Here is a 72,089-nt window from a genome sequence, read left to right on the forward strand (position 1 = left end):
GCCTCTGTTTTGGGTGCATATATATTTAGGATAGTTAGGTCTTCTTGTTGAATTGTACTCTTTACCATTATTGTCATGCCCTCTTTTGTCTTTTTTTATCTTTGTGGTTTAAAATCTGTTTTGTCTGAGATTAGGATTGCAACCCTTGCTTTTATCTGATTTCCATTTGCTTGGTAGATTTTCCTCCATGCCTTTATTCTGAGCCTATGGATGTCATTGCATGTGAGATGTGTTTTGAAAACAGCATCCTGTTGGGTCTTGGTTTTCTATCTGCCTTACCACTCTGTGCTTTTTAAGTTGGGGCATTTAGCCCATTTACATTCAAAGTTAATATGAATATGTGTACATTTGATCCTGCCATTCTGTTGTTAGGTGGTTATTACGCTGACTTGTTTGTGTGGTTGCTTTATAGTGTCACTGCTCTGTTCACTTAAGTGTGTTTTTGTATTGGTTGGTAATGGCCTTTCCTTTCCATATTTAGTGCTCCTTTCAAGATCTCTTGTCAGGCGGGTCTAGTGGTAACAAACTACCTTACCATTTGCTTATAGGGAAAGGATTTTATTTCTTTTTTGGTAAGAAAGCTTAGTTTGGCTGGATATGTAATTCTTAGTTGAATATTTTTTTCTTTAAGAACATTATATAGGCTCTCAATCTCTTCCGGCTTTTAAGGTTTCTGCTGAGCAGCTTGCTGTTAGCCTGATGAGGTTCGCTTTGTAGGTGACTTGCCTTTTCTCTCTAACTGCCTTTAACATTCCTTTCTTTTATTTTGACCTTAGAAAATCTGATGATTGTGTGTCTTGGGGGTGATCTTCTTCTGTAGAATCTTGCAGAGTTATCTGTATTTCCTGAATTTGACTGTTGACTTCTCTAGAGAGGTTGGGGAAGTTTTTATAAATGAAAACGTGGAACAGTTTTCAGGTTGTTTGTGCCCTCCCCATCTCTTTGAGGGATGCCAATGATTAAAAATATGGAACACTCCACACATTTGCATATCATCCTTGTGTAGGAGTCATGCTAATCTTCTCTCTATCATTCCAATTTTAGTACAGGTGCTGTTAAAGTGAACACATAAGCCAAGTTTTCTAATAACAGCAAGGCAGCTGACTGTTCCCCAAGGGCAGCTGGCTCCTAAGAAAGAGGAGTGAACAGCTAACCATTCTCACTGGTCCTCCTAACCTCACTCATCTAATATTTCTGTTTCTGTAGGAAGGAATAAAGGGTGGAGCAATCAGCCAATGTGTTTAGAGAAAATTTCTTGTTATGAAAACAATCCTAAAATTCATATGGAACCAAAAAAGAACCAAAAGGATCTCACATAGCCAAGGCAAGACTAAGCAAAAAGAACAAACCTGGAGGCATCACACTACCAGACTTCAAACTATACTACAAGGCTATAGTTACAAAAGCGGCATGGTACTGGTATAAAAATAGGCATGTAAGGGCCAGGCGCAGTGGCTTATGCCTGTAATCCCAGCACTTTGGGAGGCTGAGGTAGGCAGATTACCTGAGGCTAGGAGTTTGAGACCAGCCTCACCAACATGGAGAAACCCCGTTTCTACTAAAAATATGAAATTAACTGGGTGTGGTGGCACATGCCTGTAATCCCAGTAATCCCAACTACTCGGGAGGCTGAGGCAGAAGAATTGCTTGAACCTGGGAGGTGGAAGTTGTAGTGAGCCGAGATTGTGCCATTGCACTTCAGCCTGGGCAACAAGAGTGAAACTTCATCTCAAAAACAAAACAAAACAAACAAACAAACAAAAACAGAAATAGGCATGTAGACTAATGAAACAGAATACAGAACCTAGAAATAAAGTTAAATATTTACAGTCAACTGATCTTTGACCAAGTAAACAAAAACATAAAGTGGGGAAAGGACACTCTATTCAACCAACAGTGCTAGGATAATTGGCAAGCCACATGTAGAAGAATGAAGCTGGATCTTCATCTCTCACATTACACAAAAATCAACTGAAGATGGATCAAATACTTAAATCTAAGACCTGAAACCATAAAACTTCAAGAAGATAACATTGGAAAAACTCTTCTCAATGTTAGCTTAGGCAAAGAATTCATGACTAAGAACCCAAACAGAAATGCAACAAAAACAAAGATAAATGGATGGGACCTAATTAAACTAAAAATCTTCTGCACAGCAAAAGAAATAATCAGCAAACAGACAACATACAGAATGGGAGAAAATTTTTGTAATCTATGCACCCAACAAAGGACTAATATACAGAATCTACAAGGAGCTCAAAAAATAAAGCAAGAAAAAGAACAAAACGGAGGTCTGTTCCAAGATGGCCGAATAGGAACAGCTCTGGTCTGCAGCTCTCAGCATGATTGATGCAGAAGACAGGTGATTTCCACATTTCCAACTGAGGTACCGGTACCTGGTTCGTCTCATTGGGACTGGTTGTAAAGTGGGTACAGTCCATGAAGGGCGAGTCAAAGCAGGGTGGGGCATCGCCTCTCCCGGGAAGTGTAAGAGGTTGGGGGATTTTCCTTTCCTAGCCAAGGGAAGCCATGACAGACTGTACCAGGAAAACCGGGACATTGCCACCTAAACACTGTGGTTTTCCAATGGTCTTAGCAAACGGCACACCAGGAGATTATATCCCACGCCTGGCTCAGTGGGTCCCATGTCCATGGAGCCTTCACTGCTAGTCCCAGATTGAACTGCGAGATGGCAAGTCTAGCTGGGGGAGGGGTGTCCACCATTGCTGAGGCTTGACTAGGTAAACAAAGCAACCAGGAAGCTCAAACTGGGTGGAGCCCACCACAGCTCAATGAGACCCACCTGCCTCTGTAGACTCCACCTCTGGGGGTAGGGTATAGCTGAACAAAAGGCAGCAGAATCTTCTGCAGAATTAAACGTCGCTATCTGACAGCTCTGAAGAGAGCAGTGGTTCTCCCAGCACAGTGTTTAAGGTCTGAGAACTGACAGACTGCCTCCTCAAGTGGGTCCCTGATCCCTGGGCAGCCTAACAGTAGGGGCCGACTGACACCTGATACAGCCTGGTGCCCCTCTGAGACGAAGCTTCCAAAGGAAGGATCAGGCAGCAATATTTGCTGTTCTGCAATATTTGCTGTTCTGCAGCCTCCGCTGGTGATACCCAGGCAAATAGGGTCTGGAGTGGACCTCCAGCAAACTCCAAAAGACCTGTAGCTAAGGAATCTGACTGTTAGAAGGAAAATTAGCCAACAGAAAGGAATAGCATCAATATCAACAAAAAAGGACACCCACACCAAAACCCCATCTGTAGGTCACCATCATCAAAGACCAAAGTTAGACAAAACCACAAAGATGGGGATAAACCAGAGCAGAAAAGTTGAAAATTCTAAAAACCAGAGCTCCCCTTCTCCTCCAAAGGATCGCAGCTCCTTGCCAGCAACAGAACAAAGCAAGACAGAGAATGACTTTGATGAGTTGACAGAAGTAGGCTTCAGAAAGTCAGTAATAACAATTTCTCCAAGCTAAAGGAGGGTGTTCAAACCCACCACAAGGAAGCTAAAAAACTTGAAAAAAGATTAGACAAATGGTTAACTAGAATAAACAGTGTAGAGAAGACCTTAAATGACCTGATGGAGCTGAAAACCATGGCACGAGAACTATGTGACATATGCACAAGCTTCAGTAACCAATTCAATCAAGTGGAAAAAGGGTATTAGTGACTGAAGATCAAATTAATGAAATAAAGTGAGAAGAGAAGTCGAGAGAAAAAAGAGTAAAAAGAAACAAACAAAGCCTCCAAGAAATATGGGACTATGTGAAAAGACCAAATCTACGTTTGATTGTTGTACCTGAAAGTGATGGGGAGAATGGAACCAAGCTGGAAAACACTCTTCAGGATATTATTCAGGAGAACTTCCCCAACCTAGCAAGGCAGGTCAACATTAAATTGAGGAAATAGAGAGGACACCATAAAGATACTCCTCGAGAAGAGCAACACCAAGACACATAATTGTCAGATTCACCAAGGTTGAAAGAAAGGAAAAAATGCTAAGGGCAGCCATAGAGAAAGGTTGGATGACCCACAAAGGGAAGCCCATCAGACTAACAGCGAATCTCTCAGCAGAAACCGTACAAGCCGGAAGAGAGTTGGGGTCAATATTCAACATTCTTAAAGAAAAGAATTTTCAACCGAGAATTTCATATCCAGCCAAACTAAGCTTCATAAGCGAAGGAGAAATAAAATCCTTTACAGACAAGCAAATGCTGAGAGATTTTGTCACCACCAGGCCTGCCTTACAAGAGCTCCTGGAGGAAGCACTAAACACAGAAAGGAACAACCGGTACCAGCCACTGCAAAAACAGGCCAAATCGTAAAGACAATTGAAGCTAGGAATAAACTGCATCAACTAACGGGCAAAATAACCAACTAACATCATACTGACAGGATCAAATTCACACACAACAACATTAACCTTAAATGTAAATGGGCTAAATACTCCAATTAAAAGACACAGACTGGCAAATTGGATAAAGAGTCCAGACCCATCAGTGTGCTGTATTCAGGAGACCCATTTCATCTGCAGAGACATACGTAGGTTTAAAATAAAGGGATGGAGGAAGATCTACCAAGCATAAGGAAAGCAAAGAAAGGTAGGGGTTTCAATCCTAGTCTCTGATAAAACAGACTTTAAACCAACAAAGATCAAAAGAGACAGAGAAGGCCATTACATAATGGTAAAGGGATCAATTCAACAAGAAGACCTAACAATTCTAAATATACATGCATCCAATACAGGAGCACCCAGTTTCATAAAGCAAGTCCTGAGAGACCTAAAAAGAGACTAACACTCCCACAAAATAATAATGGGAGAATTTAACACCCCACTGTCAATAGTAGACAGATCAATGAGACAGAAGGTTAACAAGGATATCCAGGACCTGAACTCAGCTTTTAACCAAGCAGACCTAATAGACATCTACAGAACTCTCCATCACAAATCAACAGAATATACATTCTTCCCCACACCACATAGCGCTTATTGCAAAATTGACCACATAGTTGGAAGTAAAGCACTTCTCAGCAAATGTAAAAGAACAGAAATCACAACAACCTATTTTTCAGACCACAGTGCAATCAAATTAGAACTCAGGATTAAGAAACTCATTCAAAACTGCACAACTACATGGAAACTGAACAACCTGCTCCTGAATGACTACTGGGTAAATAACGAAATGAAGGCAGAAACAAAGATGTTCTTTGAAACCAATGAGAACAAAGACACAACATACCAGAATCTCTGGGACACATTTAAAGCAGTGTGTAGAGGGAAATTTATAGCACTAAATGCCCACAAGAGAAAGGAGAAAAGATCTAAAATGTACACCCTAACATCACAATTAAAAGAACTAGAGAAGCAAGAAAAAACACATTCAAAAGCAAACAGAAGGCAAGAGAAAACCAAGATCAGAGCAAAACTGAAAGCGTTAGAGACACAAAAAAAATCCTTTAAAAAATCAATGAATCCAGGAGCTGGTTTTTTGAAAAGATCAACAAAATTGATAGACTGCTAGCAAGACTAATAAAGAAGAAAAGAGAGAGGAATCAAATAGACACTGCTGGTGGGACTGTAAACTAGTTCAACCATTGTGGAAGACAGTGTGGTGATTCCTCAATGATCTAGAACTAGAAATACCATTTGACCCAGCCATTCCATTACTGGGTATATACCCAAAGGATTATAAATCATGCTACTATAAAGACACATGCACACGTATGTTTATTGCGGCACTAATCACAATAGCAAAGACTTGGAACCAACCCCAATGTCCATCAATGTTAGACTGGATTAAGAAAATGTGGCACATATACACCATGGAATACTATGCAGCCATAAAAAAGGATGAGTTCATGTCCTTTGTAGTGATATAGATGAAGCTGGAAACCATCATTCTGAGCAAACTATCACAAAGACAGAAAGACAAACACCACCTGTTGTCACTCGTAAGTGGGAATTGAACAATGAGAACACTTGGACACAGGGTGAGGAACATCACACACCAGGCCTGTCGTGGGGTGATGGGATGGGGGAGGGATAACATTTTGAGCAATACCTAATGTAAATGACGAGTTATTCAGTGCAGCAAACCAACACAGCACATGTATACATATGTGACAAACCTGCACGTTTTACACATGTACCCTAGAACTTAAAGTATAATAAATAAATAAATAAAAATAATCCCATCAAAAAGTGGGCTAAGTACATGAATATACAATTCTCAAAAGCAGAAATACAAATGGTCAACAAACTTTTGAAAAAATGTTCAATATCACTAATTATCAGAGAACTGCAAATCAAATTCCACAATGAAATAACACCTTACTCCTGCAAAAATGGTCATAATTTAAAAATCAAAAATGAACACATGTTGTCATGGATGTGGTGAAAAGGGAACACTTTCACCTGGATGGTGGGAATATAAACTAGTACAACCACTATGGAAAACAGTATGGAGATTCCTTTAAGAACTAAGAGTACACCTACCATTTGATCCAGCAATTCCATTACTGGGCATCTTCCTAGTGGAGAAGAATTCATTATATGAAAAAGACACTAGCACACACATGTTTATAGCAGCACAATTTTGAATTGCAAAAATATGGAACCAGCCTTAATGCCCATCGAACAATGAGTGGATAAAGAAAATATGATCTACATCATGGAATACTAACCAGCCCTAAAAAGGAATAAAATAATGACATTTGCTGCAACCTGGATGGACTTGGAGACCATTATTCTAAATGTAATAACTCAGGAATGCAAAACCAAATATTGTATGTTCTCACTTATAAGCAGGAGCTAAGCTATGAGGATGCAAAAGCATAAGAATAATATAATAGAATTTGGGGACTCCAGGGAAGGGTAGGAGGGGGTGAGGGATAAAAAAAAAAACAAAACAAAACACCACACATTGGGTACAGTGTACACTGCTCCAGTGATGGATGCACCAAAGTATCAGAAATCACCACTTTTTCATGCAACCGAACACCACCTGTTTCCCCAAAACTATTGAAATAAAAATTTAAGAAATAAAAAATAAAAATAAAATGAAAAAAAGAAAACCAGTTGTGAAGACATATTCTATCTGCTACTATGCACCGTAGCACTTTATCATGTTCTGCCTTGTGTAATATGCTGCCAGGGTGGCTGGGGGAAGCATTTCTCTAGAGGAAATGTCATTTATTCTGAAACAGGAAATAGGATGGCTTTTGAGGCTGCAATTTCAGTGCTAAAGGGCAGAGTTAGGGGAAGGAGTCGATTCTAGCCTACAGGCCTTGCAGACCTGCCTTGGGGTAAATGGCTGTGGCGTGTGTGTGTGTGTGTGTGTGTGTGTGTGTGCATGGTGGCGTGTGTGTGTGTGTGTGTATGCATGTGTGTCCACACACACTCACATGTACTCATGTGTAAAATAGAGAAGCTATGGACCCAAGCATAAAAAATTATTGAGAACTGGAATTATAGGTGTAGGGAGGGACTATAGCTGAGTATATCCAGGGTGAGGGTATCAGAAGAGAGACATCCTCTTCTCTATATCTGGAGAGCTTCCAGCTGGCATGAACAGGGACCTGACATCACCAGAGCCCTTCTTCAGCAGACAGGGCATTGTACTAGACTCCAGGATGGCCAGGATAGGGGGCAGGGTAGATGACCAAAATGCTAGGCTGCCAATATTTCAGTAACACCATTCTTTTGGCACAGGAGCCAAATGTATCATGAGTATCTCCAACAGAACTGAAAGTAATTTCTCTTTAGCACCAGAGTAATAAAGACCAATTCCTTGAACTAAGGAAGTACAGGTTGAATATCCCTCATCCAAAATGCTTGGGACCAACAGTGTTTTAGATTTCTGACTTTGTTGTTGTTTTTTATTTTGGAATATTTGCATTGCCAAATCCAAAATCCAAAATGCTCCAATGAGCATTTCCTTTGGTGCTCAAAAAGTTTCAGATTTTGGAGTATTTTGGATTTTGAATTTTCAGATTTGAGATGCTCAAACTGTATAGCTGGGATCCCAGAAGCTACCATGGTTGGAAAGAAGTACACACTTCCAGTTAGGATGAGGTCTCCGAGTTATTTCATCAGACTATCAAAAAGATTGGTTTCCTTTTTAATTCCCTAACTCATGTAAATTAAGATGGTTTCTTGCTTACACCTTAGATTTTTGGAGATAGGGTAGCATAATGATTAAGAGTATATATCCTGAAGCTAAACCGCCTGGATTTAAATCCTGGCTCTGCCATTTACAAGCTTTGTGACCTGTGCTCAAGTCTCCTCAAACGTGAAATAGTGATGGTAATAACTAACTTATGGGATGTAGGGAGGATTAAAGAAAGTTAACATGTGTAAGCTCTTGGCACAGTGCCTGGCACATACCAAGTGTTCACTAAATATCAGGTATTGATATTAATATTCTCTTGTTTCTTTTTCCTAGATATCTTGCCTACTCCAATGGAAATGGAATCTCCCAAAAGGCTCCCAGAACAGGTTGAGCATACTCACAATCAGCACTTAATGACAGAGCCTTTTCTTCAAAAGAAAGAGAACTGAAAAGAAACAGAATACCAGAATTCCGAGTTTGACGTGAGGGTTTCCAGCTGAGAGTTATTTTAAGGAACAAGCAGGTAGTGTCATGAAGACTTGGGAGCAGCTCAGTATTCCCACAGAGAGACTCCACTGGCAAGCAAATCATTTAGCAGAGCCCAGGGTGTTCCTAGGAGATTCAGGCAGGGGGCCCAAACACGATTATTTTTGTTTCCATTTCTAAGGAAAAGCTGGAAGGGAGAGGAATTTGGATTGAGAAAGTAAAATAAGGGGATTGGATAAGATGATCTCCAAAGACTGTTCCAGCATTCTGCAAGACACTGAGTCTGTGAGCATGACTAAAAGAATGAAGATTTAAAAATATTCAAGGCAGGAGAATGCAGGCAGATGCTTAGGAAAATATGTCCCAACCAAATTCCTGCTGAACCTCAGAATACCCTGGTAAGAGAAATGATGTGAATTTCATACCCAGAGTTATGGAAAATAAAATGAAACACATAAGGTTGGGGGAAAATTTTACACTGGGAGAGATATAACCTTTTTTATTTAGTCAGTCTTTCCTCATTTCACCATGGCTAGAAGTTATGTTGTGTCAAAGGAAGCTTCAAAAGAGTTTTGATGGACAAATTCAACAGTGGCTACAATCAAATCTTCCCTATTCTCTTTTGAAATCTCCTACTTGAGCAATAGTTATTAGGCCTAGACTTACAAGGGCAAAATAATTCATAAATTGTATTTAAATGTGACTGTCTAAAGATCTCAGGACTAGTATGGTGGTCTCATATATCTCTAATAAGCAGTTCAAATAGTTGTGATGTGAGTAGAGTTTGTGTGTTATAAGGTCATTAAATGAGGCTGTAAAATGCCATTTGATGAATAAGAATATTAAAATGGAATTAAAGTATTGTTGCAAGAGAGGAATTTTTGTGCTTCAAGAGATGAAAGATGGGGGAAGTTTTGGCAAGAACCAGGGATGAGACAAGCAGCTGCTGTGCAAATCTCTTTGCTATTATTCTACCAGCGCATCCCTGAAGTTTCCAGGCCAGGATTTCTCACCCTACACAAACACCAATCATTCTGCCAAGATGTTGGCTAAGCATTCAGTGTAGGAGCTGTGCCACTCTATTCTGTCCGTTAGCAAAGCCACAGACTTACCACGCTCCTTCTTCCTCTGCCATTCAGTCTTTAAAATGGCCGTTGTTACCCTGTTTATCATTCCTTCTTTGGTGGAAAGAAGAGAAACTTTATAAGTCATCATCTGAAATCTGGAACAGCAGTCGTCCTCCGGTGCTACCTTCCTGTTCACCCCAGCCTTCACCATCTTAACAGCATGGCACAATTCAGGAGCATTCTTGTTATGGTTGCAGCTTGGGCAATCTTCTCTCGAGGCACAGAGAACATGCCTATTAGCACTGATTCACTTTATCCTCAGTTGTCAGCTTCTTTGGATAAGTGATTCTCATGAGAATGACCTCCTGCAACACCAAGTATATTGGGCCCTTCCCATTTTGGAAGAAGCATTTGCATCGTGCAGGTTAGCACGCCAGGTAGAGAAAATATACTAAATAATAATGATAATAAAAAGTTGGCCTCATCTCTTGGTCATTCAGTGACTCAGATTTCCTACCTGAAAACTAGGCTCAAGTCAGTATCTCTGTGACTAGCCAAAATGTCTGCATATTTGAAAAATATGTAGATGTCGGATACCAAGTGTACTCACTCAAATGATTAACTCACATTTTGGCAACTGCATAATGCCAAATAGCATTTTGGTAAAAGATTTCATGGAATTAAAAAAAAAATCAACAAAAGGAATTTTGGTGTAAACAAAATAGATCTAATTATTCTAACTTTTTGACCTGCCAGGGCTGGTTAAGCTCTGAGTGCGCCTTAGTTAGCTTGCTCCCAGGCCACCTGCCTCCCTCATTCTCAGCTTTCATTGTAACATATGAGGTAAAAAAAGAAATTAAAGACCTGAGTTCAAATCCCAGCCCACCAGGCGAGTTATTTGGCCATGCTGAGCCTCAGTTGTATCATCTGTAAAGTGGGAAAGGTAATAATATACCATGTGGCAATGTTGTAAAGAGTAAATATAGTATACTTTAAGCCCCCAGCTCACAGCAGACCCTAGAAAAATAAACAGTAGATTAATGGGGGCAAATATGGTGTGAATTAGCAACTCCCTCCTACAGTCTTAGGGTTTCTCGAAGTCTGAGCTCTGACCATCTGCTGCAGAATTCTTCCAGGAAGCTTAGGAGAGACGGAGACTTCTGATCCCTACCCCAGATGTGACAAATCAGAATCTCTGAGACTGACCATTTCTAATACTTCCCCAGTTTCCAGATGACTCTTGAGTATCTAAAAATTTGCGAGCCACTGAATTACAGCATAATTTAAAACTTATTACCCCTTTTAGTCATTGGTTTGTAAAGAAATAGCTCATGTGTTTCAGTGATTTTTAAGCACTCCCTACAATTCCTGTGTCCCAAGATCCACAGGTTCTCTTAACAATTAAATAATACGGTCAGTTTGGGAAAGCTTAAAAAGCTGATCAAAGTAGTTTATAGGGAAGCTGGCTTTGTGTTTTTGTTTTTTTGTCTTTTTTGCTTGACTTGCTGGCCAACTGAGCAACTGAGTGATTTTGTGCTATGATTTAGGCCCAATGGGTGGCACTTATCTAACTCCCTGGGTTAAAGAGTTAATATTAAACAGAATTTTATATCACTTACTAGTTTAGCTTGTTAAAATTTCAATTACCACACAAGGTGACTGGTCTAAAATCCACTGGTTCTTGTACTTGATAGTCCAAAAGAACTCTTAGCCCAGAAGCACTGAAGTCTTGAGCTTTCAGCTGAGCAGAGAAAAATGATTCAGCAGGCATGACAATGTGGATTCCTATTAGCACAGAGTAAGAATCCAAACAGCACATAGTGGCCATTTCTTCGGCAATATAGACCTGGTGTATCTGCTGAAAAGGCAAAAATGGAGCTGGCAGAGCTGGCAGGCTCCTAGAGTGTTCATCCAACAGTGGAACCAGGGTAGCACTATGGAGCTGAAAAGTGAGCCAGTTTCACTAGCAAAGATGAGGAGCTCCCCCTCCACATTTGTGGTGCCTTTATTAAATGGGACCCACAGCTGAGTAGTGATATGGAGAACTTGGAGCAGGGCCACGACAGGCAATCAAGATCAATCAGGCTTCTGGGGCATAAATACTTCAAGGGCTTGGCCTTCTCTAGACCAAAACAATGGAACTGTGGGCTGGCAGAGTGAGTGTGCAAGGGAAATCAACAGTTCATTGAGATGGCTCAGTGATAGTTTAAATATTTCTACTAAGAATATCAAAAGAAAGGGCTTGAGCAGAAATTGGGTTTGAAATTGGAGTCCTGATTGTGAGGGAAAGGGTTATCCTGTTTTAGGCAAAGCTCTAGAGCCCCTTTTCCACTTCAGAGCACCCAGCCCCTCCACCACCCACTCTCCTCACTCACTCCTCACTCTAGTAGCCACCACTTCTTGACGTAGGGTTGACAACCTGCCAAATACTGTGCTCACTGCATTATATTTAATACCTCATTTAATTCTCAGGGTAACCCTGCAAAGCGGGTAGTGGTGTGCTCATTTACAAAAGAGAAACAGGCTCCGTGAGATTAAGCAAGAAGGCCATGTAGCCAGAAAAACGGCACAGTCAAGCTGTCTCATTCCAAATCTCATAAACACTACTTTATCCTGCCCACTTGTGTATAGCTTGGGAGGCCAGTGTGACTGGAAGCAAGAAAGCAAGTGAATGAGTAGGGGGGAGGTTACGAGATGTAGGCAGAAAGTAACGGGGTGCATGGGGGTGAAGTGACCCCCCTATGAAAAGTGCCCTTCAAGGCCACCAAAGGGTGTTGCATTTTCTTCTTAATATGAAGGGAAACCACGGGGGCAGGGGGGCGGGTTTCAACAGAAAAGTTCTACTTTAGATTTTAAACACATCTTTTTGAACATATTTTAGGGGGAAAGGGGTGGAAGCCAGGAAAAAAGTTGTGTAGCTATTTTAAATAGTCCAGGTGGAAGATGATGTTTTGCAGTAGGTAGGAGTGGCAAAGATATGGGGAAGTGGGTACATTCTAGAGACATTTCAAGGGTAAAACAAGCAGCATGTGATGAATTGGTAAGTGATATGCCCACGGTTACATAGGAAGTAAGAGGCTGGACTGCAATTGGAACCAGGCTCTAACTACTTGAAAGCAGACCCTGTGAGCTTTCCACAAACTACAGTGAGCTGTGGTCATCAGTTCTGAGAAAGGGATTTCAGAATTCCTGCACCTGAGGCCAAAACAGGAAAAGCTCCCAGTGAAATGTATGACTGAATTATGTGTTTCCTGTGTGTCCTCTCTCTAAAAAAAAGAGGGGTTGACAGCAGATTATCCAGGACAAATAGAAAACAATGACAAGGCCGAGTGTGGTGGCTCACGCATATAATCCCAACACTTTGGGAGGCCGAGGCAGGTGGATCATCTATGATCCTCAAGACCAGCTGGGCAAACATGGCAAAACCCCATCTCTACTAAAAATAAAATATAAAAATTAGCCAGGTGTGGAGGTGGGTGTCTGTAATTCCAGCTACTTGGGAGGCTGAGGCAGGAGAATAGTTTGAACCCAGGAGGCAGAGGTTGCAGTGAACCGAGACCACGTCATTGCACTCCAGCCCGGGCAACAACAGTGAAACTTTGTCTAAAACAAACAAACAGAAAACTATGACTAGACCCCTATCTGACCATTCTGGCCTACTTTGAAGGCTAATGAAACAAGGTGAGCTGATGGCCTAGATAGCTACTGCGGGCAGAAGAAAAAGAAAACTTTACATTTAACCTATATTAGATAGAAAATGGGAGGAGTCATTCAAGAGAAATGAGAAGACTCTGCAGCCACATTTACTCAGTAAAAGCCAAATGGAAGATTGAGCAATTACCCAGTAACTGCAGGCTGGGGAGTCAGCCAATTTGGGTAACTCAGATAAAAACATGTGTTTGGCTGCTTCTCTTGCCTGAATTACTCGATAATGACCCAACCTGTCTGTTTTGCTTAGTTGAAGAGAACAAGAAACAGGTCCATCTGAGGCAGAGAACTTCCATGGGCCATAGCATAGCCCAGGCTGAGGAGCTGTTGGGGAAAGGCTATCCGCGGGAGCCTGGCATGAAGTAAATTAACCATGGCAAGAGGCTACTCTGTCAATGCCCTGTGCTAGATCCTAGAGACCCTAAGATGAATAGTCTAGGGTCTCTAGTCTAGTCTTGAGACAAAATTGAGGAAGGAAAATTATAATAAAATGTATTCAAGTATAGAGCTATCCTTTGAGGAAATGATGGCAACACAAAGAACTCACTCACATTGGGGTGGGATGTGGGGAACAATCAGGGAAGGCTTCCTGGAGGGGATGATATTTGAGCTCGGTCCTGGATGAGGAGGAGTTGTTACCCAGGAAAAGAGAAATGGAGAAAGGAGAGGGAAAGCTAATGAAAGATGATGGCATTCTTTTTCCTCTGGTGGTAAGAGTTAGTTTACCAAGGAATAAGTATAGATAACTTTCAGGGTTTATTGTGCACCAGATACTTTTCTAAGCACTTTATATGTACTATCTTATCACAGGGTGACAATAACCATTTGGGAAAAGTGCTATTATTCCATTTTACGTATGAGAAAACTCTGGCACAGAGCAGTTTAATAACTTGCCCAGAGTTACCACAGTGGGATGTGGCAAAATGAGGACTCCAGACAGCATAACATCAAAGTTTTTGTGATACTTCTCCATGTTGTCAGTAATGTAGCTTCAGCCCTACTGCCATGCCATTCCTGCAGATGTCCATGACAGAGCAGAATAAACTAATGCTTCACAAAGGCCAGAAGTCTGCTCTCAGATTAGAACACTAGCAGGCAAGTGACACACAGAGGCTGCAACTCTGCCTTTGCCCTGCCTGCTCCTGTGCCAGCTCAGCTCCACTTTGACACCTCATCCCCTGCCCTACGTGATCACCACATGCTCCTCAGAGCCCAAGAATTCGCTACAGACTCTCTCGTCTCCCTCCTTCTATCCTAACAGTGGAGGAAGCCCATTATAGGACTGGATCCAAGTCTTTGTTAGAAGTTTCCTGATCCTTCTCCCGCCTTTGCAAGTGCTAGGCTCTACTGAGGAGCCTGTGAAGCTAGTTTTGTTCACCAGGACTCCTGAGACATGTTTCTACCATAGTCATAAATGCACCAGGCTGTCTTCTGAAAGACAAATGATGAACTAGGAAAATTGCACATGGTCTCGCTTGGAAGAGTTTCAACCAAAGATGAAATTTGTGGTTCAGAACCATGCTGGCAAAATAACAGACTCATTCCAGTACATCTGAAAGAAATGAGCTAATAACTAGTAGTGGTTCTCTAGAGACATCACCCTGGTTCCAGGAAGTAAATATTTTGAAATTGAATTTGTAACAATGATTTCCATTTTCAAATATGGCATCATAATTCCATTGGGTTTAAGAAATTTTTTTTGAAAACATTCAAATCATTTCTGCAAACTAAATTATACAGAGACTCTCTACATCCAAATCACAGAAGGTCACACCTCTACTTGACTGAATAATTCTTTAAGATCAAGAAGGGAGTTAATGTAGACAGCAAATAGATGTTTTCCATCTGTAGGGAGGTTGGAGTAAGAGCACTTTGCTGGAGAATGTGTAACTCATTAACAGCGTAGATGCTCCACCTCTGACTTTATTTAAAGAAATGCATAAATTGCTTTGTTCCTGGGGTTGCCTGGGATAGGGCAGTGCTTGCCAAACTACTGGTGCTCCATCAGCTCCAACTGCCCGGTCTCAGAGTGCCTGATCGGCCACTAACCCTGCCCTTCTAAATGAACGGATCATGTTTTTATCATGTCTTTTTTCCATTCATCTCACTTTTGCTTCATAAAAACTTTCCTTTTACTGTTGACGAAATCAGCATGCAGGGATGCTAAGTGTCCTTGGGATGTAGTTAATTGGTGTCAGAGAAAGTACCAAAATCCAGGTGTCTCACATTCCATGATAAATGGTGTAAAAAGAATATAAATTGCCATGGGTATATAAGATATTTGCTAAACGAAAGGAAGAATATTTTTCTTGAAGATTTGAGAAGATCTGTTTTGGAATTTGAAGTTATTCCAGGACGCTCAAACATAGAGTCTTATTCTGATTGTTTTTCTACCACCCTCATTCAATCCCTGAGTGATTACTTGGTGACAGGAATTGTGGAGTGTAATGGAAAGCAAGACAGATGTTGTTTCTACCTCCTCAGGACTCCTTCTATTTTCTATTTCTTAACACCTTTTTTTCTTCCATTGATACCCCCATGCAAGTGCCCATACACAGTCCATCCCTAAACTCCACTCTCAGTCACCTAGCAAGTTCAGATCTTTGTAGGAAGTACTGTACTTGATGACAATTTAGAAAAGGAGAAGCTGTTCCCTGTAGTGGTTTTCACATCCTCTTAGCCTATGGCAGTCTATTTCTTATGAAATTCAAGGAACTGGGGGAAATTTGTTAATTTATTCTCCTAAGATCTCTATACATTTATAAAAATAATCTGGTGCCCTGGAGAACTCTTGCATATTAAAACCAAAGGCCTAATTATGTTAATTGAAGCCTCCTAAATTTCAATTCCCTCATCTGTTGAATGAGAATATGATGATACACAGAAAAGCATTTAAAAAGTATGCAGGACCATGTAATAAAGTTCACCATAATCAGCAACAAAGAAAATAGAATATGATAGTGTGTCAGATACTAAAGTAAAACATTTGATATCAAGTGAATGAAACCTCAGTTGAAAAAATCCTAATGAAGGCTCACTTTAGTCATATATGCAGAATAACTAAAGGGAAAAAAAAAGTCATAAAAGTAGCAGCTTGTGCTTACATTTAGCCCCTTTATAAGATACTAGTTTTCAGCTGGACATGGTGGCTCATGCCTGTAATCCCAACAGTTTGGGAGGACAGGTGGGAGGATTGCTTGAGCCCAGGAGTTCGAGACCAGCCTGTGCATCATATTATAGCAAGACCTCATCTCTACAGAAAAATGGTGCCACGCATCTGTAGTTCCAGCTACTTGGGAAGATCACTTGAGCCCAGTAGTTGGAACACAGGGAGACTCTGCCTGAAAAAAAAAAAAATACTAGTTCTCTGAAATGCAAACTACAATTTTATATCAAGTAATAAACAAAATATAAAGTTTTTAAAATTTTTTTGAGTATAAGATTAAAAAAATATTTAACATATCAACTCCAATTTAGGCAGGATAGACAAGGGTTCCAAAAACACTTCAAACACTGCTGGTGGAGATGTAATTTTGTGCAACATTTAGGGGGCAATCAATGCATTTCAAGAGCCTTATTTTAAACCTATGCATGCACATCCATTCCACTTCCAAGAATTCGCACTGGTGAAATAAGAATATAAATTAAAAGGTAGCAGATAGTCACAAAGATGCCATCACAGTGTCATTTAAAATGGTAATAGTATAACATAGTGGTTAAGATTATGGCATCTGGAATCACTGAGCTGCTAAATTCAAATACTGGCTTTGTTACTTCCCACTAAGATAGTAGACCTATCAACTTTTTTAATTTCTACGTTTGTAAAATAAGGGTGATAATAGAATCCATTTCGTGAAGTTGCTGTGAATACATTTCAAAATACCCCTGAGGCACTCAAACAGGACATCCTGAAAGTGCTCACAATGTTAGGCTCTATTCATCATAATAAAAAGTTAGATAGAACCTATTTATCTAATAAAATTGTTTCATTCAAGCAATGTAATAATCTATGTTTTAGTCTATTTGGGCTGCTACAACAAAGTGTCAGACTGGGTAATTTATGAACAACAGAAATGTATTGCTCACAGTTCTGGAGGCAGTGAAGTACAAGATCAAGCTACCAGCAGATTCTGTCTGGTGATGACCCATTCCTCATAGATGGCACCTGCTCTGTGTGCTCACATGGCTAAAGGGCAAAGGGGCAAACAAGCCCCTCAGGTGTCCTTTATAAGGGCACTAATCCCATTTTCAAGGGTTCTTCCCTCATGACCTGGTTATCTCTCAGAAGCCCTACCTCTTACTACCACAACAATGGAGACTTTGTTTTAATACATGAAATTTGGGTGGACATAGTACTATATATCAATTAAAATGATATTGTAGATAATATTTGACTTGGAAATATATTTACTAAAGGGAAAAAGTAGGGTACAAAATAGTACTTACTATCTGATTGAATCCAAGTAGATGTTTATTAGATGTTATCCAGTGTACCTGAACTTGTTTTGGACTCAGATCCATTTCTCTCTAAATATTTAGTTGTGTTTCAAAAGAGTAAAAATCATACAGTGCCAATATCAGTTTCTTTACCTCCTCAGGTAGGAGCCATTGAGAATTTTTCCTACACTAATATGCTTTTGGTACTTAGTGTACTGCAACCTAAATGACTTCTGTCCTAAATAATAAAATAGAAACATTACTTTTGCTAACTGGTAAAGTCATCCATGCCATAACCAAAGTCCCAAGATGCCACCTAGTTTAATAATGCTACTAATTATACACATAATGTACCACATCAAGAAATACTACAGCTATCAGCTTTCAGATGACTGTAACGAATTTTAAAAGCTTGAGCTGTGATTCTATCTAACAATGTTTATTATGAGATATTCAAAACAGATGTACTTACAATTTACAATGAGTGATGTGGAATTTTAAGAATGACATTTGTCAAAAGTAAAACTACTACTAAATACTACCTTGTCCAACTAAAAATAATCACTTAAAGAGTATTGACTTAGTGTGACTTCCATTTCAATGTTTGAATAGGATTCTTGATTTGCATTGCAAAAAAAAAAAAAAAGGTATCCTATCCTCTCACAGCTCATGAATGTCTTCACACCTAAGAAATAACTACTTGTTACCCAGGTCTTTGCTACTCCAACAATATAGAGTTTTCTTTCTCTAATCTTCACAAAAGCTGACCATAGTCAATTTCAAGTAAGTATTGTGCTCACATACTTACACCGAATATTACTAGCATGGAAATACTTCAATTCTTCCCTAATTTTAGGTTTTAAAAATAAATCTCTGGCTAGAGATAGCAAAGTCAGATGCTTATATCACATATCATATTTTTAGTACTTTCATATCTATCTCTTCATGATTAACAATTTTATGTGCAGGATATATAAATCTCATCTATTCTGATAGCTTTGTTATTTTATTATTATTTTTTTTTTGAGACGGAGTCTCACGCTGTTGCCCAGGCTGGAGTGCAGTGGCGCGATCTCGGCTCACTGCAAGCTCCGCCTCCCGGGTTCCCGCCATTCTCCTGCCTCAGCCTCCTGAGTAGCTGGGACTACAGGCGCCCGCCACCGCGCCCGGCTAATTTTTTGTATTTTTAGTAGAGACGGGGTTTCACTGTGGTCTCGATCTCCTGACCTTGTGATCCGCCTGCCTCGGCCTCCCAAAGTGCTGGGATTACAGGCTTGAGCCACCGCGCCCGGCTATTCTGATAGCTTTGAACCTCTTTGTTATGAAGTTTTACTTCAACTATGGGCATTCATCTTTGGGACTAAAAAGGGTGGTGATATGTTTTGTAAAAACTCTCTGTACAGAGTCAGAGGATGGTGAGCACAGGAAAAAGACAGCAAATAATACTCACAATCAGCCACCTCCCAAGGTACGGGATGCCAATTATAGTCAGCTGGGAAATGCTGTAAACTGCTAACAGTGCAGAGCTTGGCTATATTACAAAAGCTTTCCTTGACATCTGGTAAAGGTAAAGCTGACCTCACCACTTCATGCCTGGGACAGGCAGACAAAAACCCACAGAGATTAGTATCAATCTCAAGATCAGATGGATTGACTTTTGGCTACAAAGTGATTTAAAATAAAGTAGCCAGTTAAAAAAAAAATCCCTCTCTCCCATAATGAAGCAGGTTTGTTGCTTCTGGTTCCAGATAGATGTTACTTATGTCCACATGATTACTTTCTGGTTGTATTTATGATTACTAGAATAAAATTACAAATACTCTACTATTATTTTCAGTCCTCAGCCTGATGGAAATCTGCTCAGTTAAACAAAGACTTAAATCTAAGTTCTAAAAGTTTTTTCTCATTACCTTTTTTCCCCCCAACTGGCATATAAAAAGACAAAAAGTGAGTACTAAATTCTTTAAATACAAAAATTTGCAAGTCCACTGTCACATAAGATAAAGTCCTGAGTTTTAGATTTCAGCTCTCAGAATCACAGTCCCTAAAGCGTATTCACCAAGAAGAAAATGCAAAGAGTTCTTGCTCTAGAAACTTTTAGTTCTCTTTTTTCACTCCTGAAGAAATATATTATGGCCCATATTTCATTTCTGACTTGTAATACCCTCCGAAGTCCATTCTGAAAAGTGTTCTGCCTTCTCTTTCACATTGATTTTATTAGCTGGCCTAAAAGACAATTTTTGCCAAATTAAATGTTTTAATGTGTTCTTTTTTTGAATAATATGTTTCCTACTCAAATGTATTCGTACAACACAGCTCAAAACACAACACTTTTTAAAATTATTAGTTGTTAGATTTTAAAGAGACTAAAGTCAACTTATTGCTGAAAACACACAAAAAGGACAAATTGGTTGAAATTTTCATGAGAATGGAAAATGTTTAATAAACTCAGACTGGCGGGCTTATTAAACTATAGTGTTATTTACAGCCATAATTCATCAACCACAAACACAATAATGTGTTTGCATGGCATGCTACAACAGAAGCTTTATTCAGTTCATTCAGAAAACATTGGCAAAATAAATTTCAGTTGCGAATTCACAGATACAAGCTTCAAAGTATAAAGTTGTATGTAACAAAAAATACAGGTAATATTTATAACAATAACTTACAGGTACAAACTAATGATAAACTACAATTTCACAAAAGACTGTAAACATTTTGCACACTTGTCAGTCCTTTCTTTTAGGCAAAGTGCTCTTTTGATGACAAATAAATTAACAGATACACACTAGAGTGAACTATTTCCAGACAATACAAAAAATGTTTTGATTTGTTTTCTTCTTGTAAACATAAGTTTTACCAAAATTGAAGAATCAATAAAAGTGTCTTGCAGGCCAACTATAGATACATACCTGGGCAGCAAAGTGATGTTGGAAATGCTTTAGGTGTTAAATAAAAAATTAACAGCAATATCTTTTCAATGGTATTTTATACATAATAAATGATGAATTTATATCCTTAATCAAGTCTATCCCTGAAAAAAGAATTAGGTATGACTTATTGGCAGTTGTGTCATTGAATGGGGTAACAAGGGCTGGAGTCCAAGAGCTGTTGGTGAATGAGCTACAAAATAGAAAGAAATTTGTGGATCAGTTTTGTAGGGTGAATAAAACTGATTTATAAACAAACAAAAACAATCCAAGGCAATGTTTTCATCACTCATTATAGCTGAGGGTGCCAAGCTACACTCATTCCACTGACCTCAGCAGAAGCATTAACTTATTCAGCATAGTGAGAGTCCAGGAACAGTTTTACCCCCAAATCTTTATTTGGGGCCACAAGATTTTGCCACTTTAATGTCCTCCATCCATACCCCATTCACTGCACTTCACCCTGAAGCTAGAAAGACATGGGTTCCTCTTCAGAGATGCTGCTAGCTTTCTCATGAAGGTGTTTGTATAGGATGATCTTCCCCAAGTTTCTTTCATTAATGTTTAATTACCTCCTCCCTAGGCATACATCAAAACACACTGGACTCAGGCAACACTACTGTCTTTCATGTGAACACACACAATTTTAATGCTAGTATAAGTAAATGGCAACAATGTTACAGGCTCTGATTTTTTTATTTAACCAAAACTTAAAATGAAATTTCTGCTTTCAGCAAGGGCTATGTTGCTTCAAACCAAATCTTTCTCTGAGACCAACTAGGAAATCTGGACAAAATTTTAAAAATCTGTTTGAAGGCATCTGAAAGACACTTAAGGAGTGAGGACTTACAAAGTTCCAGAGTGGAGGGAAAGAAAATGAGGATGCTTTTCCTCCCACAAGGATAGTGACAATTTAAAACAAAACAAATGTCTGATAGGCCGAGAAGTTTAGCAGAGCATTCAGAAGTTAGACTTTGGCAGAGTGGTAAAAAACAAAAATTAAAGAGCAGGGCCCACTGAAGAGGAGAAGCCCTAGTTAAAAACAACAACAGAAAACAAAATAAAACAAAACAAAACAGGGATACATTTGTGATTCCAAAGAGCTAACTCCAAGGAGTAGTAAAACAAAAATATACCAGCCCTCCTAAGGATTTGTGCCTGATTGGATTAAATTGATTTCACCCTATCCTGACTACCTTGGGGGTAAAACTAATCTTCTCTAGTGGAAGATATCATCCAAAGCCTCAAATTATCTTTAGTTACTCATACCCAACATCTGAAATGCAATAACAATTAAGAAGACAAATAACTAGACATGACTTGAAAGAAAATAAAGAGGAAAATAAAGAAAACAAAATAGACCCACCAAAGATCCAGATACTGGAGTTATCAGACATGAACTTTAATTTAAATAAGGATAAAGTGACAAAATGGACGACTTCAGCATATAAATGGAAATCTTAAAACTGAAAACCACAATAAATGAAATTAAGAAGTCAGTGGAAGATTTTTTTTAACAGGATATTAGATATAGAGAGTATTAGTGAACTAGAAAAATAGTTCAGAAGAAAACATGAAAATTTTTTCATAGGAACAAAAACAATATTTGAGGAGACAAAAGCTGAGAATTTACCATAATGAAAGACATCAAACTACATATTCAAGAAGCACACCTGGGCACAGTATGATAAAACTTTTTCAAGACAAACACAAAGAAAAAAGTTGAGGAAAAAAGACATTTATTTTCAAAAGGAGCAACAGGGAAAAGAGCTGACTTTACCAATATATGGAGCCAGGTTAATTAGCTATCCATATGCAAAACAAACAATGAAAATCAGAAGACAAGGTAATCATATTTTCAAAGTGCTGAAAGAAAATACCAACCCAGATTTCTACATACAAAGAAAATATCACTTACAACTGAATCAAAAGAAATACTTAGAGATAAACTTAACAGAAGACGTGCAAGATTACTAAACAGAAAACTCTAAATCATAAGAGATTACTTAAAGATGATCTAAATAAATGGAAAGACTTATTAAACTTCATGGTATGGAAGGCAATACTGTTAAGATGGCAGTTCCTAAAACTGATCAATATATTTGCTATAATAGATTGTATCAAAATATTGTTTTCCCTTTTGGGGTAGAAATTGACAAGTAGGTAAATTTTATGAAAATATAAAGGGCCAAGAATGAGCAATACAAACTTGAATAACAATGAAATAGAAAGAAACTTATTATCAGATATTAAGAACTATAGACCCAGTATGATTAGAATGATTAGGTAGCAACAAAAAAATAGACTAACAGAACAGAAAGTACAGAAATTGACACAATATATGGACATTTGATTTATGGCAAATGTGTCTCTACAGAGAAACTGGACATTTTCTATTTTCATCAACATAACAGAAAAGCTTCACTTTCTATCTCACACCACACACAAAATTCAATTCCAAATGAATTTGAATTTACATCAAAGGTAAAACAAAGTTTCTAGATGATATCATAGAAGATATATCTTCCTTATCTTTGAGTATAAACAATTTCTTGCACATGTCACCAAGAAAAGCACGGCTCATGCAGGAAAAATGATGAAATAAACTACATTAAAATTAGGAAGTTGTGCTCAATGAAACATTCCATTAAGAGAGTAGAAAAAGCCAAGCTACTGAGTAGGAGAAAATATTCTAAGCACATACAGTTATCAAAAAGCTTTATATGCAGATTACACCAAGAACTAAAGCAAATCAATTTAAATAAATAATAAAGACAAGCCAGTAGGCCAACAGACAAAAGACTTGTACAGCTCTTCACAAAAGAGAATATACAAATGCCTGATGAAAAAATGCTCAGTCATCAGGTAAAGGCAAATTAAAATAAGATTGCACTACACAATCATCAAATCTGCTAACATCAGGAAGTTACACCATACCAAGTGTTGGTGAGGATGTGAAGCATCTTGAACCTTGCCACTGGTCAAAGTGTAAACTGGTTCAACCACTATGAAAAACTGTTTGTCAGAATGACTGAAGTTGAGCATATGTGTAGCCCATGACCTTATGTCCCACTCCCAGGTACATATCTAGTAGAAATGTGAATTAATGAGCACAAAAAGCATGTACAATAAAGTCCATAGCAGCATATTCACAAAAGCACAAACTGGAAAAAAAAAAAACAAGCAACTATCAACCAGGAAATGGATAAATTGTGGTATATTCCTACAGTGGATTTCTATATAACAATGAAAACAAATAACTGATTCTCACAATAATATAGGTGAATCTCACAATGTAATTGAAAGAAGTGAGACACATAATACATTCTGTATGGTTCAAAAAGAGCAAAACTAAAGGGTGGTTTTAGAAATCAGTGCTATGTTACTTTGGGAGAAAAGGATAATAATTGGACGGAGACATAAGAGAGGCTTTTGAAATGTTAATTATGTCTGCTACTTTGGGCAGTATCTATATGGATACATTCATTTTATTAATTCATCAAGCTGTATAGTTATGTATGCACCCTTCTAAATGTATTATTTGCTTCAATAAAAAACAATTATTTAACAAAACTTATTAAACCCCCATCTAAAGATCTGAGTGTGAACACTTGCTCTGATCACAGGAAATAAAGTATTTAAACATTTACCAGTAAAAACAAACAAAAAATCTCTAAGTAAAGATCAAGCATTGAGTCATTATTAATATTTGCATCTTAGCTGCAAAGTGAGTATTAAACTTCTTTCTTAAAATGTAATCACAGAAATAAAAATGTTTGGATAATTTTGTCTCTACTGCACCCCCCACATTATTTTTAGCTACCACTGAGGTAATATTTCAAAATACAAATTGTATCAATTATCTAATATTGGAAGTTACCAGTTGTTGATTGCTTGGGAGACAGCTGTTAAATGTTGGGATACCTACCATCCATATAACTATGCAGCGCAGTTAACATCGTTCCATCTTGGGGCACGTAGGCAGAATAAGCCATTTCTTCTAACATGGGTGGAGACAGCCTGGAGGGTGGGACTGCTGTAACTGGGGTGGAGGAGGAGTGATTAGGACTGACATGTTTCTTGTGGCGTGCTCTACAATTCTGAAACCACACCTGAGCAGGGAGAAAAGCAACAGAAGTAGGTAGGTTACACACCAGCTTCTGAGCACATTATCAACCCAGTTAAAAAATGAATGCAACCTCAATCACACTACCACACAAGCATAGCATAAATGTAAATCATCTTTTATAAAAGTTCTATAGACAGAAAAGAAACATTTTAGTCCAAATAACAGTGGTCATTTTTCTTGCTCAGTTGATAGCTCTCTGGTGATTTACCTAAAAGCCAATTCTATTTAAGTAGGAAAGGGGACCAATTGCTTAAGTGATTTTGGTTTGTTGAATTTGAGTTGGTCAGATGTTAAAGGTACCTCTTGAATGCAATTATTAAACTCTATTAGATTTGGCTGGGTGCTGTGGCTCATGTCTGTAATTCCAGCACTTTGGGAGGCTGAGGCAGGCAGATCACCTGAGGTGAGGGGTTCAGTACCACCCTGGCCAACATGGTGAAACCCCATCTCTACTAAAAATACAAAAACTAGCTGGCCGTGGTGGTTGGCACCTGTAATTCTAGCTACTTGGGAGGCTGAGGTAGGAGACTCACTTGAGCCCGAGATGTGGAGGTTGCAGTGAGCCAAGATCGCGCCACTGCACTCCAGACTGGGCGACACAGTGAGACTCTGTCTCAAAAAAAAAAAAGAAAAAAAAAAAGCCAAAACAAAAATACCCCCCAAACTCTATTATATTTATTTTTAAAAAAATAAAAATAAAATCCAATTCTATACTAAAACAGCATCTTCCCCAGAAAAGGTGGGGAAGGGCCCTCAAGAATTCCAGAGAAATCTCCTTGGTTTTACTACTGGCATTTAGGACAAAAAGAAAAGCAGAAAAAGCTCTTTTAATCAGAACTTTAAAAAAAGACTACTAAATGTATTCTTAGGCACCTGCTGGACTTATTTCAAATCCTTGTTCAAATGACTAAAATCCCTACTGAGAACTTAAAGCTTTCTACAAACCTCTTGATTCAGTTATTCCAGTCAGATTTTAACCTGCTGAGTTCAATTTCTCTTGGTGAATACATAGGCTATTCCCTAAGAAGCGTGTTAAGTCAGGTCTATAATAAGAAAAAACTCATAATATTTAAGTAGAATTAAATACAAACACATCCACTGGTGAGAGTTCACAAAATGTAAAGTGCTAACCACCCTGCTGTCCACTCTACTGCAGAAATAAAAGAAGCAAATTCAGGGCAAGTGGAGCTTTACATCCAGGTCAGGGCAAGTAAGTCTAGGCTGCCCAGAAGGCTTTCAGTAGCTAATATGCCTGTGTTTGAATTCCCTGCCAGGTGATAAAACTTGACCATAGAGAGTGTTACTTCATTAAAATACTGTATCACTTATTTTCCATCACTCCAAACAACTCTGTCATGAGAGGAAAGAGAGGTGAAGGGATAAAAACTTAGTATGAGAACATTTTGGGATCGGGGAATATGAGGCCAGGAAAACATCAGGGGCATAAGTCTGTTCAAGGCTGGTGGTAGGGCCTTGATGGCACAAGGCAATCAGGGCTGATTAATGTGAAATAAAAGGAAGCTGCAAAGAATTTATAAGAAAAAGCTGGCCTTACTTCAGAGCTACACCCTGCTCCTGGCATTGAAAAATAGAAGGCTGGCAAAGTATACTCTCAAGAGTAATTAAAACTAAAAGAATAAAAATTAATAATCTAGCGGGGTACATAGCCTTGAGCAGGAGGCTGAAAAGTAGCACCTAAGGAATGTTTCTGGGACAAGACTTAGGCATGTATCAAGGAAGATAAGTGGCAAGTCACAGCCTCCTCCACATCCCTGTTCTCTGAAGTGTTAGTGAGACTCAGAGATACCTATAGACCACACCCCAAATCTCCACAGTTCTGCCCACAGGCTCTGGAACAATAGATGTCACTACTAACACTAATCTCACCTAAATAAGATGACATTACTCAAACATTCTCCAATGTGTAAGGGGGAACCGCTGCCACCTGCCTTTTTCCCTTATGGGACCCCAGAAGACACATATGCCAGAGGACTACATGTAACCTGAAACATGTTGCATTATGATTCCCAGAGCTTCTTCAAAGTATCTTTTTGTCTCCAATAAATTATACAGTGAATGGAACCTACACAGTTGTAAAACAAAAGAAACATCATCTTTTGATTGGAAAAAACCCTCAAACTTTGTAAATAAACATGAAGAAGGTATAACATAAACAGCAGAATAACTATCTTAATACTGATTAAGCAGCTTCTTGGAAAGATCATCCAGAGCTAATCAAGCAGAGGGAGGTTTGCAAACACAGTGTCATGTAACTGGTAGACCAAAATATAGTTTAAGATTCCAGACATCAGAAAATTCCTTCTGGCATGAATGCTACCCAGCTTCAGAATCAAATATAAGTCCTTGTGACTCTCCTCACTGACAAAATTTCCTCCTGCTTTGCAAACATCCAACAAGAGTTACAATTTTCTGAGTAACTACTTTAAAATTTTTGAGTTCTAAATCATAAACTAAGCTAAAATCAGGCCATGTAGATATAATGGAAAAGCAAAATACTAATGCATAGAATTAAACCTTTAGAAAGCCCAGACAAAAAGCCAAATATAATAATTTTGTATATGACAAAGATGGGATTTTATTTTATTGGGAAAGCATGGTTCACTGATTTAGGGAAAACTAATAGTTTATCATTTGAAAGAGAGAGAAAAAATAGATAAAACCCTATCTCCCATGGAACCAAGCCAGATAAATGAAAGTTTAGGTGTAAATAATTGAAACAATAAAAGTTTAAGAAAACAAAAAGCAACGCCAAAGTATTCTCTAGACAGGGAAGCATAAGAAAGACCAAAACTAGACCAGGAGTGGTGGCTCACACCTATAGTCCCAGCACTTTGGGAAGCTGAGGTGGTAGATCACAAGTTCAGGAGTTCAAGACCAGAATGGCCAACATGGTGAAACCCCATCTCTACTAAACATACAAAAATTAGCCAGGCGTGGGGGCGAGCACCTGTAGTCCCAGCTGCTCGGGAGGCCGAGGCAGGAGAATTGCTTGAGTCCAGGAGGCGGAGGTTGTAATGAGCTGAGACTGCGCCATTGCACTCCTGCCTAGGCAACAGAGCAAGATTCCATCTCAAAAAACAAAACAAAAAGGCCAGGAGCAATGGCTCACACCTGTAATCCCAGCACTTTGGGAAGCTGAGGAGGGTGGATCATGAGGTCAGGAGTGGAAACCAGCCTGGCCAATCTGGTGAATGCCGTCTCTATTAAAAAAATACAAAAATTAGCTGGGCGTGGTAGCACGCGCCTGTAGTCCCAGCTACTCAGGAGGCAGAGGCAGGAGAATTGCTTGAACCTGGGAAGCGGAGGTTGCAGTGAGCTGAGATTCTGCCTGAGTGACAGAGTGAAACTCCATCTCAAAAAAAAAAAAAAAAGAAAGAAAGAAAGAAAGGCCAAAACTATCAAAAGACTGGGAGATTTAAACACACAGAAACATAAATGTTCTGTGTGGAAAAAATAAAAAGGAAACTGATGAACCGTGAAAGGTTAACATGACAGATAGGATTAATAAATATCAGTAAGATATAGAGAAAATAACCCAACAGAAAAGTGAGTGAAAAATATACGGTCTTAAAAAATGAAAAAATGTGTTCAAGCTCATTGATAATATAAGAAACAAAAATAAAATCAATGAGATTTTCTTTTCTAATTATTAAGTTGTAAAGGATGTAAAAGAATAACAGTATTCATTATTCTAAGGCAAAGAAATTTCATGTTTGTATAAAGGCCCTATGCATGTTTTATCTTTGGACTCAACAACCTCACTTCCAGAAATTTATCCTAAGGAAACTATTGAACAAGCATGCAAGGTAGATATACAATGTTACTCATGGCAGCATTTTATAATAGTGAAAAATTGGAAACTAAATAAATTGTACTATGCTCAATATATGTGGCAATAAATATGATGTTAATCTTAATATGGAAGGATCTTCCCAGTACACTGATTGGAAGAAATAGCAATATTTTACTCTGTCTCTACACAACATAAAAGTCATAATTCACTTATCTGAAAGAGTATGTGAACAGTGATTATATCTGGATGCAGTGTGTGGGGGAAAAATATCACTCATCTTTATTCTTTGACTTCAGTATAATAACACTCTGCTTTATTACAAATGTCTTACTAAGCATATTTGTAACTAGGAAATGTGAAACTCTCCATGTACCAGACCACCGTTTCCCCCTAATCTTTGGGCGATCTAGTTTGCATATCAGAATTAGAAGAAGTCTAGTAATAAAAACTCTTTTTTCTTACCTTTCTAAAATATTGTGCCCAATGCTAGGAAGGAGGCTGAGGGAAAGTATGATTACTATTTGAGATTACAGTAATTCTTAAAAAATACTCTGAAGGGCTACAACATATAGTAAGCCTATGTACAGATACAAATAATATACACATATGCATGCTAGTACTCTTTCCTTTGGAATCATATCAAAAATATTTAATGTTGAACCCTAACATATTGAAAGCCAACATTCAAAACATATTCTTCAAATGGTAGGGTATAGGACAATGTTAACTTGCTCATAGTACTAGTAGCCTAAATACCTGGAAATTACATGACAGATGTCTGCCTGTGTTCCTTAGTCCTTCAAATATGAAAAGCTCTAAGAAAACTCTCCTTCTTTGCTTCCAACTTCAAAATGATATAAAACATAACAGTCATGCATCTGACTTACCTGAAGTTACCATTGTTATGAATATACAGAGTCTTAAATTAGAAGGAACCTTTAGCCCATGGAGTCTGAACTACCTCCCAAACAAAACTGTACTCCCAGGCACAGGAAACTCACTACCTTCCTTCGTAGTTGGTGCCATTTGTGTAGCCTTGCAATAATGAGAAAGTTCATTGTGGGCCGGGCGCGGTGGCTCAAGCCTGTAATCCCAGCACTTTGGGAGGCCGAGACGGGCGGATCACGAGGTCAGGAGTTCGAGACCATCCTGGCTAACACGGTGAAACCCCGTCTCTACTAAAAAATACAAAAAACTAGCCGGGCGAGGTGGCGGGTGCCTGTAGTCCTGGCTACTCGGGAGGCTGAGGCAGGAGAATGGCGTAAAAACCCGGGAGGCAGAGCTTGCAGTGAGCTGAGATCCGGCCACTGCACTCCAGCCTGGGCGACACAGCGAGACTCCGTCTCAAAAAAAAAAAAAAAAAAAAAGAAAGTTCATTGTGAGTGAACACCAGTGCCTTTTTCTACATTCCATTGCAGGAAGCTTTTCACAAATATTTAAAGACACCTACTCTTTCCTTTACCATCTCCTGGCCTTATTTCCAGATAAATATCCCTGCTGCCTTTAATATTACGGAATGATCTAAATCTTTCACAACCCTGGGAACTTTTAAGGTAGTATGTTTTTCAGATTGCTTATTAGTCCCTTCTTAAAATTTGGCACTCTGAAATAAGCACAATAATCTGGATATCTGAAAACTGCTGAAGTGGTAGAACTTGTCTCCTAAGACAGCCTCATCACCCTGCAGTCAATTAAAACACTAGGAACCCTAGGTCCTTAGAGAAGCTGCAGTACCATCAGGTCTTTTCCATCTGCTTCTTTGTACAGATGATTTGTTAATTATGAAACATTTTAGGCTTACGGAAGAATAAGTACCTGTGTATCAACCACCCAAATTAAGAAACAAAATATAATATGTGCAATGAAGACATTCACCTTTCCCTTCCCTGAGTTTCCTCTTGCCTTTTATGGTTACTTGCTTTCATTTCTTAAATTTTTTGAACTTCCAGTATTATTTAAAATTATTTTCTGGCTGGGCACGGTGACTCACACCTGTAATCCCCTCACTTTGGAAGGCTGAGGCAGGAGGATCACATGGTCAAGAGTCTGAGAACAGCCTGGCCAACATAGTGAAACCTCGTCTCTACTAAAAATACAAAAATTAGGCGGGCATGGTGGCATGCACCTGTAATCCCAGCTACTCAGGAGGCTGAGGCAGGAGAATTGCTTGAACCTGGGAGGCAGAGGTTGCAGTGAGCCGAGATCGTGCCACTGCACTCCAGCCTGGGTGACACAGACTCTTTGTCTTGGAAAAAATAAAATAAAATGAAATAAAATAAAATTATTTTCCATTTCCCTGGTCTCTCTGATAATCTTGACACAGCTGGCCATCTCGTTCTTGAATTTACCCCACTTCTTCAGCCTCCATGCTGTTTCTCCACCTGACTCCTTCCTCAACTCTGGCTGTTACTACATCCCATTTAAATAGCACCTCTTACCCCGCTCTCTAAAACCCACTCTTCACCTTTTACACCCCATGATCTCTTTCTAAAGGATCTTATCCAATTTCATGGCATTAGATCTCTTTGCTTGAGTCCTGTTCATTCTTTCAAATACCTGTTTACATACTTAACTGCCACCATCACTGCATAATTAGCACAGCTAAAAGGGTCCAACTTCCAATCCAGCTTTCTTTTGACTTTCACATTCCTGTCAATGGCTCCATTCCCAAGATTACTTTGACTTCAAATTTATAAGTCACTGACTTTTTTGAGAGAGGATCTTACTCCATCACCAAGGCTGGAGTGGAGTGGTGCTATCATGACTGACTGCAGCTTCAACCTCCTGGACTTACGTGACCCTCCCTCCTCAGCTTCCCGAGTAACTGGGACTGCAGGTACACACCAGTATGCCTGGCTGGGTTTTTTTTTTTTTTTTTTTTTTTTTTTTTCCCCCTGTAGAGACAGGGTTTCACCACCTTGCCCAGACTGGTATCAAACTCCTGTACTGAAGTGACATATTTGCCTTGACCTCCCAAAATGCTGGGATTACATGTGTGAGCAACTGAGCCTGGCAGAGTCATTGACTCTTAGACACCTCTCTGCTTCCCCATTACAGTTACCAAATATTTCTTGTCTTTCCAGCATCCATCAACTGCCATCAGTGTTCAGTCAATAAAATGTTTCTCAGCTGGGCATGGTGGCTCATTACCAATAATTCCAGCACTTTGGGAGGCCAAGGGAGGAGGATTGCTTGAGTCTAGGAATTTGAGACCAGCCTGGGCAACATGGTGAGACTCTGTCTCTACAAAAATTTAAAAATTAGCCAGGCGTGGTGGTGTGCACCTGTGGTCCCAGTTATTTGGGAGGCTGAGGTGGGAGGATCACCTGAGCCCAGGAGGTTGCTGCAGTGAGTTGTGATTGCACCACTGTACTCCAGCCTAGGCCAAGCATGACCCTGTTTCAAAAAGTTTCCGAAATGAATTTTACCCCAGTTAAGTGTCTCTTCAGAAACAAACAAACAAAAAAGCAAATAACAACAACAAAACCACACTACTTTGCTGGGCATTCCAGCATTCCAACTAAACTGCCTACCTCTATCTAGTCTCTCTGACTAGATAGAACTCCAGTTCTTCCCATATGCTGTGACTAGCCCTTTCTTCCTAAAATCTCATATCATGGCATTTACCTGCTCAGAAGAGAACTCTGCATTCACAGGCCTCTCCGACTTGAACTCCAAGAATTTCATTTCCCACTATTTCCAAACATAAATTCTATCTTCAAAAAAACTTGCATGAATTCATCACTTTCCAGCTTTATTTACACCAGCTCCTCTCCCTGGATCTTTGACAGAGGCCATCAGCAGCCATCACACACACAATCATAGAAAAAGTAGGAAAAAACACCGACCTTACAGCAAGATTTATCTTGGAACTTTTTTAGCCTGAGGATCTTAGGGTTGCTGTGAGCACTGAATGAAGTAAGATGCACAAAGACTCATTTGACAAATGATAGCCTAGCCCAAGCAGGACAATCATTACATTTTAAAAAAATTGATTTAGAATGTGAAGAGACTTAAAATAAGAAAGTAATGTTTTCACACTTCTTCACATACAAAAAAAAAAAAAAAAAACCAATGCATACTTATAAATACCCAGAATTAGAACTTTTTGTTTCTCTTGATTGACCTTTAAGTTAATCACCTATGGACAGGTACGGTGGCTCATCCTGTAATCCCATTACTTTGGGAGGCCGAGGTGGAAGAATCACTTAAGCTCAAGAGTTCCAGATCAGTCTGGGCAACATAGGGAGACCCGATATCTATTTTTAAAAACCTTAAAAAAAAAAAAAAAGTAATCACCTGTATCACACGTCTGCTCAAGCCTGTCCTTTCTGCCAATTTCTGGAGTGTCTGTGCATCTGGGTTGTTGTCCTGAGCAAACTGTGCTTGCATAACCTGTTGTTTAAAACATGTATGTAGTAAATAGCTAAAAACAAGCAGCTCGGTCTTCTTCCTGCATTTTTATCATAAGAGATAAGACATGCACAAGAACATGGGATACTTTTATTACTTGCAAATCAGTATGGGGAAATATGTGTAAGTGAAAATGAATGCATATTTTGTAAATTTATACACAAGTTGCTATGCTGAGAACTTTAAAAAAAGCTATTTCAACATAAAACTCTCAACTATGCTGTTAAAAATAAGCTCACCTTTCCTTTTCTTCCAATCTTATAACTCACAAATCAAATAGCAGGAGTTTCATTTATTGTTTTTTCCATTTTGTTAAAAATTGCCAACATTTGAAAACTTAATACAAAAATCATATCACATTTGTCTCCAACCTTTCCTGAGCTAAAGAGGTTCAGAGCCCCTAATACCTAATAGTATACACATCAACAGAAGGATTCCACTTCATTGTAATGATCCCATCATGGTTTTGAGCACTAGCTCTACGCAAAAAAAAAAAAAAAAAAAAAAAAAAAAAAAAAAAAAAAAAGTGTCTAAAAAGAGACACTCACCAGAGTCCACTGAATAAGAATTTACCAGGGTCTAAACATGTATATATTTTAAAAGCTTACAGGTGATTCTGATGTGAGCTTTTGGATTGAAACCACCATGCCAAGTGCTAAGAGATAGTGAAACATGAAACAAAACTCTTTGGTTTTAATTTGCTGGCAGAAAGATGCCGACATGCCAATAAATACCTACAATAAAAGATAAACGGAGAAGAGCAGAGTGGGAGAGAGTGCTGGAATAAAAGCACAAGTCAAAAACTTTGAATTCCTTCAGAAAAGAGAATCATTATAAGAATTAAGTGAGATACTTGAATTCTATTATTAAAAGTCAGTAAACTGAGGGAAGCATTACAAAATGTAAGAAATGTATTATTACGAAGAATGAGAGAGAGGAGTTTGGCACCCAGTGTGACTGTGCTTGTCTACAGGCATAGGATGTGGGTAACCAATCTATCTAAAGACCTCAAGCACTGCTGGCTTCTACTCTTTTCAGCAGGCAAAATTAATTGCATTCTGCACTATGCTCCGTGTATAATGCTATCTTCTGCTACTACACTTGTCACAGGGTAGCTAAATAATTTGTTTTCAAGTCTATCTCCATAGTGGAAAGTGAGTTCCTTGAGATCAAGGGGAATGTCTTTTTCTTCATATCCCTAGGAGTTAAACTCCCTTTCTGTCAGGGAGTATGTTAAGAGTTTGTGACAGAGTAAAACTTGACAATGTAAGGAAAATCTAAATACAGTGTAGAAAAAAAAGACCAATATTGTTCTGGGAAACCTTCTGAGGTTTACAAATTTTGAGGTTTACAAATTTACCCTTCTAGAATTAAGTATTCTTGGCTTCCTATCTAGCTACATTGTATCTACAGACTCACTGTAAACAGAACATGGATTTTTTGCTTTTACAAAAGGACAGAATTGGCTTAAAAGTTTATTCTTGCTCAGTTCACTTTATTCATTCTTTCCTACTCCAAATGTGTTACTTTGATATCTTCCTGTGAAAATAGACTTGTGTTTCTATGCAGTTGGACATGTAATAACCCCAAATAGAAAGAGAATGAGCAAATTATGTCTTTGTTTTTTAATTTTTCAAATAGAAAAAAGTTGAACAGACTTGGGGATTTGTTTATAAGGTCATTATTAATAATTTACAAAACAGAAACTTCATGCTTTTCATAAATGCATTTTTAAAGTCACAAATTTAACAATGCAACCAAATTGTATTTAATGAAGTAATTTCTCATTAAAGAGTAAAGCAAAACAACTCTGATCATTTAGAATTGAAATATCCTAAGGGAAAAGTAAGATGAGTTGATTGTTCTTCCTTTCAATAGTATCAATAATTAGTCACACACACAAAAAGAAAAAAGAGGTACTTTGAATTTCTACTTAGTTTCACTATTCTCTAGGCACTAATGTTGATGAAAACTACTTCACTCCTTTTCCAAGTTCTTCTAACATGGACAAGGTGTGAGCCTCTGTAGACACTCATCATTTTTAGGCCAGGAGATCTACCAGAAAAGTCAGGAGGCTGCATAGCAGCAACTCGATCTGAAAACAGATGAAAGCAGGAGCTAACCTTGGCATGTTTAATATCAATAATCATTAAGTGCTTCTACCTAGAATAAGCAAGCCATAATATTAGCAGGAAATCCTTAAACATCATTTCTACAAATGGGACAGTATTTGAAATCCATTTGCCAATACATCCTCTGAGTCTTAAACTATTTTTTCTCCCCATAAATTTCTAAAGAATAATTTTGGGAAATTCTCTTATTTATCCCTTCCATTTTAACTCTCCTCTGTCCAAAGCAGGCACTGACTAGATAGTCTTGACTTACTCACTGGTCACGTGTAATATTTTATTATCTTGCCAAATTCAAGCTCTACTTGAAAATATTCAGCATTCCTAAAGGTAGCACAGTTTGACAATAAGGATACCGATTTATTAGAGGGTCTGGCTAAAATAAATGACTCAAGTGTTCTTCATTTAAAATATCTATGATTCAAGGTATTTTAAAATATCTATTTCAGATTCCTAAATTACAAAGGACCACTTTAGGACAAAGATTGTATCTCATTTGTTTCACCCACCCCTTCCATAAGATAAATGCTAATAAATATTGAATGAGAATATACTTTGAAAGCATATTACCTATATGCTTTCATGGGTAATCTGAAAATGGTAATATGCTTTCATTTTTTAAAACCTATCATTCTGATATACAATTTTTAAAACTTATGATTCAGATCACATTTACCTACCATGATGCATGGCTTAAATATTTTATGCATGTTTAACCATAAGACTATCTACAAGATTCAAAATCTCACTCTTTTGCTTTAGCTGCTGCTTTTACTAAGTGGAGTTTTGATAAGACAGACTTCCATTCATGGCCTCCTGGAAGATCAAGCAAAATGAAGACACCAGAGGTTTGAGGAGAAGGTTCCAAATCTCTTCTCTGCCATTCCCTTGGTGGTTTGCCTTGAGGACTTCCTGCACTCTTGAATGAGGTTTGTTGTAAAAGTTAAAGTAGATAATGTAGATAAATGCCCGGTATAGGACTTGGCATAAAAGGACCTCCACAAATATTATTCCCATTTTATTTAATTTAATTAGTATTTATAATTATTTTCCCATAGAAAATTGTCTACCTACAGTGGTTTCAAATTTTCACAATTATAACTTTAATAATAAATTATTATATCCAATAAAAGTTATCAACCTTGTAATTATTAAAATGATAGCCAGTCCTTCATGGGAACAGACCATTGTAAAAACAGAATTATATTAGAGATTCTATTTTAGCTAGCCGCCTTTAGTGACTGAGTATTTTTCCAGGTCTCTCAGAAGTACTCTCATCTTCTGACTTAGGGCATTGTGTGATCTTCATTATAATCCAGTGAAGAACCCAGAAAGCAAGGCTCAAACAGAGATATTTCTTTCAATTGCCTTATCTTTCATTCATTACTTATTGACTATGTACTTTATGCCTAAATTAAGAAATCTAATTTATGCCTAAATTAAGAAATCTAAAACAATCATCCATTTGGAAAATTCTTCTGAATGGATCTAGATTTTAATGCTAGAGTGCTTCCTACTGCCATGTTCCCTTGGAATATGTGTGTCGCATCAAGGTTTCTTTCCTAAATCAATCTCAAAATAAAAATTCTCTCTTGAAACACTTGTATCCATCTTAAATACTGGCAGGTCTTAGAATACTAAATGTGATTTTTGAAAAAGTTACTTTTATTCATTTGTTAACACTGCATAAATGTCCTTTAAAGTCTGAGCTAAGATGGATACTATGTATAAGGCCCCCAGCAGTGTAGTAGGTGTTCAACAAATGTTACTTTTCCTTAACATGCAACAAATGCCTCATTCACATTAATCTTTTAGAAAATATGATTTCATTATCTGCAAAAATGCCAGAAGGAATCATTACATAGGTGTATAAAGCAAGGAGTAATTTAATTATTTTGTAATTAGTATAAATCAAGTTTATGGAAATCATATTTAGGGCAACTAAGCTCAAAAAAATCCCACCCTTTTCAGGGGACACAACAAACCTTTAACATCAAATTATAGAAGTACTCCCTTTACCACCTTTAAAACCATAAAGGAATCCGCTCAACTGTAGTCAACCAGTAGTTTCCTGTTAACTTTGAGGCACATTCAATTATTTCCTACACAAAAACCATACAATTGTGTTCATTAAATGACTCACTGCAGTTTGTTAAAAAGACTAACACATTAGTGTCCCATAGACTCACATTGGACATGTATATCTCTTCAGAGTCTCAAAATATCTTGTATTCCATTGCAATTATGTGTAGAAATATAAATGTCTGGTTCAGAATGATGTAATCAGGAAGTCAAGACAAAATATTTCGTTTCCACTTTGATGTTGATACCAATAGACCCCAGGGAAACAATGCTTGAATGACTATTTCATATCATATTATGATGCCAGAAATACCGACAAACACTTTAGGGCAATAAGTATGGTTTCATATATTCACCAAGTTAGTTTTCATAAAACACATAGGCTAATTTTTTAGAAAATATAAAAATGTTTTTAGTCAGCATAGAGATAGCTTTTTTTTTTTTTTGGTTGGGAGGGGCTTCAAAATCAAAAATTCATTGTTAATGCTTACCTGAAGCTGATCTGCTGTAAAGCTGGTCCGAGCTCTTTTTGCTGGTTTTGGATGGTTAACATCTTGTTCTGTGAGGAGGGCACCTTCCACACTAATGCCATTACCTGAATTTAAAAAACATACTATATATGTTTGTAATTCAAATGGGTACACCCATCTTGCAATAACAGGTTTCTTATATCTCTTGGCTTTTTGTGTAACTGTATATGTTTTCTAGATGGCAAAACCCCTTAAGTTTTAAAACATACTACAGATATACTGTACAAAACATATTCCATTTAGAGGCTTGTATATTTAGTGAAAAGTTCAAAAAGTTAGAAGCACATATCTAAGGCCCAGCAAATACAGGACAACAACTATTTACAAAAAGAAAAGCAAAATCCTAATTCAAAGCTGCGGCCTGAGAATGTGGCACAAAACTAATACATACACCATGGCTTTCCTTGTAAATAAACAAATAGAGACCATCATGAACAGTAGAGTACTTAATGAGTTTTACCACACTTCTACGTTGTACAAAATAATGCATTAAGATTACCTTAGGAAAAGTTATTTTTATTCCTGTATTGACTGTCTCAAAAGACTCAAAAGTATTTAAGTAAATATTTACCATTTTCTACTTCTCTTTTTAAATTATCGAGCATGCAGTCATAATGCACTCTGCAGAGGACTTTCTCTTCCACCAAAGCGAACTCCTCTCCTGTGGAAAGTTGCCTTTTGCAGGAAAAGCAGGCAAAGCATGCCAAGTGATAGACATTCCCCTTGGCTCTCCGGACCCAGTCAGTAGAATGGATGTGTCTCCCACATCGAGAGCAGCGAGTTCCATACCTTCTACATTAAATAGAGGTGTAGAAGGTAAATATTTTAATGCCTGGTGAGATATTCATCATTCAAATATTAAACCAGCCCATTATGTTATGCCATTGAAATAATCTAAGTATTTAAATATTGTGAGAATGAAACAAGAATCAGTTATTCTTCTAAACGTCAGTATAGTAAGCAATCAAGATGAGACAGGGTCACAACTCAAACCTGTTTATAAAAATAAGACCTTTCCTCTGTTCCTCTAAAAGAAGATCGAAGTTTTCTTTTAAAATGATTATTAAAATTCCTTTTGTTGTATCAAATATCAGTACATTTACAAATTTAAAGAATCAAGATAAACACACACACTCTGCAGACTGAAAATCTAAAAGTACAAAAGTATGCTGAAGATATTTATACTGAAACACTGAAGATATAATGACTTCTTGAAACCGAGTTAAGATGACTAAAAATGATTTAAATATTATTTTTAGGATGTTAAAATACATAAATATTTAATGTTGGAATTATCAAAGAATGTACATAACAGAAATTCTTCACCCTCATGGGTGAGAAAGGAAAAGTCAGAAATGTTTCCTTTGGTGAAAAAGCTATTGTATTGCTCTCCATAGGAGGAAGGAAATATTTTCTTAATTTTCAGAGTCCTAACTGGACATTAAATGCAGGTCAATCTTAAAATACCAAAGTTATATGTAAATAGTTCTTTTTTTCTTACAGCCTGAATGACTGGAAACTCTTTGTCATGTCTCCTATCACAATCACAGTCATGGCCCTGCATGTCCAAATCACACTAGATTAGTCAGTATCTATTTATTGATAGATATATCTTTAAAGTTATTACCACTTGTTTTTTTAGTTACTCTGAAAAATAGAATTCTAAAGATAAATTTCACAATATAATACGACATGAAGCAAGGAGTTTAAAAATCCTAAAGAACTAGACTTTCACTTGTCGAATCTTTCAAACCAAACCTTTCAAAGGGCTTTAAGTTACTACAAAAAATTAAGATTAGCCTATCCCAAATTAATGAGGAAGCAAATTATTACTAATATTAAAATAATGAAAAGTAAACCTGCTGAGAAATATGCCTTTTTGGTAATTATAAAATTCTGTGATTTTATAAAAGACTCTAGGTCTCATAAATTATTTTAAACTACCTAGCAATTTTTATTCAAATTAATCACTAAACTCTTTGAAATCATTTTTTGAAATGGAGTATAAACATAATTAGTATTACAACCTTTACTATATAGTATTAGTTTCCCCATCACAATGAACATTTTTTCATTTAGAAAAGTAAATAAAGAAAATATGTTATAATTTTTAAAAGTCATTCTTGAGAAATATTTTAATTTCTAGACAGTTGTTCATACAGAATTATATCTTGGAAGAAACTTTACATTTAAACTATGGAGAGATCACACAGAGAAAATGTTATCTAATTTCAGATCTCATCTAAAATCTCATCTAATTTCAGAAACTGAAGATTGGACAAAATAAATAGTTTGAGGCAGAATTAGATTTGGTGTATTTATACAAGAATGGTCAATTCTTCTGAATACTATGGTTTATCATGGTGTCCAAACCCTTAGAATTGTATAGGTTTATAAGTAGGGATCATTCTATGGTAAACTGGTAAAAGCATAACAAAATCTTGATTTTTCTCCCCCATAATGATTTTATTTCATCTAACCATTCCCACCAAACAGGGGCTTCATCATAAGTCATCTTGTTTTTCATACTTTTTGCCTATGCACAGCAAAAAAGTTTCCCTGTTTGTAATGCCTCAAACTTTCACTCCCCAAAGTGAAAGTATTATTTAAAATTAACTTTTGTCTACTGAATTCCTAAAAAGGATAAACATGCTTATGTATACACATTATATCTCAAACATGAAAGCACCCTCATTTTGAAATTTCTTAAATATGAAAAACTGGGCTTCATTAAATAAAACTGAACAAGAAAAAGCCTATTACAAAAGCCTCTCTGCATAACAATTTCTTCCAGTATCTACTAAGAAAAAGCTTCATAGCATACCTGAAATAATCAAGTTTGCAGAAAATGTCTTTGTCTTTAATATAACAGCTGGTATGCCTTCCTAGGGAGGTTCTGCAAACACTGCAGGAGAGACACCGGACATGCCAGCATAGGTCATTCACCTGTGATGGGAAGAGAAGCCACTGTAATACCATATTTAAGAAAAGTATTCATTGGTTTTGTGTATTCGGCAATTTTAAAAACTGGCCCCTTAATATATTAACACATGCTCTGAATGTTTTCATCCAAAAGGTGTCATTTTTATAAACATGTATCTGGACATAATTATCTTTTAGACCTCAACCAAAAATTTATACTAATATGTGCCACATTTTGTGTTTATAATATTTTCTATTCCTTTGAAGAATTCAGGTTGCTTTTCCTTTCTTTCTTAAATGGAATCTTTATGAACACAGGGAATAATCTGGTTACTTTAAAGTCCTACATGCAGGTTTTTTTGTTATATTTTACCAAGTTCTTCCCACCATGAAACCTTGTAGTTAAAGAAGACAAACACTCTCTCAACCTATTTTTTGGCTAAATAATTATAAACTGTATACTCCCTAAACAGAGCAATAAAGAAAGTGAAAACGTGGTTTTGTGAGATAGTTACCCATACAGGACAGAAATTGCTCAGATAAATTTAACTGTTGATGTAGCAGAAACCTGTGCTCTCTTCTAACATTAAACATTGTACAGAAACAATAGAAGTAAGTAGTAAAGTATATTGGTAAAACTGCTTACTGATTTGGCTACAGGAGAAAAAAATAAATTTAATCATAAGTGGTTCTAAAAAAGCACCCAATCATTGTTTTCCACTTACACTTCAAGTAGTAAAATATAAGATGGTATTTAATAAGGTCAGTATTTTATACTTTCTAAATAGGAACCTGAAATACTTTCAATCCAGGGAACAAGTCATAATTACTCTCACTTTATACTGTTGCCATTATATTATAAGAGCTACAACTTTAGCCCTGGATTACGAAGATGTGTATTAGACAGAACTGGCTTGCATCCAATGCAGGCTCCCAAAGTTTGCTCTTGTTAAGTGGACACAAGAACCTGATTTATGCTTAATTGAATTTCATGTAAAAGAACAGTAACATACAAAAACACCAATTACACCCTAAAAATGGATCCAATGACTAAAATAGGAAAATAAATGACTGTGAGATATGGTTTTTGCTCAACTATTCCATAATAAAGACTACGTGTCTATCAAATTAGAACTACTGTTCAACATGTTTTTCTCTGATATATAAAAGGTACTTCGAAGCTGAAAGTTTTACAGACTTCTAATTACAGTTATGTGTCTCTTTCCAAAGCATTAATGAGGGTCTCATTTTGATGACATTTGAAAAGTTTTAGTCTTTACAAGAACTTAGAACTTACATGCTCACTATAGACAATATTTAAAATAACAAAGAAAACAGAAATAAATCTGAGGAAACTGGAATAAATAATATTAACAATGTTGAATACTATCTTGGAAATAAAAAAGTATTTTCCTCTTTTTTTTCCTAAAATGGAACCAATCAGTATAAACTTTAGAAAAACAGGCTTCCTTTAAAATTCCACTGTTTAGGGCCTTCTCTATTTCAGTCTTACCCAGGATTTTGTTTTGTTTTGTTTTGTTTTTAAAGCAAGGCTTTATTTAGGGCAAGAGCCATGGCCTCTCTCTTACTCCCTTCTAAAGCCAGACCTGGTTGTCACCTTTTTTCAAAGTTTACTTTCCCCCTAAAATGTCTCTTTATCTTCAATTTCTTTGCTAGGGAGTAAAGTAAGGTGGAGAGGAGATTCTGGAGACTATAAACCTACTATTGATCTAATCTGTACATGTCTAAACATATAACTTGGACCAAGCCAGAAAAACCTACCCAAAGGACAGAGCACTGAAGTATTAAACAAGGCAATAGATGCTTCTAACTCCTGTCATACTTTTCTGTTCTAACTCCATTTTATTTGCCTTGCAAGATAGTGTTTTTCTATATTAGTTACACCCTCAAATAATATTTCTATACTAGGTCTAACTTAAAAAAAAAAAAAACAGTGACTCAAGTTAAACTCAAACTTATCTGCAGGAAGTACTCAAAATGGAAAAAAAAAGTTAATAATTCAGTTTTTGTCAATCATATAGTATCAAGCTTTAGAACTTACACACTAAAGAATACAAGAAGTGGTACAATAACACTGCATATGGAAGACTTCATTGGCAGGACTCCTGCCCTATTACAAAGGAAAGCTTTATGTAACTCACTTAACTTAGATTGTTATACAATACAAAGATATGTGTGTATATATATACATATATACACACACACGATTAACACTAGAAACTATTATCTATTTCAGAGGGTGTGTTAAATGTCACTTCACAACTCTTCTATATCTTCTCTGCTGTGAAGTGTTAGAGCCTTCATAGGTCTACTCAGAAACATTCTTAAAGATTACGGCAATTATCGAGAGGGCTCATTAAAAATAAGATGCTAGTTTTAACCCAAAAGATGATTTTGCAATATCCAAAAGGCTCAGTTTTAGCAACATGGAAAGTGGGATCTCAAGAATGCAGATTTAAAGAGAAAGCCAATGTTAATTTGCCAACTTTAAGAATCAACCACCAAGTAAGATTGATTTAGTCATTTTTAAATGTTTTTACCAAAACTTCTTTTGGCATTTTGTCTAGGTTTTATCTATAGGGTAGCCTTCCCATTTTACAGATGAAGAAGCTTTTTATGTTGAGGTAGAAACTTAAAGAAACCCATTAACACGAATTTTGAATACATACTCTCCATAATTATTCCTTTTGAAAACCTAAGCAGGGTGGGGAGAGAATAGAAAGTGAACTGTTTTGCTACTAATTCAGTGTAGGAGAGACCATTATTTTAAACAGCGGTTTTAAAAAGCTATTTAAGTTGAAACCCCATGATATTCTGATTAAGACACATGGGACCATGATCCTGTCTGCACTGAGGTGGATAACTGTGGCCTGCCAAAATTTCTAATCTAAAATTTCCCAATATTTTAAGAGAAAAGTAAAACAAATTAAGACAATCAACTCTCAAAACACACTTGAAACACTTCTTCCCAGGATGTGTGTGTCTAACTTTACATCAATTTCCATTTTCTCCCCAAGCACTCGAGATGACGGCATTGAGTGGACTAGAAGTATTAAACCTTAATAAGAGCAGGAAGGTATTGAAATGGTTTTTATTTAAATGCACCTATAAACTTTAACTTTGCAAAAACCTCAGGTAACTGTAAAAAACATAGGACTGTATTTTTAAAATTTGTCCAGAAAAGATCCTTTAAGCTACTTTACAGTGGCTCTCACCAAAAGAGACTCTGCAAAGGGGAATCAGTTAATACATACCGACTTAAAATTCTTCTAAGCAGGCATGGGCGTGGACGTTACTGGCGGGGAGAGACCGCAGTCCGTTTAGAGGAAACAAAGATGTTTAAGAAAGGAATAATGCGGGGCTGGGTAAAAAATAACTAAGCAGGTTTCCGTCTCAGAATGGATAAGGGTTTTTCCACTTCCCTTCCACTACAAGTCGGTGGCTGACTCCAGCGCATCCACACCAGGATGTGTCACATATTAGCTGTTTTGCAACGACGTAGAAGAGTCTGGGATTTCTTCTCACTTTATCTCACCGCATGAGTTGCCCTAAACTGGGCTAATTTTCTGCGAAAACCTACAACCTCCATCCAGAACCTGAACGGAAAGGTTGGTGGGAGGAACATTACTTTTTTCCCAGAGCTCCCACGCTAAGCCCGCGTCCCCTTGGGCCTCGCGCCCGAGGCCCTGTCTTACCTTGAGAAGGTATTTGTCCACGATCTCCAGGCCGCAACTGTTGCATACACACTTGCCAGGGGGGCAGCCGGAGCCCGAGGCCATGGACCGGGGCGAGGACGACGGGGACAGCGGGGCCGAGGAGGAGCACGAGTCCTCGTCCCCCGCTCCCTCGGGGCTCACCTGCAGGAAACCGCGAGGCGCAGGCGGTTCTAGATCCCTCCTCCCCTTCGCATCCCACCTACCCACACGGGCGCCCCCACCGCCTCCCCTCCCTTCCCTCTGGCCACTCAACCCCACCCACAGCTTCTTGAGGTTACGATTCTCGCCCTCTTCCCCGAGTACAAGCTCTGGCCACGCACCCGCCGGGGCTGCCGACCCCTGACCTTTTCGGACCCCAGGAGTCTTGCGGTCCTGCCCTCCTCGCCGGCCAGCTAAGCTTCCCACCCCACCCAGACCCTCCCCGCCCCGTCCTCCGTCCGCTGCGGGAGAGGCCAGCTGGGCCCTGGACGGAGCGCAGGGACAGCTGCCCTTCGTCCTGCCCCGCCTCCCCACGGGCAGTCTTGCGGGCACCCGAGCCCCTCCGCACTCACCAGTCCCTCTTCCCCGGCGCCTTTCCGAGTCCTCCCGGCCGCCAGGGCTGTAGTCCGCCCGCACTCCTCCGACATGAGCCCCTGGCACTGCTGAGTAGGAGGGGGAGAAAGTATGGAGAAACAGATCAGAAGTTCCGAGCGTCCTGTGCGCCCCAGCCCCGGCGCGGGGAGCGAGCTAATGAAGGCCCTCAGAGCGCCGGGCAGCGCGTGCAGCCGTCACGGCGCCTAAGCCCGGGCGCCGCAGGAGGGCTGGCGCGCAGGCTCCCTCGCTGGCCGCTGGCGGCCGCCACCCGAGCGCCGGTAGCTGGCCCGAAGCGCATCGGCGCTCCCCGGGCTCTGGGTCCCCGGGCACTTCGGTTCCCCGCCCCCCCGCAGGGGATAACAAGTTAATAACAATCATCCCCGCACAAAGCGCTTTCTTTCCAGATGTCAATCATAGCGGAGCGGGGAACACCGGGCTAAAGGGGGTGCGGGGCAGGGGGAGGTGGAGTGCGAGAGAAGAAAAGAGGATTGAGAAGGGGTGGGAGAAGAAACTTGATTTCTTTAATAACCTCAATTAAAAGAGCAAGACACATATATTTTTTAAAAGGGGGCTTTTTGAATAGGATAGCCCGAAAGGTGAAGAGGTTTAATAGGATACTTGAAAGCTAATTACAGCGGGATTTAAGAAGCCTGGTGTTTGTTCCGATGACAATTTGAATGAAAATGCTTCAGATTAAACCGCGCCAGCAGCTCTTTCGTAAACTTACAGCAATTAGAGTCGCGAGTGATTTACACTCGTTTCTTTAAGGTGTAAATTGCCACTTATTGCTCAGTAAGTCAACATTTGAGCTACTAAAGGATTATTTTTAACCAGCGCAAAAAGCGGGTAGAATAATGGAAAATATCCAGCTGAATTTAATTTGTGCCATTAAAAGAACTCACGCAACCTCGGACAAAATGTTTTAAAGAAACAACGCGCGTTACTCAAGTGTTTCTAAGTATTTGCAAGAGTTTTGTTCTTAAACGAGAACGCAGCGTCTCTGGGGTTAGACTGCTTTCGTTTCCAAAAACTCTAGCTCGGGGGCGGATGGGTCCCCCGAACTCGAGCCGCTCACATTTCTGCATTTCTGACTGTTCGCCTCCCCTTCTCCCTCCCTCTGGAAGCACCAGGCAAGATACCAACCTGGGGGCCTCCAGGACCCTAGGCCGAGACCCTCCCTTTCTGGGGTGCGCCCCCTACGCGGGACCCACCGTAGCTGCACTGAGGCTGCTTCCTCACACACAAAGGGCGTTTAAGCCGGACAGCTCGGTGTTCGCCTGGTGTCCCCAACCAGCTTCGGAGCAAAGAAATAGTCAGGGGCGCCTCGCGCGGGTCCTGCTGAGGCACTCAGGCTGCCGATGATTTCAAACTTAAAACACCAAATACCCATAGGTCCTGCCTCCAGAGTGAGGTGAGAGCTTGTCAGGTTCCCCAGTCTACTCAGACAAACCGCGTGACTCGTTTTGTGCCCTGCGGTTTTCTTTTGGCATTTTAGGTAAAATGGCTCTCCCGGCCAACCCTGGGATCCCAGAGGCCTTTCTGGAGCCCCGCAGAGGGAGGTGTGCCTCAGAGCCAGCAAGTGTCCGCGGGCATCCTAGCGAAACGAGCCGGGTCTCCGGTTCCACCGACAACCGCCCAGTCCTCCCGACCCACTCTCCCGGACAGCCACGATCACCACAGCAAACAGAACAAAAGCACGACTCACACGGACCTGAGAGCGCCTTAGGCTCGAGGCTTCATGTCCCAAATTACAGTCTCCTTGTCTCAGGTTAAGTGAGCTTTTGGGGAGGGAGTGCAATGATTACTGACTAACGCTACTACGTAATAAAAAAAAATAAAAAAAAAAAAATTGCCAGGTCTGAAGATGAGGCCGTTACAGGTAGTTTCTGAACCTCGTTTAGGAGCCCAAACAACTCTAGTTTCAAGGACACTGCGATTCAGCGGGTCTGGCCAGGCGTCGGCTCGCTCACCTTCTCAGGGGGAACTGCCAGCTCCGGCACGTCCTTTTCTTCTAGTTTACACACAAACATCTGATCGCTCTTCCAATACATGGCACTGCTAGGGCTGCTTATCACATACCAACTCCAGAGGGTCAGAGGCTGTCGGTGTCTGCCGATCTCCCCCGCCCCCCGCCCCGATCCACTAATAAAAGCTGATGCCGAGAAGGATAATGCTACAAGTGAGTCTTCGTCCAAAGAGGCCGCTGTGGCCTGACCACTTTCTGATGAACCGTAATTCCTTTCCCGACTTCACTGAGCTCTGTCCCTCCAGGAAAAGAAAAAAAAAAAAAAAAAAGTTTTGTTTTCCAGAGGGTGGAACCTAATATAAAGGGAGGGGGCATGTGGGGGAAAGTCTTTTCCTGGAGAAATAGCCTCACCTCTTTAAGGAAAACCCGCCTTCTCTACATGTTAAAATCTTTATCAGGACACGCTAACTGACTTCAGGTTTAGTACTAAAGAAAAAAAAAATGGGGGATGTCCCGTTAACTTGACTTTAAAAAATCTGCTGTCTGCATTTGCCATAACTTTTAAATTCTCGCTCCCCAACCCAAACCTAAACAAAGATTCAGGTTACATCTCTTTCTGCAGCAAGCAGAAGGGGAACTGGAGGTCTGGGTGACTTGAAAGTTTTAGTCATTCTGTTGAAACTCGCAGCTCTCCGGTCTAGCCGAGAAACGCCACCTCTTCTGGCAGCCTGGGGGCTGACTTATCTAGCAGTTCGCGCTCCCTTTCCGAAAAATTTTCTCATTAAGATAAAGAAGGAACATCTGAGCAACACAAAAGCTTATGATTTGCGACTAGATTTGAAATCAAGGCCACAAGAAAGACAAAAGTATGTTGCTAATGAGTATTGCTCTTTCATCTCCTAGACAAAATTTAAGCCCTAGCAGCCTTGGTCTACTGCCTCAAGTTCTGACTGCGGGCGGGGGAGCAGCGGAGGGAGGTACTCTGGGTACCGTAATTTTTATTAAGACTGGAAGGTGTGTTTGTTTAAAACAGACTCTTTGTGGTATAAACTTTATTTCATTATTTAGTGCATAAAGACAAATTTGGTTAAAAGATTATTTTTTAATGATTTTTGTTTCCATTAAAAAAACTAAACAAACTTCTGAAACTGAGATCTAGGAGTCTGTTTCTTAAAGGCCTTTAACAGAATGATAGGATTTTGCTTTAATTACGTGGAAATATATATGTAAACACACACGCACGCACACACACACGTCTTATCTCCTTGCCTTATTTGTATAGAAGAAAAAGATCGAAAAGATCTTGCCCAGAACCCAGCTCGGTCAGCAGCCGGCTAGCGGAGGAGATAGATAGCCTTTCCTGTGATGAAGTGAGCCTGCGCAAAAGTCTGGGACCGAGTTACCACTACAGATTTAGTTTTTCCTCCATTGCATTTTTCTCCCATAAACACTAGAGTCTTCAGAGCATTTTCCTATCGCCATTGTTTTTCTTTTCGCGCAGCTGCGCACAAGTTAATATTAGCCATCCCCCTGCAGGTCCTCTCTGGGAGATCTCGTTTAAATTTACTGAGCGAAGGGAGGAGACGCTATAATTAATCTGTGCCCTCTTAGAAAATTGAAAGATTAGGGTGGATTGACTTTTCAAAAAGCTAACTTGTGCGTGGGAACCAGAAAGACTTGTGTTTTTCATCAAGTGCAAAAATCGGTATTGGGGGTGGTGGGGAAATTCACATAATGCATTTTCCATGAAATAGCATCGTTCTGGAGACCGGTCTTCTGAATGGAAAGTCAGAGTCGTGCAGAACATTGGCGCCATCAGGTCGTGTATAGAGCAGGATTTCGTTGAAAGTGGAATTAAACATAAAGGTCCAGTTTGGATATTTAATTACTCTGTGTGTGTGTGGGGGGGGGGGGGAGGCGGTTTAAAGTGAATCTGGGGTACTGTCTGGCTACTATCGAGGAGAATTTATCGCGCGGGTCATTTGGAGATCCAGAGAGAGCTAGAGCTGTGTTAGGGAAGTAGGGCGGGGGTGCGGGCGTTTATGCGGTCTTTCCACCCACCCTTGCCTAATCAGGCGGCTCTCAATCAGGTTTTCAAAATACTAATCTTGATCTAAGAGCGTCTATCTCTGCATAAGTGGAGAAAATAATTCATTTTTAGAGGTTTCTGGGCTTGGGGAAGAAGAATGGTCGTCAGACAGGAGCAGAAGCCCTGAAAGATTGGTCTGGCCTCGCTTTACTCCAGGCGCCTGTGGGATGCTGACCTGTCCCGTGGTGCAGCTGCGCGCACCCATCCTTGAACTGTAAACCTCTGGGCGGTGAGTCAATTTCTATGTCCTGGCGGTATAAGCCTTTGGCTCGGGGTCAAGTGTGCAAGAAGAGGGGAATGTGTTTGCTATGAATGCCAGGGCTGATCGTCCTGTCGGTCTGGGTTACAACGACCTTCTGACCTTTTGTCAGGGGCTGGCGTAGGAAGGTATAGCTTCTTCATAGTGGCCGGGTTCCTTGGAGCTGGCGTCACACCTCTTACCTGCGCTCGTCCTCGGCTGGGGCAAAGCAAAAGTACCTTGCTAATTTACAGGGGTACTTGGGCTAAAAATCAAAAGAGTTTTTTGTTTTTGTTTGTTTGGTCCTAGAAATGAGGGTTTTTAGCCCAAACTCCAATTGATTCCAATTTTGAACGAAGACTCTGATCAAGAAAACATTATCTTGTGTGTCCACAGGTGGAAAAGCAATCGCCTGCGTCGTGACAGTTCCTACCTACTAAATTGAAAATTTGAAAATCAGAGACCGCAGGCCCACCCAAGGTGTCTACCAACACCCGCGATCACCGGGTTTTTTGCAAGCCCATGGGAAAGACAGCCTGAGAGACTTCCGAGTGCCTCCTGTCCCAGGCTGTGCCTTTCCTGCTCCAGGGAAGCCTTGAGTGCATCTCCCTAAAAACCGATGGGGGCAGGGAAGGGGTCTAGATCCCGTGGAGCCAGGCCTTGATTGGAGGTCCGGGGCTGGAGAGAGGGAACACCAACCCACCCCGACCCCCACAGCTTCCACTCACCCGAAGAGCTGCCTAATTGGGCTGCGAGCAGCTGCGAAATTTGTAATCGTCTAATAAGCCTTCCGCCTCGGTAATTCTTATCAAAAGGCATAAAACTGATATTTTCACACCCAGCTCGCACTGCAGGCGCCGTTTATAAACATCCTTCATCAGTGGGATGAAATTAAGCCTGCATTGACAGAGGTCTCTGGAACTCGATATTTAAAAGCAATAGATCCGAATTAGCAAATTATACCTTTAAGTAGGGAAAGTCCCCACCAACTTGACTATAGAACCCTTTGCCTCTGAGCTCCTCGGGATGAGTAACCACACGTTTGAGAGAACTTAACCTGGAGGTTCCGCGGTGCTCAGGCAATCTCCGGAAACTCGGATCCCCGAAATACGCCTGCTATGTATGGCTCCTCCCGCCCGCCTTCTAGGAACTCGCCTGGGTCAGACCTGTGGAGACCGGGGCGAGGCACAGCTGGAGGCTAGGAGAAAACGTGGTCAAAGGAGGCGCATCCAGGACTCCCGGGCGGCCTGCAGGCGCAGTACCAGAGCCCTGCTCTTGCGGATCCGAGCTTTACCCGGCCCGCGGCCCTCACCGCCCACCTCCGGGGCACCAACGCCAAGGGTACAGTGGGCCAGAGGACTGTAGGAGGCGGTGGAGGATGGGGAGACTTTCGCGACCATAAGGAGGTACAGATTCTGGCAGAATTCTGGTGGCGACTCCTTCGATCCCTGAAGGTGAAATCTCAGCTAAAACCAATCTGAAACTGCGGTTGTCACAGTTGGTTCAGGGTTAGGAGACGGTGTCTTTGGATTTTTGCCATCCCCCCCAGCGTAACCATTATAAATATTAGTCTGGGAAAAGACTTTAGGAGATTGCTTCTAGAGGTTCTTTCCACAAACTCGCGCTGCTCAGAACCTGCATAACCCCTCAGGGATGGCAGAGCTGTAAACGCGCTCAGCTTGGGACTTACCGGTCCCAGACTCCTTTTTAGACCTTGCCACCCACAGTTTCTGAGGGTAAGAGAGGGGCGCGTTTATTCACGCCAGTGGAGGTCGCCAAAAACGGGCGAGGGCCTCCGTCTGGGACCCACAGGTCTCTCCCACTGTGGGCCAAAACTGAGGTTTGATGGGCTTCCCAGCTAGGCAAGCCTGCTCCACGCGGGACACCCGGGAATCCACTGGCGGGCAGACCCGGCCTTCGCCACCCGCCCCGCGGCATTCCTCACTGCAGTCTGATACGCCGGATGGGGCCAGTTGTCTCGAGCGGTTCTGGAGAACCAATAACGGAAAGCCAAGTTCTGCGACCAAAAGCCTGCACCAGTGACTCGGTGTTTCTTTTCAGCCGGTGCGCAGAGCGCCAGTAACCTCTCCCCGTCCGCTACGGAAGGAATAGGGGAAGCGTTTCCAGTCTAAGAGAGAGGATGGGAGAGAGAAAATTAGGAACCAAACGGAGCCCGAAATTAAGCAGGGCAGCCTGGAAAGCCTCCCGGCTAAATGCTATGGCGCGAAACGCTAAAGTCCATTACACCATTTATTCATTGTGACATTTCCAAGCCGACAATCGCGCCTTAAGCACGCCTGTGGTTTGGAGGTGCCGGTTTTATATGCATTTTACCGTTTAGAATGATAAACAAATCAGGACCAATGGAAACCTGATTCTAACCTGTTTCTACAGAACTCTGCCTGGATAATTCTGTAAAAGCCAAAGTCCAAGGTGGAGGGAGGAAGAGAGAGAGGGAGGGGAAGAGAGAGAGAGAGAGAGAGAGAGAGAGAGAGAGAGAGAGAGAGAGAGAATCCAACTCTTTAACCGCCTCCCTTTACCGCGTTTCCCTACAAGTCCCAGGCTAACCGGGCGGATATAGCCTTGAGTTCGCTGATGAAGAAGGAGGATGGAACCGAAACTCTACAGGCTTCTCCCCCCCTTCCACATCCCCGTTTTCCCACTTCCCCAGGGATGTCTGAAAGCCCAACTGGGCCAGTGTGGCAGGAAAACTAAACTTTACCTAAGTGCAAAAAGGCAGGCGCCAGTTGGTTTTCTTGGTTTCTGGGGATGGGGTGAGAGGGAGAAGCGGGACTGTGCGAGCCTCCTATTCGCAGAATTGGATGAGATTTTGATAAGAGAACCCTCAGCTCAGGTTGTTAACCAGTGTGAATGAGCCCCACACAGGCCTGTGCCATCCGCCCACAACTTTGGTGTCTAAGGTTCTCCCCAGCAACACTTCCACCTCCGGTGTAACTCATAAAGCCACACTTTTACAAAAAAAGTTGGCCCAAGAATCTTGAGCCATGAATTTTAAAAACTTAAATAACTTTTATATGCATTTCTGCTACAGGAGAATGGTTCTTGTAATTGTGGCAAGGTTTTCTTCCTTTCCTTTCTCTCCTCCTCCTCTCCCTTCCTCCTTCCCTGCTTGCCTGCCTTCCTTTGTGGGAGTTCAAGGTTTAAGAGGTTGGCAACGTGTTATTATAGTAAGAGCACAGGTTTGAAGTTAGTCACATCTGTAATGGAATTTTGAGCAATTTAAAATTTTAACACTTGAGCTTTCTCATTTGTAAAATGAAGATGGCATCACTTGGAAATTGTCATAAAAATCATAATGTTGAATTAAGTGTTCATACACACAGGAGGTTCTCAGTGAATATAATCTTTCTCCTACTACATCCTCCTTCACTTCCCTAGAGAGGTCTGGATGTAGAGGAGCCACCAAAGGCCCAATTTCCCCAGTGAAGAGTAGGTCAATGTTCTTCAGCGAGTTGACCATTTCCAGGGGTTCAAACGGTCACAGAGGCTAGACGCACCTCCCTGGGCTGCAGAGGCTCCAGAGATGAGTGCAGCTGCCTGGAGCCACCTCTATCGTGGCAAGTAGGCCCAAGGATGCACAATGAACACCTTTTTCATCTCCTTTATTGCTGGTTTATATGAGAGTTAATCTAGCACGTTCAAAAATGCTTGGCACCCTTCTGTCAGTCTGCACAACCTTCTACCGAAAATGGCAGTAATGATAGCTGTTGATTATTATTTGCCAAACGCCCCCACTGACGTTGTGGCACACAACCCTACTTTAATTTGTCCAAAGCCATATTTTACCAAACCAGGGCAGAATTCCAACCCAGGCATCCGACGCGAATGCCTGACTTTTAACTACTTTGCGGTGTTTGTCCTCTTTACAGTGAGTTCAGAAATTGATGCTTTCAGTAAATGGATTCATGACAGTTCTTTACCACTCCAGCACAAGTGGTCCAGCCGCTAGCCTCTTGCCTCTGCCCACTTCCGCTGAGCAGCTGGGGGGCGTCTCGTGTCCTGTGGGGAAGAGCGCCCCCTTCCCACGCCTACTCTTGCTGGGCAGAGGTTAAACAGCATTGAATGAACTGAAGAGCGGAATAAAACAGCCACGAACAGGAAAAAGGAGAACGCTTAAATCGGCGGTAAAATCTTTCTCTCTCCTTTTCCTTGCAGATTACATAATTCGATGTCTAATCATCAGCTAGTGGATCAAAATCTGGATTGGATAGACGGTGACTCGATCTCCGACAGACTGAAATCCTAAGGCCTGCGCTCACTTCTGAAACTTTCCTTTGGGCCTTGACCGAAACTCCTGTTATTGTGTGCAGTAGCAGAGGCTGCGCTGCCTGGCTCAGTTTGTGCAAAGGCTATTATATTGTTTCTCATTCACTGACCCCTCCGGAGAAGTCTTTAGCAATAGTTTTTTTCCCACACAAACGTGAATAAAGTCGACCCCTGCAGTTCTTCCTGAAGCTCTACAAGCTTCCCGGATGCAGGAACCGTGTGCTGTTCCAACGACTCTCTGAAACCTAGTTCAGTGCCTGGCACTAGACAATAAAAAATTGCTTTCTGAATGAAAGTATATGCTGGCAGGTGCAGGGGGTTTCATGCCTTTCTCTGCCTTGGTAGTTTTAGCGCTTCCTACCTCTTTGCCCTTCTTGCCCAGTTCCTGCATCTTTCAATCCCTTGAAAAGCTAGGTAAGAAAGGGCATGGAAATTCTGACATAATCATTAGCAAGTGGCTTGTTTTTTTGTCAGATGCCCCACTGATGTTGTGGCATACAACCTCACTTTAATTTGCCCAAAGCCGTATTTTACCAAGCCAGGTCAGAATTCAAACCCAGACAACCCACACGGAGGCCTGACTTTTAATTACTTTGCTATTTTTGTCTTATAACAAAGGCTTATAAGCTTATAACCTCCAAGGGATCCTCAGGCATCATGGTGCATTTGAGTTCTTCCCTCCTGAGAGAACTTCAGACCTCAGCATTTGCAATTAAATTGGGAAACCTACTCTGGGTGCCTAAGAGACCAACTGGGTCAGGGCCTGTGTTTATACAGGAGGCTCTGGGGGGGCCAGTAGGAACATGTTGGATAGGAGAAGCCTGCGGCAAGCCCCCATAGACAGACTCTGGATGCGCACTTTGAAATGCTGTGTGTGATGGCCAGACATTGATGTAGATTTTGGCTTGCTACAGGGTAAAAAGGGGACCCAAGGTGGACAGTCAGAATGGGAGCTGAGGTCATTTGGAGCCAGGTGCTGCTGCATGCTGTCCTCTCTGAACTGGAAAGGAGATACACCTTCATTTACAGTCCACAAAAAGGAGGAAGAACAGGGAGGAAACAGGAGGGCAGTAGATGGAGTCTTTGCTCTTGGGTAGGACAGGTTCCACTCTACAGCAGGTCACAGTAGTGTGCCCTGGGTGCTTTGGCGCCTGAGCCTAGTCTCTCCCCAGTCACAGTCTGGGAGAATAAGCAGGAATAAGCTCTTGTCTAGGACTTGACTGGGATTCCAAAGTCCAGAAAAAGGGCTGGAAGACACCATGCAACCTGGAATGGTTTTACCAGCGCTTGCGATATTGAAATTACTCAGCACTAAGGGAGAAAGCACTAGGGCCTTATTCTTAAGACTTGGTGTGTCTTCTTGGCAGACACACTAAGATTTGCGAACTCAGCTATAACTGCTATAGGCTTAGAAACACAACAAAAATTGTTTTAGAAGTGGTTAATCCCATTTCTTTCCCTCAAATACCACCCCCCCCTTCCTCAGAAGGGCCTCCAACAAGTGTTTATTATTATTACTATTAATTTTAAATGGAGTCTTTAGGATGTTCCGACTTTCAGTAATAACACCTTGATCTGGCTAAGCTCTTTACAGTTTGCATCATTGTTGTTTTTGCATCTCAAAATTTTGGGAAGAAATAAATAGGCAGCAGTTTCTTTTGAAGCTTTTAACACATACGATGCCTTTTCAAGGTTTCTTTCCCCTCTTCTCATTCAGAATACTTCTGCCCTGCTTCGCTAATATTTTGGGGTATTGTGTGGGGGGAGGAACCTCTTGCGTTTAAAAAAATAACTTGGATTAATCCATGTAAATCTGTCTTTTAAAGGTCAGGATGCAGAAAAAAAGTATGCTGTAAACTAAGTCAGAATTCCTGCTTCTTTAAACCACCCTTCCCCCAGGCTGAGATAACTTTTTTCCTAAAAAGACTTTGTATTTTTAGAGATGAATTTGCATCCTTTTATGAGAAGTACCATGGATTGTTTAGCTTTGCCTGGCTTTTACATATGTTGTCATATGTAGTCCTCAAAATCTTCTGTTAAGTAGAATGTATTATTATGCCTGACTCACAGATGGGGAACCTGAAGCTCGGAGAGGTAGCCCACATTCTCACGACAAACTAGCGACAGAGGATGAACCTAAACTCATTACAAGGTCTTAACCATTGTGCTACATGTAAATAATATTTTGTGGCCTTGCATGTTGGCTGTGTGGCTCCTCCCAGTCTCCTGAAGCATTATAATAGAAGTGAGAATTCTCTTAGAAGACCTTGAGGATGGCGGGACTGGGGGAGTGGGGTAGGAGGGGCGAGTCTTGAGGGACCTGAGCGCTGCGCACGGTTAGGTGGGAATGGAGTTAGACACGTGTGGAGCTTGGGTCTGGGATCGGGGAGCGGGGAGGAGAGGGAGGGGGATGGGCTGCAGGATAGCAATCAGCCAGGGGAGGGAGGTGGATCGCGTGCTGGGCGAACACTTTCTTATCGCCTGCTGGTCATAAATATTGTTGCATTTCCTTGGTAACACCCCAACGCCCGAGGCGAGGCGGAGGCCCGCAGGGCGCGTCCATTGGGAGTTGAGGCCTTTTCTCGCTCCTGGAGGCCTGAGCTGGCGCCTGCCTTCGAAAGCGACCTCGAGAGAAACGCCCTCGAGCCAGGCAGGTCCCCACGTCTTTGAGGTCCCAGTTGTCCAGCCCCAGTGCAGGTTGGGAGCATCCCCACCGCGCGGTGCACTCCGGGAGACACTGCTTTCAGGGCCCAGTTGTCCAGCCCCAGTGCAGGTTGGGAGCATCCCCACCGCGCGGTGCACTCCGGGAGGCACTGCTTTCAGGCCTCAGTTGTCCAGCCCCAGTGCAGATTGGGAGCATCCCCACCGTGCAGTGCACTCCGGGAGGCGCTGAGGCATTTGGGCGCAGGGCTGGGCGATGAGAGCCGGCGCCCCGGAAACAAGCTCTGTTCGGGAAGCAGGTGGAGGACCCTGTGTGATCCTCTGCCCCGCCCCTCCTCATCACTAATCCAAAGTCGGTGTGGGTGGCCGCGGCTCCGAGCGCCTGGACGCCTACCCGAGCCCAGGCCCTCAGACAGGCTCCTCGCGTCGCCCTGGTGGGTTTGACCGCCGCCCTCCTCGCATCCTTTTCCGTGGGAAACCCCAGGGCGGAGGCTTCGGTTTCACATGGGTAACATTCTTCTCCTGGAATCAGATCGGTCTTCCAGAGGATAAGACCTTTCTTTCCTGAGAAGGAGAGCCTGAAGGAGACTCAAGGCCCAAGCCCTCCTTCCCCTCCGCCGTATCTACTGGTAAATAGGTAGGTAATTCTTGCCCAACACTTGAAAAGCTCCCTCTGTGCCCATTCGAGCACCCCACAGAACGCTGTGAAAATAAGAGGAAAAACCACAACCGAAACCAGCAACAAACAACAAGGCCACGGGGGCAAGGCCTAACTAGGCCAGAACAGATAATGTGCCTGGGTTGTCCTGTGAGGTGGACAGGCTCCGGATGCCCGAGTCGGGAAGAAAGGCTGGAGGGAGTGATACGGCCGGGGGAGGCCGCTGTCATTTCGGAGTGGCTTCGCCGCTTGCCTTCCTTGGGCGCGGCGTCTAGGCGGGCAGGCAGTAGCCCTGAGGGCCAGGCGCTAGGGGCCTTGGGCCTGACCATCACCCGGAGGCCCGCGATTTCAGCCTCTGGGAGGGCTTCCTCGGGAATTCGAGTTTCTTCTACTTGGCTTTACTTCCTGTGCCAGCCATGGCCCTTGGTCCTTAGAACTTTTAATACTATGGTGTAAAGCTTGGGCAAATACTTGTAACTGACCATGCACGAGTATATAGCCCTTTTAAAAGGTAAAAGGTGTGTGTGTGTATGTGTGTGTCTACGTCTACCTACGCGCGCGCGCCTGTGAGATTCTTCTGGGCTGAGAATGTTTTCCGTTCCAAATGATGAATAGGCCTTAGACCCTCTGAATTTCTTAGGTTAAATCAAGGACTTAGTTTCTTTTAACATGTATGAATAATTATATCATTAATTTTGGCCACCCTCATAGAAGTTTAATGCCAATATATAAGAGAATGCAAAAGGGAAAATATTTGTATGCCAAGTTTAGTCTGGAAAAATATCAGTAGCATTTCGTATTTGACAAAGACATACATTTACAATTTTTTTTCCCCAGCTGGCAAGGGTATTGTTTTTAAATGTATATTCCATGATTATTGTTTCTGTTTGGTACTTTGGTCATTTGAAACACATCTGCTTCTGATATCGTTCCTGTGTTAAGCACACACTATTGTGTTAGCAAGATTTTACACCATCTGTTTAAGAAAATTCTTGCCAGTGCTATTTGATGCCCTGTTGAACTTTAGCCAAACTTCATTTTATAATGTTCTGTCAGTCCTGAGCATATATAATATATTTTAATGAAATTATGCTTTTGTATTGACTGACAGACATTAGAAACACATTCACATAGGTCAAAAGCATTTGAGCTAAGTGTTGGATAGGAAGAACTATTAAAATAGTATAAGAAACATATTTGGAAACAAAACAAAACTTTAAAATAAAATAACCCAGATAAACAGTTCTCTCTCACGTGCACGCGGGTGCACACACACACACACATACACACACTCACACAGAACTTGGATGTGGCTATTGGGAGTTAATGTATAATTCTGATAATTTGTGTATTTCTTCATTACATTAAACTTGGAATTTGTATTTTTGACATTATTCCAAAGGTGTAATAATTGACTTTCAAAATAATAAAATAGAATAACATTGTAATGGGATCATATTAAGTATATATTAAATGTAACACAGACGAGCATTGAGTCTACCTAAAGTGGTATTTTTTTTTTTTTAAATTTTGTGGCTACTCACAAAGGTTTTGCATTACATTATCAAAAGCTAACAAACTTAAGGTCATTTGTGACAATCCAAAAAATGTTCAAGCGTCTATACTTGATGGCTAAGCTTACATCTAACAGTGGAATAACTGCAAGGCTGGAATTGGCTAGAAAAAGCAAATATTGGCTGTGTATTTTCAAATATCTTTTCTAGAATGGAACACTTTGGTTGATAGATTGACCTATTTTGTTTACATCCAATATGTGTACCCCAGTATAAAGCTTTAAAAATGGCAACTTCTCGTGATATTTTAGTTATAAGTCTAGAAATATCAACCTTGTCATTTGGTTTAATAAGCTTCTGACACTTATTCCTAGAAATCAGTATTTTTCAGTTAACAAATAAGTTTGCTTTGTGATCTACCAAAACCAGGTTGTCACATTCTTTCAGTTGGTACCTGGACAGACTGCTTTTATTGCTCATTAATCAGATGCTGTGGTTAAGGTGTGTCTATTAAATAACTACTTAGGGATGTATTGTCATTTTATTGGTTTCGGAAAACAACTTTTTGTTTTGGTGTAATTTCTAAATAAAATAGATTCATGGTTATGTGGATAACTGACATTATACATATCATTTGGAATTGAGTACCTTGTTAACTGTGTAATAAGTATGGTTATAAAAAGAGAATGAGTATCATAACATTTTTGCCTATATATACTTTTAAATATTTATCAGGATCTACATTCTTCTTAAACTGTTACTTTGGATGTGTTGAAATGTACCCTATACATTTCTTTTTAAATAATGGTTACTAGAAAACCTTACAGATCTTCATATGTCTGGTTCCAATTAATTTGCTTAGACTATTTAATGGATAAAATAATAAACTTGATTTAGTCAATCTGGACTTCTACACGAGTTTTCTATGTGCCTCTTTAAGGTCTAATGCCTTCTTCTACACATATTTAGTTCTTGGTTATACTCTTATAAAACCTGGGATTGGAAGAATAATTAATTTGATTCATTTTCTTAAAAAAAATTTGCAGTTACATCAGTACAAAAAGGCATCTTCAAAAGAGTGTCAATGATTATCAAAAGAAAACTATGTACATCTTTGTGAATTTAATTAATCAAGTATGTATTGAGCACCTACTACATACCAGTAACTGGGGATACAAAAATAAGACATGGGTGGTCCTTGTTCTCAGAAAATTCTCAATCTATTAAAGAGACTGACAAAAATACAACTAGCTCATCCCTGTAATTCTTTAATGATTTTTATCTACCCCTTGGGCTTTGAATTAATAAAGTATCAGATGATCCCAATACTTTGCATATGTTTTAAAAATCTTAAAGGCATTAAAATAGTAAAGTATCAGATGATCACAATACTTTGTATATGAATTAGTAAAGTATATGTATGACAATACTTTGTATTGTATCACAATACTTTGTATATGAATTAGTAAAGTATCAGATGATCACAATACCTTGTGTATGTTATAAAATCTTAAAGTTAAATCTTAAAGTCATTTGTGTGGAACAGAAGCAAATTACCCCCACAAGGCTATCGGGAATTAATTTATGGCTTTTAAGATAAACTACACTTTCTGTACTTTTTCAGGTATGAGGAGGGGATGGCTTTAACTTGATGTTCCTAAAACATCCATCTGCTGGATTGTTTTGAGTCTTACATCATAATTATTCCTTTGGTCTGTTGTAGAATCTGTTGAAAGAGTGGTGATTGGGTATAGTATTGGGGCTAGTTTTTTAGTTTGTTGGATTTTAAAACCTGAACAGCTCTTTTCCTCTAACCTTTCCCTGTCACTTTCCTACATAATAATTTTATATTTTTATTATGGAAAATTTTTAGATGATTAGGGGAGGAAGGAGGATTCTACAGATACTATCTTTCAAGGCAATATATTACTGAAGCCAATATTTGCTGTTTTTCCACCATATATTTGCTAGCTTTGGGGATTAATTATCCCCAAACTGCAAAGCTGAGTTTGTTTTTCATAGAGACAAATTGGGGATAAACTGTTTAGCAGACTTTCTTGTTAAAAAGTTGAGTTTTTGTCTGTGGAAAGTTTTGGGAATTTAGAGTAAAAATTTAGACGTTAAGATGTTTTAGCACTTACAAGAATTGCCGTAAAGTTAAATTTAGTTACTATCTCTAATAATTTTAGAGATCAAAGTATAATTTTCTTCTTTCATACATGCTGGAAAATATCAGGAGAGAAAGGATAAATTATTTGATTGAATTAATTTAATGCTTTTTACCCCTGAGGAAACATTGCAGTTTTAATTGTTTTCTGTTTAATCTTGGGTTTTGGACTAAGTCTGTGTTGTGCTTTTCTTGTAGAGAAGATTGCTCCTCATTTTGCCTCACTATAATCACAGAACTGTTTATATGATCTGTTGATTTCTACTGGCATTTGTCACACATTTTATTTTGATTTCCTCAATTTTTCTCAACTTCTTATTTCTTAGAAAGGTAGAATGCTGAAGTGAAAGGTCTTAGAGTTGAAATCTACTGACGTGTGTTTTCATTTCAACCCCATTGGTTTTTAGCTCTGTGACCGTGGGGAAATCACATAACTTTCTGAGCCTCAGTGTCCCATTATGTGTTCTTTTCCTGTACATGCTGATTTGTGAGGCTAGGAGTTTAAAGATGAATACAAAACTAGTACAGTTTTGTTTTTGACAGTTTTGACAGTCTTGAACTGGATTAGGGTTTTTGGTAGAAATTCCAAGATGTCGAATCCAAACTTTTTTTTATGTTGTGATTGAGCCAGAGCCCCTTTAACAAATCAACAAATAGTTTAAAAATATAATTCAGTTTTTCTATATTCAGAAGCTTAGTATTAGGTAATATACAGAAAACTTGATGTGTTCCTTTTGGGTACATTTTGGTTATGTGGCTTTTCACATACACTGAGTTTGATACAATGACACTATATATACTTAGAATCAGTGGTCCATGTGGTGGTCAAACATTTGAAGTGGCTATAATCTAGCTATAAAATAGAATATAATTTTCTTTGTTGATCAGAAATAAGGCATCTCTCTTATCTACCTTTTTTGTTATATATTGAATACTTGTTTAAAAAATTTTAAATTTGTGGTAGAATTATAGCCTTAAGCTTTCCTCCAAAACATAGTTACCGGTGTTTAACATGAATCTGTAATGAACTGAGACTAATCTGAAGTGAAATCTAAACTTATCATTCCATATGATAGACTGTTAATAAAGACCTGGAATTTAAATTTTGAAAGCTGCACTCTGGAATGGCATTTGAAAATCAAAGTGAGAGAGGTAATGGAGACATACTAGCCATATAGATTACCTTCCATGATCTGATCCTCACATACTGATTTAAATATTTGACCTTTATGCTTGGCTGGCATTTCCTCTATTTGTTACCTTTTTGTCCAGATGGGCTTATGTGATTCCTTTACTAAAAACTTTTTGAGATCAGTGAGTATGTCTTATGGAACTTGAGATTCATTCCTAGTGCCTCAGATAGTGACTGCAACTGTGTTTGGCGAACAGATGGAAGGATAAATGAATGAATGACTGTTCCATTTGATGGGATCGCAGTGCAAACAATTTTAATGATCAGATAGTAATATGAATGTGGGAAGGGTCCAGTAAAATACCGTACAGCATGGGGGCCTATGACGTAGCTTGCTTACGCACATTTAAATTAATTTTGGTTTGTAAAAGAACTGTGTTGAGACACTTAAGAAGGTTACTAGTTTGTGATTCATACATTAAGTCATCTTTTTTTAAAAAATCTCAACTTAGAGATAAAAGACTCAGCTCTGATACTTAGGCTTGTGACCTTTCTATGCCTACTTTTTATTTGGAAAATTAGGAAAATAATAACTTTTTTGACTAAGTACTGAGGTCATTGTGATGATCAAAAGAGATACTGTATCAAGATTTTTAAAAAATATAGAGCAATAAACAAATGTTAAGTAAGTGGTGAACCTCTAAAGAATGAATTGTGAAGGACATTCTAAGTTCGAATAAACAAAGTCACAGTGATAAGGGCTCATTGGCGCTTAGGGACCATAATGAGGAAGTCTGGTAGTGGTTTCTATTGTAATTCCTATCTAAATTCAGGGGATTTGATTTTGGTAGATTGTGTGGAACCCAGGGATTAGAACTGTATGGGACTTTCTAAAGACTTTATAAGGTCCCAAAAGACTTCCTACATAGAGAAAACGCATTGAAAATTCCTGGTTGAATGACAAATGGGTCAGAGACTGCCTAACCTAGAAGGTTATGCGCCTGCAGAGGTTAATTATGTGTCTCCCAATGAATTTGTGCTGATTCTTGGTCTTCCCTTCACAGCCAAGCCTTTGGGAAAAGGAAGTTTAAAACCCTTCTGTGGGGAAAGATTTTTAGAGCTATGGTACTAAAGCTCTTTTTCCCCAAAGAGGGGGAGTACATAGACAGAACTGTTTTTGTCGTTGTTGTTGTTTGTTTTTTTACACAGAGAGAGAGAGACAGACAACCTGAGTGATAAGCAGAGCAGCAGTAGACCCTTCCTTCTGACAGCAAGAGAATGGAAAAGATGGCCTATGGATATTCGTTCAATGCATATTTATTGAACACCTGCTATGTGCCAAGCACTGTGGCAAGCACTTGGGAAACACGCTGATAAGCAGAACAGACCAGTCCTGTCCTTCCACATCCCTTGATGCTTACAGGCAGATGGCTGACTGTGATAGACATTAAACAACCTACTCTACAACTGGTTTTCCCCACAGACGGGAATAGATGATAATATAAAAATATTTATGAACCAATTATCTGATGTAGAATAATATAATTTTTCATCTTTTCTCTCCAAACTAATTTTATGCATTCTTTAAAAGAATTTTAAAATGCTTCTCTATTTCTATTTTTCAAGGTTACCACTACAGCTGATTATTTAAGAATGTATTATAGAATTTGATTCAACCCTGAAAATAGGGATAGGTAAATTCTTGAATATCTCAAAGTAAAATAATTAAAAAGCAAAAGAAATTAGAACAAAAGATAGATAAATATTTTAACCATGTAACTCAGATACATTTTAGTGATTTCTTATTGGGTGAAACCCTGTTAAAACATATTTCTTCTTATCTCTTATTTTTTGTATCTCATTTGTTGTGGGTGCTCAATAAGTATTTGTTCATAATTAAATAAATTCATGTCAGATCCTGAAGGTAAAAATAGAGTGATAGAACAAAGGGATTATACTTTTCTCCTATAGGCTATGACCCGATGGAACTTGTGACTGTAGTTTTAATTGAAAGTAAAACAAAACATAAACACCTGATAGTTTACAGGACAGAAAGAATTTAAAACTGAAACACATCACAGGCAAATAAACACTATTTAGATGTTGCCAGCTTCAGAGTCAGTTGCACATCTCAGAATGCTTAATCTTAAGTATTTATTACCTATTTCACTTTCAGCACAGATATATTACTTAGAAAACTGTTTTACAAAGAAGTTTTCACATCTGTCAATTATTTCCAGCTACTAGCTAATCTGGTAGTTTAGATCCGAGAAAAATAAATAAACTTACTTGCTTGTCATGATGTAGTTGAAATTTTCATATATAGAAAAGTATTTTGTATTACTAAGTAACTATCAAATCACTAATTTACAATTTCATATTCTTTCAAAATATTTTTGGGCAATTGAGCCTTTAATTCAGAATGTCTGATAAAGGGCTTAGACTTTCTTTTTTGCTAAACTTTAAACTGTCTTCTAAATATTTTTGAGAATTTGCTTTCTCAAAAAGGATATTGACTATTTTTCTCTATATTGAGTTACTATTCACTTGTTTTGCTTATAATATTTTCCAGTTTGTGGATTTACATAGGACAAATACTCCTCATAGATTACTTTTCTGTGGCTCTTAAGAAATAAAGTACTTAAAAGTAATGTTGACATATTAATAAATTTTGATATTGTAAAGAGAGAAAAATTATGGAAATTTGAGTTTTAAAGTAAAGCATAGTTATCTCTTATTTCTGTCAAGTTTCTTAAAATGTTCATCTACCCTAAAGAGAACCAACAGGAAACTTAAAACTCCAACGTGAAAACTTTTGAAAATCATGAAATTCAGGGGATAACTATATACTGCTGCTATTTGCCAGCCAGAACTTCAGAACTAGTTATGTTTCAGCTTTGCTGGTTGAGACTTTCTGAGTCTTATATATTCCATTCATCAAAATATTTTTTACTGTTTTAATTTTTGGTGGGAGGTGCATTTAAGAAACTATACAATAAATGTCATATCTTCAGGCGTTTGCTTCTCTTTGGCTTAGACTCTGGTTTTGAAAAGTTTTCAATGGAGAGGTTAGGTGGGAAAGTCTATTTTCCTTTAAAATGAGGAATGAGTTCTCTAGGGCACACAGTTAGGGTAGAGATCTTTCCTGGACTCACATGGCACTTTTTTTCTGGGACTCAGTTTCTTTTCACAATTTGCTCGTACAAAGCCTACCAGTTGGTATCCTCTTCTGATTAGGTTCTCTGATGGTCAGTTTTTGTGGCAATAGATAATTGACCAAAAGCATATATATTAGTGATTCTAGAGACTTTCCAGACTTTTAGAAATGGAATCTCACTGTGTTGCTCAGGCTGGACTTGAACTCCTGTGCCCAAAATGATCCTCCTGAGTGGCTATGACTACATGTGCATGTGTTACCGCACTGGCTTTGGTGGTTTTTAAAGTAAATTGTTACAGGCCAGTACATGCAGTTTTAAACATGTTCACTACTGATCCTTTTAGGGTAGAACTCTAGTATCCTTTTTTCCTTCTAAATAAGTTTAAAATTTAAGCATAGGAAAATGCTTATTTCAAATCAAGCAATTTACAAGTAAATATTGTATTTGATGTATTTAAAATATTCACAGGTAACTAATTAATATCTTTTTTTTTTTTTAATTGAGACGGAGGCTCGCTCTGTCGCCAGGCTGGAGTGCAATGGCGCAATCTCGGCTCTCAGCAACCTCCGCCTCCCGGGTTCAAACGATTCCCCCGCCTCAGCCTCCCAAGTAGCCGGGACTACAGGCGTGTGCCACCACGCCAGGCTTAATGTTTTGTATTTTAGTAGAGATGTGGTTTCACTATGTTGGCCAGGATGGTCTAGATCTCCTGACCTAGTGATCTGCCCGCCTTGGCCTCCCAAAGTGCTAGGATTATCATATCTTTAAAGCTTAAGTAAAATGTAATGGGTCAAGCGTAATGTGCGATCATTATTTGTCTTTCAGTCAGATAATTAGATCTACTGCTAGATCTACCTGAGATATTATAGTTTAATCAGAATTTTATCTTTGGAAATTATTTCTAGAGATCTCAGGGTAAGGGGAAATAAAGTAAAACACCACACCCTTAATATTCAAGTCTAACTTATTTTGGTCGCTTTGCTATTGTATCCATTGTTAAAGGGGCTTTTTTTTTTTTTTTTTTTTTTCTCTTTTTCTCTCTTTTGAGGACAACAAGCCAAAAGTCTCAGCAAGATTTAAATTACAAGTAAAACATCCTTAATTTTAGGGCATTTTTTTTCCTCCTCTTTTCCTTGGAAAAAATTTTTTAAATAATACTGTTGATACAATATCTTAAATTACCAAAGAGAAATGCTAAGTAGAGATTTATGAATGTCTAAAATTATAGTGAATAACCAAAATTTCATTTATATTACATGAATGAAAGGTTGATAGTCATTCCACTTGGATTTAAAACAAACAAACAAAAAAACCAACTGTGTTGTGGAAAATGTTATTACAGTGTTTTGAGAAAATTGGTTAGCAATGTGTCCTGAATTTATGAGTTTATAAAAGTAATTGATGAGGATTAGAGCATAAAGAAGATATATTTTAACAGTTTGCTCCCAGTACATTTTAATTTTTTATTTTTGACAAAATATTTTTATTTTTATTTATTTTATTATTTTTTATTTATTTTTATTTTTTTTGAGACGGAGTCTCGCTCTGTTGCCCAGGCTGGAGGGCAGTGGCCGGATCTCAGCTCACTGCAAGCTCCGCCTCCCGGGTTCACGCCATTCTCCTGCCTCAGCCTCCCGAGTAGCTGGGACTACAGGCGCCCGCCACCTCGCCCGGCTAGTTTTTTGTATTTTTTAGTAGAGACGGGGTTTCACCGTGTTAGCCAGGATGGTCTCGATCTCCTGACCTCGTGATCCGCCTGTCTCGGCCTCCCAAAGTGCTGGGATTACAGGCTTGAGCCACAGCGCCTGACCCACAAAAGATTTTTAAAATGAATCTTTACGCAGGGTAAAATACCAAGGGGAGTGAGTGGTTTTGTTTTTTTACCAATATCTTAATTATCCATCTCAAACTATTATGATAGAAGAAAATACAGTATTTAGGTATTGAAGATTTACCTCTGTTACTGAGATAACAAAGTACATATTTTCTGGGGACAACAAAATAACCACTTTCTAAAAGTTGTGATTTTGGGGGAGATATTTTAATTTAAAAAATGATTAAAGACATAGAGACTTTGTCAATATTATGAGTTTATTTCTTTCGTGGTAATTACATATAAAACAGTTTTGTATTAAGGAAATCATGTCTTTAAATTTAGGCTTTTAAAAAAGTAATGAACATTGAAATGCTAGTTTATGTTTTAAAAGGCATTAGATTATAGTTTTATTCCTCATAACCAAATATGTATAAATAATCATAATTAAGTTTGATAATGTTATGCAGTTACATATTATATAATATTGTATATAATATTTTACAACATTTAACATGAGATAATTATAAATGTAGTTAGCATTTATAATTGTTTGCTAATTATACTTATGTCTGCCTAATAGGATATAATACTGTAATATTATAATTAGTAAATAGAGCATTTATTAAGATTATGTTATTATAAACACCTGGGCATTAAAATTTACAATTAGAGCCTAGGCATTATTTTAATATGAATTCCTCTGTGTGAACACAAATAAGAAAATGAACATGTTCCAAAATGTTTAAAGCCAATGTCATGGCCAAAAAAAAACCCTAAAAATCTTGAGAAAGGTATTTTGAAATAGTTGATGTGTTCAATGAAACTAAAAAGACACTACAATGAAGAGCATAGGCTATTTTGGGTTTTTTGTTTGTTTGTTTGTTTTTGTTTTTTGCACTTTATAAGCGCTAGATATATTTTCATATTTTATAATGTGAAATAATGAGCTGTGTTTATACAAAGTAAAAGTGCATTCAGAGTTGGAAGCTTGACTTTTATTTTCTTAGCTGCATTCCATCTGGTTCATCAAAGACATGGTGCCAGCTGTTTCATGATGTCCAGATCGTTAGGCACAAAGCCCTTGTATGTGAATCAAGGTAGATTTGTTTTATGTTTGACTTACTTTGAATGGAGAAAAAACCCAAGAATGATCATGAGCTACTTAGATGGTGCAGAAATGCTTGAAAAGAAAGCCATACATGGATTGCTAGTTATTACAATTGTTTTAAAAAGTATAATTTTGAGCCAGAAACAGTTGTTATATGTGAACTGTTTGATTTGATTAATTATAATAGTAGATATGATGATTTCAAGGCTTAATTTTTTGGACTATTAACTTTTTTATTTTTTTATTATTATTTTTTTAACCATGAAGACAAACTAGAAACATGTTTTGGGGTCAATTAAAAATCATTCCGTGTCATTTGTTCTAACTATAAATATGGCATATGTACTTACTAAACGTTAAAATATTAAACATACAAACAAAACCCACCCAAAATCTCACATGCAGGATGGGTTACATTTTTAAATGATAAAAGATTGTTTCTTCACTTTGTTGGATCCTGTAAAAAAAAAAAAATGTAGATTTTAAAAATGCATGTTGTTGATTTCTTTGTTAATGAGGCAAATGGCTCTACTTTAAGCCAAGAAAATTTTAATATAGGACATATTTGTGAGGGAACAAATAGAAGTTTCCTAATCTTTTATGAAGAAATTAAGAGAAGCTATATCTGGAAGTTAGTTTACATATGGACTGACTGAACTTTTACACTTTCCCCTCCCCAATTAATTACTGATAGAGAATATCTGGATTGGTTTTAATTTGCATCATATATTTTTCAACCAAAGAGATCAGAATAGTTTGGAATTGCTTTATTTCTGAAAATAGTTTGAATTGTTTTGGCAAGGTTTTACCTAATGCATCCTAATATATACATGTGATTAAACTTCTAAAAGAGTGAAACATTTATTTGTGGTGGTGCTGCTTGTATAGAAATTCTTACTCATTAGACAGCTTAGTTGCTAATAAATTGACATTAATATAGTTTACTTATGAAATAAGTGATTCAAACACGTTCCCCAAGTAGATTTCTTTCTTTCCCTCCCTCCCTCCCTCCCTCCCTTCCTTCCTTTCCTTCCTTCCTTCTTTCCTTTTTTCTTGTTCTTCCTTTTCCCCAAGTAGATTTTCTTTCCTTTCCTTTTTCTGTTTTCCTTTCTTTTCCATTTTCCTTTCTGCCCTCCCTTCCCCTCCCCTCCCCTCTCCTGCCCTCCTCTCCCCTCCCCTCCCTTCCGTTTCCTTCCCCTCCCCTCTCCTCGTCTCCTTTTTCTTTTCTTTGGAAGTTTTTTTTTCTTTTGAGACAGAATCTTCCTCTGTTGCCCAGACTGGAGTGCAGTGGTGCAATCTTAGCTCACTACAGCCTTCACCTCCCCAGCTTAAGCAATCCTCCCACCTCAGCCTGGGACTACAGGTGTGTGCCACCACACCCAACTAATTTTGTTTATTTTTTGTAGAGATGAGGTCTTACTCTGTTGCCCAGGCTGGTCTCCAACTCCTGGACTCATGTGATCCTCCAGCCTTGGCCTCTCAAAGTGCTGGGATTATAGGCATGAGTCACCATAACCAGCCTGGATTTCTTAAATTAATGTTTTTACTCAAAATTTGTTAACCCCCCAAAGCATCAAAATATAAAGGCATGAATAATAATTTTATTATCTTTTTATAACTTACAAAATAATTTAAAACTATATAATTAAGTATTTAAAAGGCTTTGTGGAGCCAGAAAGACAATTTGTCATTTGAGTTTTGTTTAGTCATGATAAATACATATATATACATATCGAAACAGAGTCTCACTGTGTTGCCCAAGATGGAGTGCAGTGATGCAATCTTGGCTCACTGCAACTTCTGATTGTGGGGTTCAAATGATCCTCCCAACTCAGCCTCAGTCACGCCCCCATCCCTCCAGTAGCTGGGACTACAGGTGCATGCTGCTATGCTGGGCTAATTTTTAAAAGAGATGGGGGTCTCACTTTGTTGCCAGTGCTGGTCTTCAACTCCTGGGCTCAAGCTCTCTGCCTGCTTCAGCCTTCCAAAGTGCTGGGATTACAGGCGTGAGCCACTGCACCAGGCCCTTTTTATCATTTTGAGTGAATTAAAATGAAATAGTATTCTTTATGAAATCTATTTTCTATTATTAATGTAATGAAAGGAAGAGTTTTTGCCATATTGGTTTAATTTTTTCCACTTTAACAAATATGTTTATTATATTATCACTAGTTTGCTTATTGTACTTGTTCCTAACTAATGATGTCATAGGGGACCTGAAGTTGATTGTTTATTAACTTCTGGAAATGTTTGTATACTCAATAGGCTGCAAAACCAGAAATTCCAACAGGAGTGTCTAAATATGGAAGATCTCTGCATGTGCACTTGCTTTCCTATATGAAAACAAAACAAAAAAAATGTAAATTGTCACTAGCATTTTATAATTATCTCTAGTCTTTAAAGTGACAAAAGAGAGGTAATGTGCCTAATCTACCTTCAGAGAATCTTCATTAATTCAAACTCTGCTAATTTAGAGTTAGTGATCATATAAATGGAGTCTTCCTTTCTTTAGAGAGAACTCATGAACAATTTATGCAATATTATTTTAGTAACATTCAGAATATTTCAGGGACTTTTTATATTTTATTATTTATTTATTTATTTATTTATTTATTTATTTATTTATTTATTTTCGAGACAGGATCTCACTCTGTTTTCCAGCCTGGAGTGCAGTGTCACAATCAGGGTTCACTGCAGCCTCAACCTCCCAAGCTCAAGCAATCCTCTCCCCTCAGCCTTCGAGTAGCTCAGACTACAGGTGCATGCCATCATGCCTGGCAAATTTTTTTGTATTGTCTGTAGAGACAGGGTTTTTCCATGTCACCCAGGCTGGTCTCAAACATCTGGGCTCAAGGCATCTGCTCACCCCAGCCTCCCAAAGTTTTGGGATTATTACAGGTGTGAGCCACGATGCCCAGCCTCAGGGACTTTTTTGTGATAGCATTTCTGTATAAACTGTGATTATGTTAAATAACATATCTTGTATATTTTATAAAATATGGTCTTGTGTATTATTTAAACAATAAATGTCCTAAGATGTAATACATTTGCAACAAATGTCACCAAGAATTGATAACCTTGTTGTATAAAGTGTTCATACAAGTCATTAAGCAATAAGTCCCATAGATAAATGGGCAAAAGATATGACCATTCTATAAAAGAAGAATTACAAATGGCTACGAAATAGATATTAAAAAATTAACCTTATTGTATCTGGTAAAATACAAATAGTAGAGTAATTAAATTACGTTTTTTACAAATCAGATTAGCAAAGCCTAAAAGATAATGCCGGTGTTGGTGAAAATAATTTACATTCTTGCTGGGAGTAAAAACTTACAAGTATAGCTTATAACAATATAGCAAAAAGTCCTTTAAGATGTTTATAATGCTGTATTTCCTTTTTAAGAAATATATGCAAAGAAAATAATATAAAATGCTCATTAAGGTTTACACTCAAAGAGATTTGGCACAGCCCTATTTATAACAAGAAAAAATTGTAAACTGTCTAAATGCCTAGAGATGTGGTTGGTAAATTATACTTTACTCAGGTGATGAAGCCTAATGTAGTTATTAATAAGTCACTAAAACAACAATAAATACTATAAATAATTTTAATGTCATGAAAGTGCTTCAGATATGTTAGGCAAGAAAAGCTGGATACAAATTTCTATATGCAAAATAATTTCAAATGTGTTAAAATGAAAGAGAAAAGACTGGAAGGAAATACAACAGAATATAGTTTCACAAGAAGAAAGTCATGGGTATTTTCTTCTCTGCTGCTTTTTGTTCACTACTGCTAACTACAGAGCATTGCTTTATTTTTAAATATGAAAGGAGGGAGCTTTAAAAAAGTTTGTGCTAGCTGCCTCTAATTTTGTGCAAAAGGAATACATACAGCTTTTTTTGTTGTCATTAATAGCAAGTTATTTGTAGCAAGCAAGATATTCATATTAGGTACATTATTAAGATATATTTATAGGATAGAGTATTACATAGTTATTAACATAATTTTTCTGAAGAGTGAGATAATTATGATATAATTAAAAACATGTCATGTAAAGTATGATCTCAATATATGCAAAATAGTATATGGAAAACAAGAATAGAATGAAATGTGTCAAAATGTTGGTGATAAGTGATTTTTATTTTCTTTTTTAAATGTTTTTGCATTTCACATTTTTTTTGTAATGCATCCCTAATTACTTTCATAATCAGA

At 39.1% G+C, this 72,089-nt stretch overlaps 1 protein-coding gene and 1 non-coding gene across 2 annotated transcripts; both read right to left on the reverse strand.

Annotated features, from left to right (window-relative positions):
- Nucleotides 1–961: 961 nt before the first annotated feature.
- Nucleotides 962–1,068, reverse strand: LOC112426889 (U6 spliceosomal RNA). Its single transcript, XR_003018281.1, has one exon. It is a non-coding gene; the product is annotated as a U6 spliceosomal RNA (small nuclear RNA).
- Nucleotides 1,069–20,228: 19,160 nt separating this feature from the next.
- Nucleotides 20,229–47,208, reverse strand: LOC105482656 (LIM homeobox 8). The gene is made up of 9 exons (XM_024793096.2): nucleotides 47,050–47,208; nucleotides 45,058–45,147; nucleotides 44,486–44,647; nucleotides 40,672–40,793; nucleotides 38,419–38,639; nucleotides 37,809–37,912; nucleotides 32,993–33,088; nucleotides 24,679–24,862; nucleotides 20,229–20,943 (listed from the first exon to the last, which is right to left on the reverse strand). Exons 1-9 carry the CDS (start codon nucleotides 47,128–47,130, stop codon nucleotides 20,867–20,869), a joined length of 1,137 nt encoding a protein of 378 aa, XP_024648864.1. The 5' UTR covers nucleotides 47,131–47,208; the 3' UTR covers nucleotides 20,229–20,866.
- Between the last annotated feature and the right edge of the window lie 24,881 nt (nucleotides 47,209–72,089).

This window comes from Macaca nemestrina, chromosome 1 (genome assembly GCF_043159975.1).
Source record: "Macaca nemestrina isolate mMacNem1 chromosome 1, mMacNem.hap1, whole genome shotgun sequence".
Lineage (NCBI taxonomy): Eukaryota > Metazoa > Chordata > Mammalia > Primates > Cercopithecidae > Macaca > Macaca nemestrina.

Excerpts from the sequence above, each read along its gene's own strand:
- LOC105482656 (XM_024793096.2), bottom strand. The coding sequence starts at position 47,130 with ATGTATTGGAAGAGCGATCAGATGTTTGTGTGTAAACTAGAAGAAAAG. Across the intron at positions 33,089-37,808 it reads TTACAGCAGATCAGCTTCAG|GTTATGCAAGCACAGTTTGC; the intron begins GTAAGCATTAAC and ends TTTAAACAACAG. Across the intron at positions 20,944-24,678 it reads GCTGCATAGTTATATGGATG|CTCATTCACCAACAGCTCTT; the intron begins GTAGGTATCCCA and ends TCTATTTTGTAG.